A 53,445-nucleotide genomic window follows, 5' to 3' on the forward strand; every position below is an offset into this window, starting at 1 on the left:
ACCCCTCATCCCCTAGCCCAATAACACTGACTATTGTTGTTGACTAACATTTTTTGAAATGTACAAACAGTATCAGACTATTAGACCAGACTACAGACCTAACTTGATTTGTGAGTTTTCACAGACCTTTTTCACAGAGGACATTTTAAAATACAATAGGTACAACACAACAGGTCACTGCTGTCCTTTTTATCTAATTTGTTACAGCTTATTTATAATTTATGAAGTGTTTACAAACTAATAACCTATTTATGAAGCATTTATAAAGGCAGGCTTGTAAAGTGGATTTGAATCACTTGAAATGTTTTTTTGTTGTTTTTTTATTCAAGAACTCGGGAGATAAATTGAAACTCCTTAGAAATCACACTGTTTTTCTGTTTACACTGTTGGATGTTGGTGTTTCTCCTCTGACTAAACCGAGTTCATAGTTCACCCAGCATTTTATTTAGCAGTCTAACACTGAGGAGGAGGATGGAAGAGGAGGAGGGTGGTGATGGTGGTGCTGTGCTGGAGGAGGCGTGACGGACGGGGATTTTAAGGTTACTGTGAAATGTGTGCAGCAGGAAAACCGTCTGAGGTTAGCTGCTCACACCCACACGCACAGAATAAACCAACAAACCTTGATATCCACCTACACGACGGCTGCACATTCAATCTGGACTCGTTACTTCGCTGCTTCCCTATCATCATCATCTACATTTCCTCCCGCAATTAGCACATTCCCAACCCTCCTGTAATTCATGTGTGACTGTTCGGGGCCACTGAGACTCATTATCTGTGTGGAAGTTAATTTACACCAGCTGACCTCTTGCAGATGTTGCACCACTCGCCACTTAACTAAGCTGTCGCTGCTGCACAATGAGCGCACACCATCCCTGTCCTCAAAACAACATCCTTTGAATTATCTCCCTCTTTCCATCTCGCCGCTCCAACCCACTGTGTCCTCTTTATCTGCCTCTTCATCGCTCTCTAGCTCCCTTTCAGCTGATGGAGCTTATTGTGGACAAATAGGCTTAGGAGCATCACTATGGCAACGGCGAATCGTAAAAAGCTACATAAGCACTTCATCAGGGGCCATGATCCAATGGCTCCCGTTGGAGATGGTGCCCCCAACCTCCTGCAACAAGTGAGGGCAGGCCAGCGAGGCTCCTGGGAGGGAGGAGGAGACGAGAAAGAGAGGTGGAGATAATACTGTGGGACTGTGTGAGAGGACGAGAGAGCAGAGGAAGAGAATCCATTTCTCTTCTCTTCCCTCTGCTTTTCATTCAGCCACTCTTCTCTCCTCAGCATCCATCTACATATCTGATTTCTGAGGACTTTTCTAATTCTGCTTCTCAGTGACTTTATTTCTTGTGGAGTCCAGGAAAAACTTCAAAATAACAAAAAGAGGTAAGAAAAGGCTTCTTTTTTCATTTTCAGTGTGGAGTAATCGGCAACAACTGGACCAAATCATTGTGACAGCATGTTCAGAGGTGGCGTTTGTATCTGTCAAAAGTATCCAGCCAGTCCAAGCCTGTAAAATGTTGATCGTATGCAGAGATGGGCATAAATACATCAAAAAGTGTAAAAATACAGTATAAAATACAAGAACACTTATATAAAAAATTGTACTTAGTTAAAATAAAAGTAATTTGTCATTTGAAAATACAAAAATGTGTTGCACTTTATTTTGCAGTATACTGATAAAATCTAATAATCTGTGCTTTGTATTAAATTAGAGAAAAATTAGAAATATGTTCTTATTTGACCCGTAATCAGACCCATGTCAGACTTTTCTAGAGGGTCAATAGGGACACAAAAGAACTGTAAAGTGTATTATTTCCCACTGTTATACCTGTAATGATACTGTAACCTCAAGTGTATCAGTCCCTACTGTTAGACCCTTATTAGATTTTATTCGAAGGTACTTGCTCTGCTACTTTCCCATTTAAAAGCAACATGTGAACCAGATCTACCAAGAAAAGGCTAAAATTGTGGAGGTAGAGGAATAATTTGTCTGTGGGTGACTTCACAGGCTTTTGTAACACTGCGGACAGATAATGTGATTTGATCAAAGAAGTAGGCAGCTGTGTTGGCCACTCTGCTAAGAGTATGGGACAAGCCAACAAGGGTGTGTCTCAAGTAGTAGACATGTAATTTCACTTTAGTTTACAGTACAGTTCTGTTGTAATGTGTCCCTAATTACCGTCTAATGAACACTAATAACTGTCTGAGAAAAGGTGTAATAAAGACCATATTATTAATAGTTTTTGTGTAACCTGATACAAAGTACGACTTTTTAAATCTTATTAGTTTACCGTTAGGTGGACGGTGTCTAATTAGAGTAGAGTTGTTTTTGTTTACTGTCTAATAAAGAACGTATCATTTCTAGCTTTGGTGTAATTTGATATCCAGCACAGCTTTTTATGTCTTATATTCTGTAGACATTGATATGATCACATTTTAGGCATTTAGTAGCCTCAATATGGGTCTGATATTAAAAAACCAATATGAAAAAAAATTTATTCAATAATGATGTTGGGAAGAGAAAGAGAGAAAGTAGAAAGAAAGAAATGTAAAATAAATTAGTTTTGGATGTTAAAAACTAGTGGACATGAGGGAGAAAATAACGTTTCACCAATCACGGATTTAGAGCATCAACAAGTCAATCAATATATGTATATATATATATATATATATATATATATATATATTTAATTTAGGGCTGGGTAATATTGATTATATATTATTATGTATTGTATTGATATTGCGGTTAGATATTGTCTTTTAATTTTGAAAATTGTTATATCATGATATGGCAGGAGTGTTGTCTTTAACTGGTTTTAAATGTATTGTTTTAAAGTGATATAATTTTCTGAAATTACCAGACTTCTAGCTGTTCAATTTCTTGCCTTTACCCATGTAGTCATTATATTTGCGTCACTGACTATTTCGCAAAAATCTCATTGTGTTAAAGGTAGACTCAGCAGGATTTGTCCAGGCCGATCATAAACGCAACAGAAAAATAGATGATTGTTGAGTCTCATATCCCAGGACATCAAAGTATGATGTTTTTGGTTGGTAAAATGTCCCAAGCACAGCGAAATGACGAGAAAATAAGGAATATTGCCTATTATGCCTTTAATTTTTTTGAAAGTCATCGATCCATAGTCATCTTTACAATACTGTCGTAACATCAATAAATATCAATATGAAGATATTTTTTTCAGTGCCCAGCCCTAGCTTAAATCATTTTTCACAGAAAAATGCCCTAACCTGATAGTTTCAGGTTCTTCAGGTTTCTTGGTCTTGCTTTATAAAAAATTCTTGAAGATCTACAGAAACAGCAACAGAAATCCCAGAAATAGAATATTTTTGGGGTTTTGGACAGTTGGTCAGACAAAACAAGATACCTGAGGACATCATCCTCTTTTTTTTAAATTCTTTTGATGTTTTATACATGAGATTATTAATAGATAATCTGATGATCAATCAGTAATGACAATAATCATTAGTTTATTTAATCTTTTAAAAGAATATTCATTAAACCAATAGAGTACATGGAATAACAGAACAGTCACTGGTCTGAGAGGTAGTGTAACTAAAGACAGTCTTGGCTGGATGTGTTTGACTCCATTTTGAAAGGTTAGTCCATGCAGAGGTAAGTGGAGGGCTGCTGCGACTAATCTCTGTCATTTTGTTTTCTCTGCATGTGTTGATGATTTGACCTCCAGCACTAAAAACAACCTCACTACAGTGCAGTAAAGTCGTATAAAGCACGCACAGCAGCAGTGGAGGACAACCTCAGCACCAGATTTGATTCAAACAAGATGAAAAGAGGACATTTATAAAACTAAAAAAGTGTCTAATAAAGGAAGGCAGGAATACAGAATGTGAGGAGGATGAGATGAAGTGAATGTGTACAGGTACAACATAAAGAAAATTTGTTCCACTGCTGAGAAATTCATCCTGTAAGCTTTATAAAACTATGTTTCTGAAGCACCTTTTGAGAAGATCAAGTCTAGGGCTGCAACTATCGATTATTTTCAGTGTCAATTACTTTGCGATTTCTTTCTCGATTAATTCAGTCATTTGTCAGATCTGTCAAATCTGGGGATTTTTTTTTTATTAACTTATTAATCAGTAGTAAAAATTATTGCAACTTCCCAGACTGCTTGGCAGTGTTTTAAAATGTTGTTTTTTCGACCAGTAGTCAAAACACAAACATATTCAGTAGCAAGAGTTTTGCTAACATTAGCTAATTTAAGGTGTAGATATATATCACTTTTACAAGTCCCCCAGCAATGTCTTTTAATCATCTTAAAAACTGGGTTTTCTTTATAACGTAGACGAGCCTGGCACATAGCATATTTTAATACAAAAAAACAGGAAAAGGAGAAAGTTAACCGATGTACAAAGCTTGGTCATCTGTCATTGCAGCACAGAGCAAAAAGGGGCAGGACTTTTTTAATATTTCTCCAAACCCCTGTAATTATTGGGTAATTGCAAAAGATATGTGTGTGGTTCCCTATTTTTTCACTATTTCTTCAACATAACGCGACAGAAAGGCTCTTTCACATATGACAAAATAACAAGAGGTATATTAAGATATTTGACTTTTAATTTTCAATGAAACTCCATAAATGTATAGATTATTATAGTGTTTTTTTTTTACAAGACTGACAAAATGAGAGATTTTTTCTTCAATACTGATAATGTATTCTTCTATTTTATTTGTGTTTTTTTGCCAAACATCTCTGGTTACGAGTTGTGATATAGTTCCATATTTGGAGGGATCTATAAAAACAATCATTTAAATATCAAAATTGTTGCCGATTCATTTTATATCGATTGACTAATATATTAATCATTGTCATGCCTTCGTGTATTTCTGCCAAAACAGGAGCTTGTGGTGAGTGTGAAATGAAAACCTTCTACTTTGAATTAATTTCTCACAATACCTTCATAGGCCTCTTCTGTTGAGCTTTCATCACAAAAAGCAACGCGGACAAAAGACTGACTATTGAATTGAATTGAATGCAGCATCTGTGGGAGCGGATATGACACCTGTGGAACAAAGGAGCCACAGAGTGAAGAGATGGGGAGGGGAGACGTTCTCTTTTGAGAATAGGCCCAGACTGAGAAAGACTTTTCAGTTACCTTGGTCCAGATATGGAGACAGCATACAGTGGAACAGATTCTACAAAAATGCAGATGAGAGGTTCGGCTATCATCCCAAGAACAGCAAAATAATGAGAAATACAGGCAGAGGGAAGAGTCTCTGCAGATACAGCCACCATACACTTCTAATGGGTCATTAGCAAGTTAGCTAGCATTTTGCTAACATTAACTATTTGATGATGTCAATATATATGTTGCTTTTACAGGTCTACCAGCAATGCTTTCAATCATCCTCAAAATTTGGTTGTTTTCAATATTGACAAGCCGAACCCTGCATTTTCAGCCTTGAAAACACTTAGTGAACAAAGCAATCAATTAAATGTTCAATAGAAAACAGCTTGTTGCAACTCTGCAGAATAGAGACTTCAGTTACTGAACGATCTTTCCAAAATGTCTCATTATGAAGTCATTAAAGCAGCAAATCTAATCCATTCTCCTTTTATTCTCCAGTCACGTGCTGGCTTGCAAAAATCCACATGAAATCAATTTATTTGTTAAAATATATGAAATTATTCAATCATGTATTTTTCATTTCAGTGTGATGACTACCTGTGATTGTGTTGTCCTCCTCAGGGGGCTGTGAAGACGGGAACACAAAGGCCATGGCCTCCTGGTTCAACTGGAATGAGCCGTATTACCGGAGCCCCCGGCGGGACCCGGCTGACGTGGTTACAGACACACTGATGCTGGAGTTCAGCTGGCAGCTGAAGGAGGCCGAGAGGCTGCAGAGGGAGAGGGAGAACGAGTACCGGCGTCTAAAGACCGGGGTGGACTACAGCTGGCTGGCCAGCACGCCTAGAAACTCCTATAGCATCAGCACCGGGGAGAAAATCGGCCTGGAGGATCTCTGCTCCAAAGTGCCACCGCCCTGCTGCGGCCTGGTCATACTCAAGTAAGGAGACACTAAAACTAATCATGTAGCAAGATGATGAATTTTACAGGCAATGGAGGATGAAGTCAGAAAATAACTACACAGGTACTATCACCAGAGTATTTAAATATAATGCTACTTTGTACTTCTAATCCGCTGCAAGGGAAATATCTACTTTACTTCACTACTTCACATTTATTTACAGGCTCTCTTTTGATGTAAATCTCTCATTGTAAGGGGACAAAAATAATTTGATTCAAGCAGTTTAATTTTAAGTCCATCTTGCTCATAATACTTTTGTACTCTTGCTTAAGTGGAAGTGAGAATTTTTTATGTTTAATTAAAGAATTAATATGAATTTAAATATTAGTATTAGTATTTTCACATTGTTGATTTGGTTCCTTTACTTCTAGAAATGGTCTGATTTGTCTTTCATGACTGCGTAATTACACCTTAAAAACTTCTAGATATTAGTAGTAAGCCACAGCAGCTCAAAGTGCAGCAAGAATCCACTCATAAATATATTATTTCCAGTTTAGCTGGAGATTTCAACAAGTTTCTAAGCTGTGTGGACAGCAGAGAGACAGACAGTAGCGATGATGTGATGTAATCATTTCTGGCTCTGACTGACAATGAGTCATGACCGCAGCCATGGATACTGATCACTGAGAGACAGTTTGTGAAAATGTGAAAATTAATGTGTTGTGAAAATTGATATTCAAACTCGGACACTAATTCAGCAGCAGTGGACAAACTCCAGAAAATCTCATCTGAAATCTGAATGCTCTGAGTTCCAGTTTAATGACACAGCTGTGAATGCTCGTGCTGAGTTCACTGTCAAAAAAATTGTTGGACAAAAACTTTTCAGTTAGGTTGCACCAACAAGGATTAATTTTTTTTAACCTGATATTTTAATCTTCTATCAGTGTTTTGTTAACTTTTATCAATATAATGGAGAAATTCCAGATTCAGATCACTGGCGAAATTGAATTAATCGTTCATCAAGTTCAATGTGTCCTTTAAATTCCATGTAAATCTCATTAATTCATGACACGTTGCTGACAAACAGACAAACGCTAAGCATCGTCTTTGGCAGAAACAGAGAGAGGTTTCGTCAGGGACACTGATCAGCTGTTGCCCTGCACATGACATTTAAGTCTCGGGTGTCTTTGTCCTTTAATCTGCAGCAGAGACGTCTTGAGCTTGTTTGAGCATCTGTTCCTCAGGCCTCAGGTGTCTTGTTAGAGTCTGTCAATTTTTCGGAAGGAGTGTGACTGGTGTTAATGTGAGTGAGCGCTGAGGTGCTAAACATTAAATGGGAGTCACACACACACACACACACCAGGGACCAAGTGGAGCATGTTTGTGATTTTAATTAACTGTAGAGGAGGAATCCTCAGTTGTCAGATTGGCTGTGAAGTGTGATTAAGGCTTTGCCTGAAACAGAACTGTGTTTTCTCAAATGCCACTCTGTCCTTCTTCTGATATAAAAACATAAATTGGATGATGAAAAATAGATGACATAATAGTAAATACATAAAAAGAAATGTTAAATGATAATGATAATGATAATAAAGGAATGGTACTGTATGAAAATTATTGAGGGAGAAGGACAAGTTTGTAAAGTGTGAGAGTTACTGTACAAACTGAAGCTAGCCATTGTGTGCTGGTGATATAATCAGTATATATAATCAGGAGCGGGGGCTCAGGTGTCAATAATGATGTGAAACCATCTTTTTATAGCATCAAATAACTAATTAAAACCAAACTTATCAGAAAAAGGAACACTTGAACAAACATCAGAATGAGTAGAACTACCTAAAATGACAGAAACCTTCTTTGGGAAAAAACATATTTGTACTTTGATGTTGTAGTTTGGCCCATGTCCTACCTGCTAACATGGAGGCGAAGGGGTTTATCACCTATACTGCCACCAGCTTCATTATTAGCCTAACTGAAAATTGCAATACTTTAGAGTTCTCCCTAAATTTCTCAAATGAGGCTTTAAGGGGAGGTCATCTCTCATAGGAGAGCCGAGCTCCCCGCTGAAAGAAGAGGTTGTTTTTTTTTTCACTTTTTCCTGTTCCAATTATTCTTCCTTTTCATGATTATTTTAAGAAAGTAAAAAAGGATTTAAAAAATATAGCTTTTTAGTTACTTTTATAAAACATAGAATACTAAACTGTGTTTTTGATGCTGTAGAGTGCAGCTTTATTTATAAACTGGCTTATATTTTCACTTATGAAAACAAAAAGCTGATTTCATTTCTGTACAGTTTGGTATCAGTACAGTATCTAAATATGAATCACCTTTCGTGCTCAATCAGCTGCTCAAATGCTTTACTAAAGGTTAAATTATCTATCAGTTTGAGCGTGATGGCAGGTTTCAGTCCTATATTTTGAGTTTTGACAGTAGGACTGCATTTTTTTTTACATTATTTTTTGGGCTTTTGCCCTTATTTTGATAGGGACAGCTGAAGATATGACAGGAAAGGGGGGCAGAGAGAGGGGAATGACATGCAGCCAACAGGTCACAGGCGGGAATCAAACCAGCGATCGCTGCAGAGGACCAACAGCCTCAGTACAGGGGGCGAACACTCCACCAACTGAGCTATGGGAGCACCAGGACTGCGTTTCTACCCGCTCTTAATTCATGCACTGTGCCTTTAATAAAGCTTTTGTTCACTTTAATAGATAAAACAAAACAAAAAAATAATCACATCATAGTCATGTGCAAACAATCACAGTGATAGCTGCATTTAAAAGGTTTATGTAGCTTTACTATAATAACTATCATTCCTGGCAGTAAATGTGAGCCAGACAACATCAGTACAGAGTGAACATGTGTTTGTGTCTAAGCGGGGGGAAGTAGGCCAATCATCAGTTAACTGGAAGCTCTTAGTGGGAAGCATGCTCCCTAATAGATGTCTATTTAAAGGTTTGTTGAGGCCACAGCACCTCTTGTTAGTAGGAGGAGTAATTGTGGGGTTAGCAGGAGTGTGCTGGTTACACAGGTGGGGGGTTGATGACTGTGATCCATGTTGCTTTTTATAATGTTTGCAATTGTGTGTTTTTTTTCACTTAAAGGCTTAATAAAACCCTGGTTCAAATACAGCAAAAAAAAAATTGTTTTTAGCCGTTACTGTGTTGTGCACTTGTAAGTGACAGTGTCATGTGGGAGCAGTACAGTAGAAAAATCACACGGCACATAAGAACTACAGAAAACAAAACAAAACAGAAGTAAAACAGTCAGCCTGGTCATATTTTACATTTTACAGTTAGCCTGGTATTTTCATCCTTGAAGCTGGAGAGAAAAAAAAGAAATATGATTGAGTGGGATCTTATTCAGGGATAACTGGGAAGATAATTTTCTCTGCATAGGCACCCCCCCCCCCCACACACACACACACATCTTTTTAAATTTCTTGGAAAGGTGTGCAGTCTTAAATCAGAGCTCTTCACTGTTCTTCCAGTATGGCACTCTATGACAGTAAACTGACCACTCGATGGACGTTGCCTCACGTGTCATCAGCTCACTGCCTGTGTTTTGTGTTTGGTTCTGCTCAGGTTCAGGGAGGTCATGCAGGCCAATGAGCCCGAGGTGCAGGAGGTGCCTGGCCTCTTTCGCTCCGTCCTCCTGGAGTCTCTGGCTAACATGAAGGAGGAGCAGGAGGCTCAGCGGCTTGCCCGCCAGTGGAACAACAAACGTGCCATGAGCATGTCCCTCATGAACTTCAGGTCCCGCATCAAGATCAACCCGTTCGGAAGCACAGTGGGCCTGACCTCGGCTGGGCCCGACGGGGCAGGGCTGAGCGACCTCAAAACCGTGTCGGAGGACGTGGAGAGAGGGATGGAGGGGGAGAAGTTGCAGAGGGTGTGGAGCGTGCCTGACTTCAGATACAAAGGAACCAACAGCAGTAAGGTTGTCTGATGTGCTGTGTTCATGGGACAGTGATGTCGGGATGTTTCAGTAGGACAGATGCTGATATCCAGGAGCTTCTGCTGCAGTTCAGTATGTCTGAGGAAGGATGAATCCTCCTGCTCTTATCAGTATGAGACCAACCAGCATTTGAGCCGTTTACTGCTTTATCATCACACCTGCAAGGGCAATGTCAGGTGTTTCTCTCAGATCTTCTGCACCTTGACAGAACCTTGTCTTTGGACTTGAAACAGTTTACGTGAGATTATCACCTCTTGCAGTGATGCGTCTTATATTTTTGACATCTAAGCATTGAGGGCTGTTTACTGTAGCCTGGTAGGGATTTTTGTGTAATTTAAAGGCTTTCTTGACTCCTAAATGTTACAAGAACAAATGAAATATGTTGGTTAGGGCTGGGTATTGTTTAAAAGATACCAGTGCCAATATCAGTACCCTTAAAGTGATCCAATAGTGTATTTCATTGAATACCTTCTGTGTAGTAAAGTCATATTTCTGAACATTTTGGTTGCATCTCTGCACGCACAGCTGCCAGTTTCATCAAGCACATAATGCAAAATATACTTTTTCAAGGTATTGAATTGAATTCAATTTCATCAAACATGTGCCCCTGGTGTCTTTAAAGACCTCCCTAATATGACAAAAGACCACCCTGTCTCTTTTTGCTTGCTCCCCCTTTTAGAAAATGTGTGTTCCAAAAGGCCGGTCAGATTTTCCTCCCCCTATGATGTCACGACGGGCTTATGACCACCTCTAGATAGGTGACAGTCCCTCCCAGTGAGTACCTAGTGAATCAATCAAAGTAGGCAGTGCCTTCACCCCTGAGCTGGGAGCTGACCAATCAGAGCAGCCTGGGCTTTTCAGGAGGCAGGTACAGGAGCTAAAACAATGTTTCAGACGGAGGGGACTGAGGGTTCTATTAAAACCCCCAAATAAAAGTATGAACCTCAAAGTGAGCATAATATGTCTTCTTTAAATAGGTGAATACTTGCTGTGATTGGCTATGAGCAAAAGTATATAAATAAGCTACATTTCCACCCAAACAACCCCGATCTTTTAGTCCCAGGAACTACTTAAGGAACTTAAGTACTACTTCAGCCTTTATTTTATGTTTTCCATTCCAGTCTAAAGAGGTGCAAAATTAAGCAAATTAGTTTGCTGATGTATGAAGAAGCAGAAGCTGTTTTTTTTTTCTTTTGCCTGCAACTATACAACAGTAACATCTATCATTTGTTTTCTTCTGTAACTTCATTTTGATTAGCACAATTTAAAAAAAATGGTTTGTGGCTGCAGATTTTTGAAGATGATGGATGAGATGAAAGGCTCAGGTACCAGAATACTTGATCAGAAACATTCAGTGCTGCCAGCCCTAAACTCGATATCTCTGTACTTTTAGAAAGTACTACCTCCTGAGCAGGGGCTTTTTTCAGGGGTAAAATAATCCCTGGATCTTAATTTAGACCCACTGATACCCTGCCCTAATGTTGGTGTTGTGTCACACATCACAAAATAGCCTCACAGATGAATGATCTTTGATTACAGAATGTTTTGCATGAGATTTATGTATAAATGTTAAGACAAATGATCGGTATTAGTCACACAATGTCATTCACTGGGTGAGTCATGCTCTCCCTCCACAGACCACTCTTTTTCTCCCAGCAGCACACAGCGCAACAATTCATCATCCAAGGTCAACAAACTCAAAGTATTTCTCCTGTTCAGCATTTGCAAGAACGAATCAAAATAAAAAGACATAAAGAAATGTTACCAGACCTTGAATGAAACGTTTCAAAATAAAAACTTTCCAGCAGTTTATTGTCATTTTGTTGTTGTTTGCCACACTGCAACATTCAACGCTACACAACAGGTTTACTTCATCATCCATATAAAGCTTCTAACTGGATTGATACAAGGGGACTTTCAGTGATTGTAATTTATATTTCAATTTAATAAAATGACTGTTGCTGAAACAATATTCATGAAATAATTTGGGGGAATTCATGTTGTGAAACAATGAATAAGACATACAGTTGCCATCACACAATGCTGAGTTGATTCTCATTTCATTTTCAACAGAATGTACACATTAAAAACTGATATCAGTACACACTGATAACACTGTGGTTCCCATAGCCAACATAAGCTTTGGAAATATGGTCAGTTATCTACAAAAAGAAAAAAAGAATGTTTGGGCAGTCCTAAATGTAGAGAGGTTGACATGAATAATTGAAACAACTAGCAGGTAAACGGGAATAGCAGCAATTTTATACATAGAAATCTGTTTACAAGGAAGGGGGGGGGGGCACTACTGCATATGAGAAAGAAGTTGTACAAAGCTTTTTTTTGTGGCCCCAGAAGAACTCGCGTGAAAGTGATGTCACTTGAGTCAATGTATAGGGGTTGAAGACAAGTTAAAAATGTTAATAATGCAGCATTCCAGACAATATTGGAGGCCTCAATTTCCCCGTTGCAGTTTCTAACTTCTTAAGTGTTCCAGGGGCACAAGCCGAAAATAAACAAACAAAACAGAGCTATTTTGTTTTACAGCACTTCACATATTCTGACATCAATTTATATGCAGAACAGATTGCCATTTTCTGTGACGTCAGACAAATGCTTCTTCAAGAAGTCAGGGTAGATGGAAGCAGAAACTCCCAACTTTGAGCTGCATTCCATTGTACTTTTTCTAGTGGGGGGGTCAGAAATTTTTGAGTTATGAGTTGTCTGGAACGCAGCATAAATCTGGTGGTGCTGAGTTCGACTTGTTGCTATGGCGTTTATGTGCACAAAATAACGAGTAATGCGTTCTTATTGAGTACAACAAAGGTTTTAATGGATGCGTTCATCTTCATTTCCTGACTTCTGTACTGGAACGCAGTCAACTCAAGTGTGACGTCATTCCCAGCTCCGACTTCTAACGTCTGAGGTAAATGGAACGCAGCACCTGTAGCTACAGCTCGAGACCACATTAAATGCTACTCATAAAGCACACCAGAATTTCCAGCCAAACTGTTGGTAGGTGAGTTGCACTGTGGGTAATGTAGGTCCCTGGTTCTGACAAGGAAAAAGCGAGTGTGAATTAAAAAAAAGAAAAAAAAAAAAAGAATATCTCTGGCTTGGCTGCATCGATTTACTATTTTTAAAAGTGTGACCATATGTTGATGTCTAATTACAATTTTCATCTTCATCATATCTTGTTGGCCACAGATAAACTTATGTACGACACTGCTCAACATACACACTTCTCATATAACAAAAGCTATCAGACTAAGCTGAAGGACTGGTTGGCTGGGCAGTACTGTGGTAAAAATATAGCTACTGGTCTGAACACATCTCATTTACAGCATGAGATACAGCTCCTTCAGTGCTTCAGTGCTCGGTCCTTCCCCTGTGTGTCGATGCAAGTCACATTCATCATCACTTTCTCAGAAAACCCTTAATTTGTGTTCTCCTGGAAAGCTGGGTTGTTGTTGTTGTTTCCTGAGTTCTGCTGACATGTCCGAGCCTGGGCACCCCTAGTGGCATCACAGGGTTGAGTTCAAGAACTCAAGAAGTTCTGCTCGATTTTTATCCCGCTGTTAAAAGAAGAAAAAAAGGGGGGATGGGCATGTGAGCAAAGGCAAATAATCCATTCACAAACTAAAAAAGCCACACTTGGTTACTAAGAGCAGAAAGGTGAGATTACCTGTTTGTCTTTCTTTGACTTCTTTACTTTCATCTTTATCTTCTTCCCTGAAATCATGCTGTATTTGCCTTTTTTGCGGTCCTTCAGGTACTAAAAGACAGACAAGTGTATACTTAATTTTAAAGAGGTTAGAATACAAAAAACTTCAAAACAAACGACATGGACAAATTTGGATTAGGATTATTAGGATCTTAACGTTTCTGCTCTTGTGTGCCACACAAGGGATATCAATTTGTTAGCAAGTGTGATTGTTATGTGACTTTTGTGAATCTGAAATAACCATTTGAAAAAACAAGTTACAAAATAAAAGGAACTAATCAATCTATTGTACATAATACATTTACTATGCATAAGTATCTCATACAACCCTGCTTCAAATAATCCAAACTCTCTTTAACTGTATTGTATGCTACAAGCACATTTGGGCCAGAAAAAACTGCCAGAAGTGTGCTAAAAACATCAACATCAACTATCATTAACTATCTCAAAAATGCAAAATGCATTTTTTTTACCTAAGTATTTCTGTTCACACATGTAAGAAAATTCATTTTTGTCTTCTGGGACCTTAAAGAGTAGTTACCTTGGAGATCTGTACAGGTCCCGAGTTTTCTTCACCTCCTTTTGCTTTCTTGTCTTTTTTACGTTTATGTCGCTTGTCTTTCTTTCCTTTCTGCAAAAACAAGTTTTAACTGAGCAAATAACTTATAAAATACTTCACTTACTTCAAATTGTAAATAAGTGAGATAAATGGACAACTTTACTTTTTTGTGATATTTCTCCTTTTTCCTTTTTTTAGACTGCTTTCTGGATTTACTCCGGGAATCTAAAAGAACAACAAAACAACACAATAAATCAATTTATGGAAATCATAAAAAGCAAATCAGGACTGAAAAAAAAAAAAAAAGTTCAAAATACTGTTTAAATTTAAGTGATGTAAGCTGAAGATTCTCAGATGTATTGCAGACTTAAAAGATACACTTACCACTACTGCTAGAGCTACTCCGACTGCGGCTGGATGAATGTGATGAACCTGATGAAGAAGAGGATGATGAAGATGATGAAGATGAAGATGACGATGATGAGCTGGAAGAGGACGATGAGGAAGATCTACTACGGCTGCGTTTCCGCTTTTTTTTTTCTCTTCCTGTATCAACAGAAGACATGAACACAAAGATAAATAAACCTTACTTTGTAATTGGAAGGCCACCAATCAGTCAGTCTATCTGTCTGCATGCAGAATTTCAGTTTTCTGTTTATCGTGGCCAATACAAATACAAAACAATGACACTATTCAATGACACTATTCTTGCAAAATTATGAGAAGGTTACTTAAAGTTAGGGTAACATTCTTAACATGGCCAATTTATTTTTTCCATGGTGAGTGAAAGTTTTGTGAACAAATTGTAGTTAACACAACAGGCAATTTTACAGACAGTCCTGGTCAAATAATTATCTTTTAAAGTGCTAACAGTCCACATTGCAAGTAATAGAAATTCAACAGAAAATCTTGCATTGCTGAAGAAGCTTTGCATTAAACAAGATGCACTATACCAACCTGCTCTTTAGCATTACATTACACAATATTTGCAGTGTGCAGTCACAATCATTTGTTGTGCAGTTTGAACTATTCTAATGTTACATGCACAAAGCCTTTCATTTGGAACTTTATCGAAAAAACAACAGTGACTGTGTTTATGCATGAGTCCAGTACTCGATGTGATGGTGAGTTTCATGTCTGTTCTATAAGCAGTCTTGCCTCTGCTCCTTGATCTCCTCCTTTCATCTGTTCTGGAGGTGGAGCTGGACACTCTGGACTCCGCTTTCGTTGACTAGAAAGAAAGAGAATGGTTTGTGCTAAATGTATTTGAGTGTGACAACGTTCATTGAAATCTGATCTGCTCTCAGGAAAAAGGCGTTAGCCGATGAAGTTACACACAACAGACTTCTACCTAACCTTTTGAAACAGGTAACCCAGTGCCTACAACCTAGGCTCTTTAAGAAATACAGACACTCAACGTTACATTATTGTTCTTTCTCTTGTGCTTAACGTTACCAGGGCTACGTTTACTAAGCTAAAGCTAAGATGCGCTTTAAGCTATCACAATATCTAAATTTAGTGACATAAATGGCTTTGTACTCACCATTGAGACAGCAGATTACAATTAATATAATATACAGCTTTATACTGGCACAACAACCGACAAAAAGTGGGTAAAACGTGTAATTATTCGCAGTTATCTCTCCTGAACTAGCTATAGTCAACAAGCCTTAGGAGACATTTTGTTTCCCATGATGCACCGCTGCTACCTTTTTCCAGAGATCTCGCGAGAGCGATCATTTTAACCCAACCTTTACATAACTTCAGCCGGTGTTTTCTGTCCCAAAATCTAACCAGATTTTGACCATAGCGTTGTCATATTATAAAACATAATTGGTTTGTCAGAGATGCACAAGTTATAAACAACGCCCGCAAATCTCGCGACAGTTTCGCAAATGAAGGCTCCCCTTCTTGACACGACCACAAAGGCGCGAAAATGACCAACAGAAAACACAGCGCACCCAAATGCTGAACAAGAGAATAACATTTATCTGCGTACAAAGCTGTGTACCTCATCACAACAGTGTCGAACAGGTAAATTGAGGCTGTAAACTAAAAGATACGACATCGAAACACGCTTCATTTTTGCAGATGGCATCCATTTTTAGCTTTAATCTGTAAGTAACCACAAACCACGGCGCTTGGGAAGAAGCTGAATGGCGTTATGTTTCCTCACTTTGGTACAGTTTATTACCGTTACAGGTGATTTACAGCAAGCTAAAATTAAAGCAATACAGCTGTTCTGCAATAAATCTTAAGTTCATAAAAGTTATGATGTTGCTTTAGAGAGATATAGTTGGGCGGTGCACAGTTCCCCTTTAAGCTTATCATGTTGACAGGTTATTTTATTAATCAAAGTCTCGATCAAAGCCCGGATAGTGGGTATTAAGTCGTAGGTTTTGCAGTTATTCGATCAAAAACAAAAGTATGGGACAAATTTGAATTTTGTCCTGCTGGTGGTGCTGGAGGAAAAAGCTTTGTGGCACTTCATGGGTGGCATGACTATATGAACCAAATTTAATGGCAATCGATCCAATAGTTCTTGAGATATTTCAGTCAAGACTATAAATGTCAACCTGCCCTTTCAGACTAACCTGTTGTTTGTATAAATATCCACTGATGTGATAGAAGTATTCATCATTTACTTCTGACTCAGATGTGCCAAATTACAGTCAAATGTAGGGAAGCCATAAGACTGTAATCGCTACAGCATTGCTACCACAAAAACACACGTAAAAACTGGTATTGTACAAAAACATATTTATTATGACAGTATTAGTATATTATACAAATACAAGCACATGCCCACTGTATAAAAATACAAAATCTTGATGTGTTTCAGTGTTCTGGGCATCATAAATCATTTGACAAACCAAAATATCATTGATTAACATTACTGTGTGTGTAGTCAGTTTAATCTAGCCCTGCAGTCCTGTGTTTTAATGTTAAACACACTCCAACACCATGCAGCATAAAAAGAAACCGAGACACAAGAGATGGCTGCTCTCTAATCCCATGATACACACAGGAGGTTTGCTGCAGGTGTGACGTTTCACAACTCAGGATGAAAAAGAATCCAACAATAATTCGACTATAGAAATGATGACATAGAGATAAGACACTGATAATGGCACAATGACAATTGTCACATTTGTGCCTCAATCACTGTAGAAATGAAAATATTGAGAAAACTCTAAATTTCAGGGCAACTTTCTGTAAGTCAGTTTAGCGCAATGATTAAAAGTTAAATATATTCAATTAAAACCATTTATTTCAGGCACCCAAATATTGAAAAATAAGGTTCACAGCTCACTGTGAACAATTTTTGAAATATATGTTTTTAGTTTCTAAAACTCAATGATTCAGGTTTACCTAAAGAAGAAACGTACATTATGTCAACTAAAGGTTACAGGTCAGCAACACTTTTTAACGTTTATTCAAAACTAAAGAGGTTGAATTGGGCTGAAAACTCAAAAAACTATGTAAATGCAATAAGTTGCCTTGACATTTTGAGTTGTCTCTTTTTTTTCCACAATGTAAATGCCAAACCTTTCTTAGTTATTAGTGTCAAAGTTTCTGTTGAATTCTTTTAAACATATCAGAAAAATATTCGGTACCAGTTGCTCTTTTTTTTTTTTTACCCCGTAGGGCTTTGATAAAACTGACGATGTCGATCCATCTAAAGGCTAAACTGTATGTACATGTAAGAATACACTGTATGTAAATAGAAAACAGACAAAAACAATGAACTTCAGCTCGCCCAGTGACGGCCAGTCGAATGCTAGATACACGGCTCTGAATGTGATCCTCATTGCTTAAAAGACGTGGTACAGCTGCCCTTAGACAGATAGAAAATGAGCGTAAGCGGGGCAAGATCAGCAACGTGAAGGTTCATTAGTTACAACTTATCATATGCGACTATCCCTGCCCATGTCAGAGCCTCACTGCTGCTTTCAGACAGTCTGACTCGGACTCCTCGCAGAAGGACTGGGCTCCAGTGAGGTGACGTGAAGCAGCAGATCAAAGCAGGTTTAACTCTTTGACCAAAGCCTCAGCACATATGGGAATATATATAAAAGAATGTATGAAGAAAAATACACACTATAGTACTATCGTAAAACATGCTTTTATGCTTTTTTTAATAATATAAAAATGAAATAAAGAAAAAAGCTTATGGAAGTAGTTGTGTATCAGCAGTGAAGCTATGTGTTTCCTACAGAGGCTCATGACAATGAGAAACCATTGATCACAACTTTCAGTGTAAAAAAAGAAAAAAAAAATCCCTGAAGGTCGACTGTTCTCCTTTCAAAATCCTAAACTGATTTTTTTGTGTAAATGGGATAAACCAAATCTTTATGCTAGAAGAAAATCCTGTTTATTTTGGAGTCTGTCTTTCACTGCAGTTCCTAATTACAAACTAAGATGACAAATTCAATGTGTGTTGATATGTTTGCTCAAAATTGTGTTGATAGGTAGATTAATTCTTCTATTTAAAAAAAAAAATTAGGCCTACAATGATTTAACTGACAAATTGATATCCGCAGACATGGTGTAGCTGATTAATAATCTTCATTTCTTGCTCAGTGGATGGCTGGCAGATATTTAAGCCTCTGCTTTGTTCTTTGAGTGATCAGCGTGAGCCAAGCTCTCCTCATTCTCCTCCTCCTCCTCAGGAACCTGGAAAACATGCAATCCAAATTATTTGTCTGTAGCACAATGAAAGTGGCCTAAATACATGGTTGTGTGTGATGTGGACATCAAACAATTATTGGCTCATATATGAGGTTGGGAGCGTTACTTTAAAAATGTATTCTGATACAATTAAACCTGTTTGAAAATGTAGTAACCTAATCTAAGTATCACAATATTAAAGTAACGTAACTTGGTTACCTTCTGGTACTTTTGAATTACCTCAATACTAAATATAGTGAATGATTTAGACTAATAATGTTTTATGTTCATTGTAAGTTTATTATTTGTTGGTCCAGCTAGGGATGTTATTGATTAATCATTAATTACTGCTGAGAATTTAACCATAATGTGTGATAATGTATGTTTTGCGTACCAGAGCTTACAATCTCATGATTTGGTTTGGTCTGCCTTGTTTGTCTTGAAATGGCAGAGACTGTGCTGCATTTTACGTTTGTTGATTAGTCAGCACAGTTGTCGGGTGTGAGGCTTATTGTTTTATTATTCTGTTCATTGAAATTGTTTGTGCATCATGAATTTATGTTTTGCATGGCTAATGTGCCGCTAGAATTATTTTTAAAAAACCTGGAAATGAGAAAAGGATCTGCATATTTGTATCTTATTAATTATTAGTAATTAATCAATGGTTAATGTTTTCAGGTGTCAGTCAAGGAAAATGCACAATATTTTTGACCCCAGGTCCAACTGTTCCTTGTTTTGTTATACTAGTATGCTATTCACTTCACACTCAAACTTCAAGTAAACTGACATGAAGTTATTCTGGCCCTTGTTTTTTTGCCCACACCCATAATGTCAGCTGTTGGTCCTGCCTGTAAATGTTTATTTTAGGGCTGCAAATTTTGTGTATTTTCCTTAGCCAGTAGTTGAAAACAAAATAATGTCAAATGAGGCAAAATTACTGCCAGTTCTAGACCAACAATGCCAACCAAACCAAACTGTGAGAAAACTAGCAGTTAATACTTTTTTAATGAGTTAAATTCTTAGCAGTGCTTAATCACTTCAGGATTAATTATTAACACGCCTAGTTTATTTAAAATATGTGTAAAATATACAAATCCTTGGATGATGACAGTGTTTATTTTACAACTGGAAGGCAGAACTTGCACTGAACTGTGATGTTGGTCCACTTTTCTGATTTAAAGACAAAATAAAAGAGAAATTTCCACCCAGGTCACGAAGATGAATGAGCAACTCTAAGATTAACTATGGTTTCACTCAGAGGAGTGTTGTGAAACTTGTGATGTGTTGTAATTTGTGCTCAATGCGCATATTATTGTTCTTTATTTTAAAGTGTATTAGCCTATGAAATTGTAATCCTGCTAATAATCCCAATTTTTACCAAATGTATCAGTAACTGTGACCTTATTTGTATCCTAATTATGTCATTCTGTTAAAAAGTAACAAATGGAAGCCTGAACAGTCTTGATTATGATGATGTGGTGCCCCACACCCATCTGATATGATCCCAAAACTACTAATTTAATAACATAAAAAAAAAACATTGTACTGGTGCGTCTATCGCTTGATGCTCGACAGTCAGAAACTAGAGATAATATTTATTAGGAATGAGATCTCTTACCTCCCAGTAAATAGAGTCGTCGAAGCAGTTCTGGTCTGGAGGCTGACCCAAGAATGGCAACTTCATTACTAAACCTTAAGGAGAAAAATGAATTGTTGGATCACTCAGGTGTTGCCCTTTCGCTAAATCACAAGAACCCTGGCCTTTGTGTTGACTGACAAACCCTGTGCTCATGAGTAATACTCTCATGTGTCACATTTATGGTCTCATTTTTCACCTCCACCCACCTGTAAAAGCACCTCCAACCAAAGCGAATCCAAGTGATGAAGCCAAGGCAGCAGCTTGCATGGCAGGATCACCTCTGAAGAAGAGGAGGAGGGAAGATAGGAATATAAGAACTGACATGTACCTGAAGCATAAAACTAGTTCAAAGCTACAATACAGTTATATGTCTATATGTAGTATATATTGTGAGGCTATATGTATGTATTGCAGGTATATGTAGGACTTGTGGTGAGTAAAATGGCCCTTACCCATCTTTTTTTCCCAAAGCTACAGCCACAATACCAGCCAACCCTCCCAGGATGCCAGGCATGCCGTGCAGATTGTGGACTCCGCAGGTGTCCTGGATGCCCAGGTTGGATGCCAGGATGGGCTACAGAAGAAAAAAAAAAGGCCTCATGTTGCAACCAAAGGAGAGTCTTTTTAAAAGGTGAAATATGCATTTTGATTTTAAAAAATGGGCATGCGCCTTTATATCACAAAAATATGTAGGATTCCATCTATAAAGTGATACTTTTTTGCAGACAGAGAAATTGTTGGTGAAGTATCAAGTGTTTTGCAATAATAATGATTTTCATTATCAGTTAGTCTGCTGAGCATTCATTCATCATTCATTCTTTAAAAAAAAGTGTAGAAAATGGCATGAGTTCAGATGACTTCCTAGAGCTCAAAGTGACACTTTCAGATGTCTTGTTTTGTCTGACCAAAACCTGACCTGTTCTCAGTTTTTTAAGTAACCTTACCAAAGACCTCAGGATTACAAACATTTTAACAAAACATGCTTTATTTGTAAATGAAGAGTGCAACTAGTTGCAAGTATAAAACTGTGGAGAGCACTGATAAATGACAATAACAATGAAAAACCTTTTGCTCTTTTCAGTACCCGTGAAAAAATAAATAAATAAAAAGCTTTAAAAAAAAGTAAATAATAAATAGTATTGAGTCGGTTCAGTCAGACATACATGCATGATGTTTGTGCGGGGGACTGCTGCGATTGGTGGAACGTGCAGGAAGCTATGATTGGTCAACTTTGTGGAAAAGTTGTGCTGGGCCAAAACTGCAGGGTCGTGCAGAATTCACAGGGTTTGGTTGAATTTGTGTTAATGTTGAAATCACAATATTTCAATTTCCTGGAGGGACTGAGAAGCTGAAATGTTTCCATCATTATTTTAGTTTTTGTTTAAAAATTACTTAAATTATTAATCTGATTTAAAAAATGTTGCAGGTTTTCTGGCAACTGACTAATCGATCATTTGATTAATTGTTCACACCATAAATTTTGAAAAGTTTAAAAGAAACTATAGGTTAAAATCAGAGTTAATTCCTTTTTAAAATTTTTGCTCCTTTGCTTTGACTTTGAACTCACAGTTAGGTACTTGAAGCCCAGGGTAGAGATGATGCCAGCCACCAGTCCAATCAGCATTGCCCCAAATGGTCCGATGTTCATGTCAGCACATGTTCCCACGGCAACACCACCAGCCAAGGTAGCGTTCTGAATGTGCACCTGGAAGTATAAACATGTATATAACTGTATTAGTTCTTTAAATTCTTAATAGTGTTATTGTGGATAGGGGGTGTTGAGATATAATGGTAAAAAAATAAAATATTATGTTAATCCAGTGCTTCTTAAACATGCTGTATGCTGCGTTTCTTTTTGGTCACAATTAGTGTGTAGTGAAAACATGATATTGTGACAGCCCTAATTGTGTATATTAAGGGAAAGTTATCTGACCATGTCCAGTTTTCCTTTGTGCTCCACGAGGCTGGAGATGGCGTAGGCTGAGAGCACACAAGCAGCCAGGGAGAGGTAGGTGTTGATCACTGCCGTGAGCTGAGTGAAGCCAGGGTCAGCGATGGCCGAGTTAAAACTGGGCCAGAACATCCACAGGAAGACCGTTCCTGTACAAGACAGTAATGAAGACATTTGTATCAGTTCATCTTGAAAATATCTTTCATATGAAATCACACTGCCAGTTAGATACAAAGATTTAAGTGTTCACAGTCATTTTTGAACAGGATTGATACAAAGATGAGGTCACTGTCGCTCAGTCACTGTACATGCTGCAAGGTTATTTTTGTCCACTAGGTGGCACAAGTCATATGTGCAGGAGGCCAGTGATGAAACAGTGAAGGACAATTACAGCCAAATAATATATTACTGCTGTAAACACTGAGCACTAATATACAGGGTTCATACTGGTGCTGGAAATTATTGAAAACACTTGAATTTTAATGTAGTGTTTTCAAGGTTTAGAAAGCTTGGATTTTGGATAAAGTGCATTAATTTGTTACCCTTCTGTAGAAGAACCATAACAAGATATATGGTTGGTTGTAGCACAGAAGCATTTGATTTAATACGATAAAGAAATTAAATAATCTTTTTGAGTATATATGTCATGTCCTCCTGGCAAAGATGGAAAAGGACCATCCAGATGGTTACCAGTGCTAACTTCTTAAGCCAGCATCTGTGATGATATGCGGGTATGATGGTGCCCATGGCATCATGGTAACTGTCACATCTGTGAAGGCACATTGATGCTGAAAGATACATACAGGTTTGGAAGCAACAATGCTGCCATCCAGACGATTTGCTTATTTCAGCAAGATAATGGCAACACACATTCTGCATGTGTTACAGCAGTGTGGCGTCTTAGTAAAATAGTTCAGGTACTAGACTGACCTGCCTGCAGTCCAGACCTGTCTCCCATTCAATATGTATGGTTCATTTTGAAACACAAAATTTGATAAGAAACCCCTGACTGTTGCACCCCTGAAGTTGTATATCAGTCAGGAATGGGAAAGAATTTTACTTTCAAAACTCGGACAGTTCCTGAAGTCTTTATGAGTGTTGGCAAAAGAAAAGGTGACGCAACTTGCAACTTGTTGCCGGCATCAAAATCAGAATGAGTGTATATTTAAAAACAATAGTAAAGTAAATCAGTTTGAACATGGGGCACGCCTGTAACTCAGCTGGTAGAGCATGCACCCCATGTCCTGATGCTATCAGTTTCAACTCCGGCCTGCAGCCCTTTGCTGCGTGTCATCGGCTATCTCTCTACCCCCTTTTCTGTCTAGTTTTCATTTGTTCCTGTCAAATAAAGGCAAAAAATAATCTTTAAAAAAAACATAAAATCATCTTAAATATCTTTGTACTGAAATTGAATATAGGTTGCAAAAGTTTTGCAGTTCATTACATCCTTTTTTTTAAATTTTGTTTTACACAATTGGGGTTGCACAGTCACAGCTGTCAGGTGCTGGGAAAATGCGATAAGGTATCTTGAAAATGCTTGAAAAGTGTTTGAATTTGAAAAGGTGTAGGAATCCTGATTATTATTACATTAGTTTCAGATGTAACTGTCTCTTACCAATCATAGCAAACAGATCGGAGTGATACACAGATCCATCATTCTCATGTCCGTTTCTTAAAGCTGGTCGGTAAAGTACTCGAGCCACTGCCAGGCCAAAGTAGGCTCCATAAGCGTGGATGATCATGGATGCTCCAACATCATTAGCCTGTGAAAGAAAAGATGAGACGGTCCTATAACAGTACAGTCATGCCAGTCCAAGTTTGAAAGATTATGTTAATGCTCATGTGGTTTATCAACACACGCCTGTGTCATTGTGTACTTACGCCGAGGACGACGGCCACCAGGTGTTCATTGATGGAGAAGATGGTGATCTCCAGTATGGTCATGATCAGGAGTTGCACAGGGCTGGTTTTACCCAGAACTGCTCCGAAGGAGATCAGGACTGTAGCTGTGCTGAAGTCTGCGTTGATTATCCTGCAGGATAGGCAAGAAAACAAGTATTTACAGTCGGCCACAAAAGCAGTCCAGCTTAAGTGTGTCTTGTGCTGCTGGACTCTTGCCCCTTTACGCTGTTTAGTTTGGTATTTTAAGTGAGTGTTGAGTGAGTGTTGCTGTGATGTCAACTAGCAGATTGGTGATGCGTCTGTAACATCCACACCAGAGGGCAACTATTTCAGTCAGTTTGTTGCTATATCAGCACCAGGTTTTGGTGCCCAACCCTGGTCAGATTGTCTGTGATCTTGGAGCCCTATCACGTAACATTAAGCCAGCTGCAACCAATTTGGGTGTTTTATTTAATTCTTGGTTTTGTTTTAATGGCCAAGTAAAGAAGGTTGTTCAGTCACATTTCTTTCAACTTAAGTTAATAAAAAAAAAAAAATTAGATAATTCTTATCCTTTAAAGATTTCCTCCATCCCTCTGTCGTCCCTTCAGTTAGTTCAAAATCCTGCTGCACTGATTTCACTGGGTCAAGAAAACGAGATGCTGTAACTCCAGTTCTGGTTTCCCTACATTGGCTTCCAGGGCTTGAAATTAACTTTCTTCCTCAGTGTCACCCACCAGTCCTGAATTGTACTTTCAGCTGTCCTTTTTCAGTCTACATATTGAAAATAATTTTGCTATACCTGTGTCCCACGTGCTATTTTTATTGTCCTGAGACATCGGGATAACCTTAACTGTGAGTATTACAGGCTTCCCATTCACTTTTGTATTGATTTTAGAATTTTATTTTTGACCTATAAGACTTACATGACCAGGCCCCTAATTATATCAAAGCTCTTCTAACCCCTTATGAGCTTGGGCTTCCTCTTAGATCAGCTGTTGGTGGCTTTCTGGTCATTTCTCGAGCTCGACAGGTTATTTTGGGTGATCAGGTTTTTGCTGTCTGTGCCCCCAGTCTCTGGAATGGCTGACCTATTGAGACCAGGTCCCCTACATCTATCACTACTTTTAAATTTCTTCTGTAATTATTCTTAAAAACACTTTTATCTCTGTGTGAATTTTACTTCTTTTCATTTTAGTTATACATATTTTGTTTTAAGTTTTTTTCTACTTGTGAATCGCTTTGTAACTGTGTTAAGAAAAGTGCTGCACTCTTAGAAACAAACTTTCCAACAGGGTTCTTCCTTAAAGATTGAGGTTTTATCCAGAACCATTTGCTTCTGAAGAAGGTGGAACGGCTCTGGATAGAGCCCCAAGAGAGGGTTCTGAGTGGAACCATTACATCTTAGAAGGGTTATCTGTAAAACCTCTCATAGGGGGATCTGGGTGAAACCTTTCACAGATGGTTCTAGGTTGAACGCTTTATGTTAGGTTCCAGGTAGAAATCTCTGAAAGGATTCCAAGTGGAACTTCTTAACTGGTACCAAAAAGTGCTCTACTATGGGGACAAGCCGAAGAACCCTTTATGGTTCGTTAGCACTTTTATTTCTAAGTGCTATATGAATAATGTTTACAGAAAACCAACATGTGCAGAACAGTCATACTTGAAGATGTTGATTTTGATCTTGCCATCGTCCAGGTGCCAGATGCCCTGCATGAGGAGGCCCCACTGCAGGCCGAAGGCGGCCAGGAGCAAGTTGACGCCCACGCTGCTGAATCCGTATCTCTTCAGGAAGGTCATCAGGAACCCGAAGCCAATGAAGATCATGACGTGGACATCCTGGAACACTGGAGAAAGGAGAAGGGAGGTCAGTTCTGCTGCTGATACCATGGCAGGGCCCCGCCTTGTTGTGAGAGGCCTCCTTTAGCTTCAGCTATATGTGGACGTGAAATTAAATTAGATGAAACACTTGATGATGCGCTGCCTTCAATTAGAGACGAGCCACTTGCTGTGACTTTGCTGTTCACGGTGTTATTCTTCTGACTTTGTAGTTTAAATGATTTATTGAGCGGTTACTAGACTTCACAGGGGTCATTTCCTTCCACAGTGGCTCTATTGTCAGCCATGACCTATTAGCTGGAAGAGCAATTGAATCACACTGTGAATGGGATTCTGGGAAAATGCTTCTGCTGTTCTTGTCGAGTTTGTGGGCTTGTGCTTTTTCTATTAAGTGCATATGATCTTAATAGTTTAAACTTAGGAAGTCTTGGGGGAGGGGATTTCTAGCTCACCCTTATCTATTAGTCACAGTTGATAGTCGGACAAAGACAGCATGGTTTGGAATTTGATTGGCTCATATCCCATGTTTCCCATGTTATCACGGTGTTCTCACTATGTTATCAGCAGTAAGAACACACAAAGGTTCGTTTAAAGCAGCTGCAAGGAACTCTCACAGTTGTGTTGATTTTGGAGGCCCCTCTGCACAAAAGTAGTAGGGTTTCTACCACGACCACAAAATAAAATGTCAAAAATAACATTATCCAAAGAAAAATCACCTTCTGCTTCTTTTTAACTGGCTTCTCACTGTAAAATGCAAACACTGGCTCTTCCGATCTGCATGCCATCAATCATTTCATCTGATTTCACGGAGAATCTGATCCAGTGGCAGGCATTAAGAGTAACTACATAGAAATAGCTTGATCTTTTCGCTCTTGGCCTTGTTTGCTTATAAAGGTCATATAGAGGCATTGGTATTACATTGACACTGCTTCATAACCAGTTAAAAACTCTTTGTAGTACGTCTAAGTGGATTTTCTCTCTAAATCTGGGTTAAGGCCAGGTAAGTTTGCAGGAATTTGAACAGGGTGCTTCCCCATCACCAGGACAGGAAATGGGACTGTTTCCCAAAGGCTTTTAAGCTTGATAAGATGAGCCCCTCATGTGGAAAACACATCAAGACAAAGGTGTACACGGGCCAAGGAACAATGTGCTTCATTTCCTCAGTCTGTTCAGTCAGCTCCTCGAGCATGAACGTAGCCACTATTGTCTAGACGGGACACATGTCGTTAAAAATGCTGGCATTTACCGCTGCACTGCAGTCTTAAAGAAATAGGTCGCCATTTTAGGAGATGCACTTGTTCTCTTTGTCGACAAGAGTTTGATGAGAGCCATACCACTCTCATATCTGTTCATTAATGTGGAGCTACAGCTAACAGATGGTTAGCTTAGCTTAGCACAAAGACTGGAAACGGGGGGAACAACTAGCCTGGCTCTTTCTGAAGTTATAAAAAAATATGTCTAACAGCACCCCTAAAACTTTCTAATAAACATGTTATATGTCATTTTTTAAATTCCTGGAGTCTTGTAGTCACCATGAGGTTGCCAGGCAACCACACTCCATGAAATCACTACACCCAGCCAAGAAATAGTCTGGCACATAATCTCCATAAAACCACAACATGTTGTTTCCTGTCTTCAATTTTTGTACGGATTAAACAAACAGGATTTAACGTGTTAATTTGTGAGCTCAAGAGTTTATGGTAAAATTCCTGATGATTTGTGTTATTGTTTCAAATTTTAATTACTGTAATAACTATGTTTGATTTTAACTAAAATCCACAGTAAACACTGTCCAGCATCTACCAAAGTTAGCAACCGTCTCCCAGACTCAGGTGTAGCAGCAGTGTGGGTTTGTTTTGTTTCAGTGAAAACTCTGACATCACAAAGTACGTGATATCATTTCAAGTCATTGAGAGGTTTTCAATATAAAAGTTGGTGAAATGATTTTGTGTATCAGTAACTTGGACATCTTCAGAACATTTTAACCATACCATGATAATACTGGTAATTTTGGTCACTGTAGTCATAATAAGAAATTTTCATACCATATTTCTGTTTGTCTACTTCAGCCTCCATTACCATGTAACACAGACAATAAGGCAAGCACACATTTTCTTTCCTACGAACACTCAAAAATTTATCTTGTTCAAGGGCCACGGACCAAAAATATATGTTGATCTTATGTAAAATTGCATTACATTAAAATATATTATATTTTATAGAAAATGTACATTCTAAATCTAAAAGGAAATTTCAAAATAATTAAAACATTACCGTTAAATCTGTTTAACAGTAATTTTATTCATTTGCAGAGATGATTGAGAATAAAGGCATGAGTTTGTCAAATGCCACAGTGGGCCTAGACAAAGGGAGCATGGGCCAGATGTAGCCCGCAGGCCCCAAATTGGACGGCTTTGGTAGAAACAGATTAAAATCTAACTGCGCAATCAGGGTCTGACTCCACCTATTGCATAATTTTGAAAAATACAAAAAAAAAAAAAAAAAAAAAAAACATTGACAAGGTGATGAGGAGGAGGTGGGGCCAGGGGTGAACAAGACAACCACTATAGGGGGCGTGGCCTCATGGCTTCGTAGTGTGAGATGCAGGAGGTAACACCGCTCCGTGTAGCAGTACTAGCTGGTAGTCAGAGCGAACCAACCACGGGAAACTGCTGTCAGACTCTCTGTGTCCGTGGAGAAACTCTGGAAACTCTGCTTCAGATTTGACAGTCACTAGAAACACATTTGTGGCCTTTCTTGAAAAAGTTTCTGTGTTGTAGCTAGCCAAGCTAAGTTAACGTTAGCATATCAGAGAGGCTGAGAGACTCTCTGATGTGTGTGTGTGTGTGTGTGTGTGTGTGTGTGTGTGTGTGTGTGTGTGTGTGTGTGTGTGTGTGTGTGTTTTCAGGGAGTGTCAGTATGTAGCTGTGTTGTTTTTTATGGGATCATCGTCAAGGGAAAGAATGCAGTCCGGTGGAGCTTCTGCAGCCATTAAAACCACCAAAATTAACAAAAATAGTTTCTTCCTGTCAATGAGTGTTGATCAGCATATATTTAAAAATGACCACAATTTCACAGACTCCCACTCAGGGTCTTGGGTAGGTTGTACGCCTAACTTCAATTAGAGGGCTTTAATATTATTTTTTCAAAGAAATTTAATTCCATTTGAGATAAATCCCAAACTGTCAACTTTATGTCAGCATTGGCATTGCAAGGTCAGGATGATTAAAAACAGTTAATGATGTTTTGAGTCGTTCTCAACCCTTGAAATCCAGATTTTTATAAACTGATTGAGAAATGTTGACATGTTAACAGCAGCACTTATGTGTTTTTCACATTACAATAATACAATTTAGTTTACAGTTCAAAAACCATGTTTGCAGTATCACTTTAATGTTTAACATTCATCAGAAATGAAAAAGAATAATGATAGTTCACTTTACTCATTTATGTTCAACATTTTTGGGGGGCAAATGTTCTGGCTTTTAGTGTCAAAGCACCTGAGGAATTGAGACAAGTAAACAACTGTGAAAATTGTGTTGATGCTCAACTTCAAAAATTCTGATGTGTCCTTGTTTGACGCTGCATAACATGCATTCAGCATATTCAACACTACGAACTGATATCAGCAACAGCAGTGAAAAGTAAACATGTGCTTTGGCTCACATCCATAGTTTGCCCTTCAACTTGCACTTTGACACCCCTCCCAATCCCAGCTGGGTGATTCAGACTTGCTTTCCTTGTAGTAGGGTCTTCTAGTGAACAGTAGTTTGAGGATAGGGAGGAGGTAAAGTTGGAAAACAGCCACTGTGACTGGCACCACGCCCAGATGTTAGGTAATCCTCTAAAGAATTGGGTGAGCCAAGAGGAGAGAGGGAATCCCCCCAGGACCTACAGTAGTGCAGGAGTGATGCAACCAGTGAAAAAAAGACAAATTATTTAATTTTGGAGCAGGAAATGTCCTCGCCTTTGATGTATTCATTCTGCAAATCAACTCATAATTAAGATAAAATTATTTTCTAAGAGTATTCACAAGAAACATATGCAGTGTTTCATCATGCCATGCAACCTGAATTAGTTTCTGACATTTACATTAATTTAAAATTTTACTGATTTGCGCCATGATGGTAAAGCTGTGATAGCCTTTACTCATTCCAGACTACATTTCTCTGCTCATTTGTCTTCCTTTGAACCTATAATTACAGATGTCTGGTATGCATTGGTTAGTGGATCTAACTGCACGCAACCACAAGCCTTCACATTATGCAGTTATTTATCCATCTAGACTGTTTGGGTGTGAGTGGACGTATCAGTCATGAAGATATTTTTCCTCTGGTTTGTAGTGCTCTTTATCCGTTTTGATTGTTTTGGTGAGAGTTGCAGAGTTTTGGAGATATCTGTAGAAAGAACGTAGTTCCAGTAGATTCTATTGCAGAAAGAATATAGTTCCTACATGAAACTTCTTACAACAAGGTCTGTGGATTAGCTTGAATTAACAGGTCATGATTTTTGGAAAGAGACATTGTTGTTGAATTTTTCAAATGTATTTTTGGTGCTTTTGAGCACCACAAGCCGAGTATCATCTCAGCCCATTGGAGAGAAGGCAGACATCTCTATGTCCCATATCTCCAAAACTCTGCAACTCTCACCAAAAGTATCTAGATTGATAAATAGCACTACCAGTCAGAGGAAAAATCTGTATGTTTGAGTTTGGTGTGAACTGACCCTTTATAATATTTTACTGAGCCTGTTGTGTGTTGGACAGTTTTTGTTTTTGGGTCTTTAAACATGTCTAGAGAAAATCTTAAAATTTTAATGCTTTCCTGGTGTGATAAAAAGTATAGAAGAATCCAAAATAATGCTGGAAACTCTCCGGACGACTATGTGTTTTGGAGATGTTTATTGCAAAAAATCCTATCTGAAGAAGATTCTGTTCAGAGTTAATGCTGGCCTTTAAGCTAATCTCTAATGGACACACCTGCCCCACCCAGTCATGGGCAGACATTCATACAGTAAAACAGCCGTTTATAGTTTTGGTAATCTTCAGGCAGATAAAGTCCAGACGTAAAGAAACCCCTCAACTGTAGAAACTGCTATATGCTCAATAAGTACCATATATTAAAAAAGCACTTGAAAATGGTGCCAAGCTAATTAAAACAACATTTTTCTGCTCCATCTATCATCACTCTTTGTTCTTGGATATATATGTGTTTAAGACATTAGTCTTAATCACATGTGACCTCCACTGTGTGAGACTTGACACTTTTCCCTGCAGGATCTTCTGGACTCCTCAGCTGCATGTGTATGAATAGACTTTGTGACGGGCGAGAATGCGACCCCATGACTCCTCTTATTGCATTTAGCAGACTTGCTCTGGAAGTGCATCCAAATTTTTCTATTTCTGTTTGCAAGTAATTGGAAAATTACATGCTTAAAACAGGTTTCACATTATTTCAATGAAGGAAGGCGGCCTTTTTCAGTTCACTCAACTCTTCCAAGTTCAAGACTAGAGAATCAAAGCTTAGAATTAGTTTAACACAGGAATAAGCTTCATTTTGTCTTCTCCCCTGACCCCAAACATCTCTAAATTTGTCTTCTCCCCACCCAACAACTCTAAATCAGACTATTATGCTATAACTGTGATCTTGCCTCTTGTCACGCTGTAGCAAATACTGTGTTAAAACCATGAGATAAAAACTTTATAAGCCATCATTTTTAACCTTTTCAAAAGTGACCAAGCAATGAGGTATCCATTAGCAGAGCATCCCTCAGCAAGCTGCCCCAGTTAGACTTACTAGGGTAGAGTTCCATGGGGTTCTGTTCATGGTGAGTCTCATTGGAGTGAGCGTCATGCCCGTGACCTTTCCCATCATCATAGACGACAAACACAGCAAACAGGATGATGGTGATAATCTCCAAAACCAAAGCCACGATGGGGAACTTCAGCCTCATGTTGGTGGCGTATGCAGGCATCCTGAGACCAACTCTGGTTAACTCTCACAGTCTGACACACACACACACACAGATAAACACTCTGTCTATCCCTCCCTATCTGTCTTTTTAGGGGTTGTGCTGTGTGAAGGGAGGGAAGTAAGTGGTGTCTGGTTTTAAACTGATGCAGGTTTTGTGTTGACCAATGACAGAGCAGAAGACTGGGGCCTTGGTGGTGAACACCCCCTTCGTGCACTTTGCTCACTGGGATGGGTTTCCCTGCTGGACATTGGAGGGGACAAAGCATAACACAAGCATAATGACACTTGGCCAGTGAGCGGACATGGGAGAAAAAGTTAATGACTGCTCCTTCCTACTCATTTTTCACTGTCAGTGTTGTGTTTGTTGACTTGTTGACTTAACTGAAAAGTTCAGACTGAAATTAGAAGATGGAAAAAAATAAATAATAATAATAAATGTCTATAAAAAGATAGGTGCTATTTAGAACTGCAGTTTGCTCAAGAGGTCATGAATAGCTTTCATACAATTACAGATTCTTCTTTTATCCGCTCTAATGAACAGTCTCTGTTCCTCTTTCGTTTCCTTGATATTAAATGATTTTGCAGTTGTTTGACTGATGCACCTGCCAGCAGCTAGACCACCCTAAACAACAAGTGATCACATGGCAAGAAATAATGTGCAGACCCACTAAAAGAACATTTTCAAAATAATAACATTAGATTAAATTTGATTAGATTCATGTTTAATAAAAGACCAGAAGACATGATGTCCATGATTTCCGAAAACTAAATGTGGAATCTAAAATGTGGACTTGTAAGACCACAGCCCACTTTTCCTCTTTGCAGCAGTCCATTTCAGATGAGCTCCCTCTATATTTTTCCCATGGCTAGTTTGTAAAATTATGTGGTTATGTGTTCTATGCAGCACAAATGTAGGTATGTAATATATACACATATATACACATATATGTACAGTTGAGTATGTTCAAAGTTAAATAAAAACAATTAGTATAGACAGTAGGGTTGCAAATTTTGTGCATTTTCCAGTCATATGATACCGTTTCCATTTGGTGATCATCTCATGGTGTCACAGCTCCATTCTCCTAGTTTCCCTCCCGTCCCTCAGTAATTTTCCTCTCCTCTCGCCTCTGCTCCACTCTACTTGCCAGACACTCCCACCTCATCAGCCCAACTCCACTCACCTGCAAGCACAGCTGCAGCTTATTCCCAGTCAGTCCAATATATACGCCTCTCCAGCACACTCACTCCTTGCTGGATTGTCCTTCAGCATACATGTAAGACTTTCCAGCACTCCTTACCTGCCTGATCTCCCATTGCTGACCCTGCCTACCTCTGACCTGCCTGTCTCCCGTTAAACTCACCAGCCTTCTGTCCCTGACCACAAGTTCTGCCTCAGCGTCTGTGGTTTCCATCTGCTCACCTGGTCCCAACTTTCTCGCTGCTCATCCCCTGTTGGCTCGTCTGCCTGTCTGGTCTGCTCACCTGGTCCCAATTTCCCTGTTGCTTCTCGTCTCTGTCACTTCGGCCAGAAAGTGAGTGGAACTGTTCAGGTCCGAAGGCTCACATCCTCACCCTTGGTCCCGCTTCCGGGTTCGACTTAACCAATTCTCCAAGCCTTAAATCTAGAGACTGTGTGTAGGCTCTGATCTCGAAGAACAAGCTGTGCTTCTTTATCTGTCCAAAGTTCCTGCTTTTTCCAGAGTGCTGCATTTGGGTCCTAAAGACCCTCATCACACATGGTCTGCTGCTCTTTAATCCAAACCCCATATTTAATTTTCCAGGGCCTACTAGATTATTTCTGTTGTAGGTCATACATGTGAAGTTGGAGGAAACTACAGGCCACTTAGCAAACAGTAGTGCTAGCTAACAGTAGTTTTTGCTGACAGCAGGTAAATGGTAGTGTTCGCTAGCAGCCACTTATGGTAGTGTAAACTAACAGAGGCTAACACTTTTGTTAGCCAATAGTAGATAACGGTGTTGTGTACTAAGAGTAAGTAATGGTAGCTAATGGTAATGCTGGATACAGTGGAGACTGTGTCTTCTGTCTTAGCCCACTTTTTCTCTCCAGAGTTAGAATTGTTGTAAATTTCTGAAAAGGAACATCTTTGGAGATGTTACCAACACCTGTAACTCATCTGTCTTCAAGTTAAGTGCCCATTGTTATTTTCCCCATTGTTTCAGAATGTTTTTAAAAAACGATGGTAACAAAGTTGTTTAGCTTGGTAACATGAGAAAAATAGTGTTGGTTACTAAGTAACATATAATTTTTAAAGTTTGTTTGGATTTGCCTCTGTAATACCAAATTGGGAAAAAAATCTATCTCAGTTTCTTCCTATCTAAAGGTTACTTCATAGTTCAAGTCCTTTACCATCAACTGTTACTTACAGATACTTTACATGCCTATGCTTCCTTTCCCACTGGAAACTATCCAAGCTGACTCCTCTGATTGGCCTGCAGGTTCTGATCCAGTAAGTGGCTCCCACAGTGAGTGTGGTGATAATCTGAGGCCTCTCACCAAATTACCTCAGGCCAGAGGTCCTTCATTATGGGCCAAGAGCTTCATGAATGAGTAGAGTAGTTAATCACTGCCAGCAACACATTTCTGTTTGTCTTGGAGCTGAGCACAGTGAGGGTTTTCCCAGACCCTTTGGGAAATTACTTCCAAATGTTGACAGATATCAAAAAGTTTGCAGCGCTGCAAGAACTAATCCACTCCCGCTGACTCATTATTTAATTATGGTGCACTACAGAGTTTTACTCTAGTATTTGGCAGACAGTGGAGGCTTTTTCAATGGGCGGAGCCATGTTTTTTTTGTTTTTTTTGACAGACAAGTGAGCTAACTGTCAAACTTGAATAGCATGGGAGGACTTGTGGTTCATTTGCCACAGTCATTCATTCATGACGGTCACAGATACTCCCTCACACCAGCCTTCTCTTCCTTTAGCTCTTGTCTTTGTTATTCTTTTACAGTCTATTAATTACAAAACAAACTGTCGCTGTTTGACTCATCCAGTAAGGCAACTTATTTTTGCCTCCAGAGAAGCTCTAACCCTGAGAAATGTTTGTATAATGGTGAAACTCCAGTCTGCACTTATTAAACCCATTATTATGTCCATAGTTTTACAGAGGATCAACTTTTCTCTACTCAGCTGTAATTTGTCAGAGTTTTGACAGGGAGCAGGAGAACTGTTTATATAGTCATGACTGTTCAATAACAGTAAACGCTCACATTTCACAACGGGGTATCCCAGAGGTACCAGTGCTGTTAGATTGTTGTTTTTGTCAACATTTATTCTCTAGCCTTGAATACACATGATGTAGTGTCTTGAAGGCTAGAGATTGATAGTGGTAACATGCTGTAATCTCATGACTGTCATTAGTAAGCAGGATTTTCTGCAGAAATGGAAAATATGTTTGGGAAAAAACAGTTATTTACTTTCTTTCCCAGAATAAGATGAAACGATTGATAAAACTCATGCATGTGCCGTAAGTATAGCTATAGGGAGAAGACAATTATTCTAGCTTAGCATAAAGACCGAAAGCAGGCAAAACTGCTCACTAGAATCACTCCAATGGTAAAAAAAATACAGCCATCAGCACCTCTGAAGCTCACTATATAACCCTACCCTATGTGCATCTTCTCCACTGTCACCTCATTGCGACAACAGGGCTCTAAGAGGTCACCTGGTTGTTGCTCACCAAGAAATAGGCAAAAGTAAAGCCCAACTTTGTGATCACGTATCATAAAAGGTAAAATTATACAGTCATAGGAGCAGTGGGCAGCCACTGTACAGCACACAGCAACCGACTCCATTTCTAAGACAGCATCTTGGCCAAGAATACTGAATGGAGAATTGACCTACCTGCATACTTACCTTGATGGTGGGAGAGACCAGAGCGCCCAGGGGAAACCTGTGCAGGCATAGAAAGAATGTGCAAACACAGCAGAGAAAGGCTGTGTCTGCACCGGGATGCCCACGACTTTCTTGCCATGAGGCGAAAGTGCTCACTGCTCTGCCACTGTGCTGCCCTTAATAGTTACAGCATGTCTGCACTCACTGTTAGACCACAAATTGTTATTTTTATGTGCTGTTTGTGTTCAGATTATACTAACAAGATACTATGTCTTTTGAGGTTTACAGATGCTGGTAGCCAGTAGAGTCCATGCAAAAATGAGAGTGGTATTGATCTTCTAATCTAACTCTTGGAAAGAAACAATACCTAAATTGGACTTTTTTCTCTCGATTGTCATAAAAAACACAAAGCTGGCTGCTAGAAACCACTACTGTCGGTTGTGTGACGTCAGGCCAAAGAAGGGCAAAACAATCTGATACTTAATACTAGTGAAAGCTTAAGTTTAATACTAGTTAACTGAAAACTAGCTGGCTTGGAAAGCATTTTTCCAGTTCTTCCAGTATTTCTTACTAAGAGAAATGATGCACACTCTTGAAAACAAAATGTTGAGAGAGCTGAATGGTATGGTTCAGGGAAAATGGTTTCAAAAAAGAATGACAGTATTGTGACTGGCTAGCCCTAGCATATTCCTGGTTTGCTAGCATGTGAGTGGTTAGCTTCACCCAGCTATAGTTACTCGATAATTAGTCTATGCGTATAGTTTGAATTAATGCTTGCTTTGTTTGACTTTTTGTTTGACTGTCTCTGTTGGTGCTTTACACACAGGAAAGTAGTTGTACTTTAGGCGACTTATCACTGAGCCTGTGATGTTGTAAGCTATTACGTCAAATTCTGGCTCCATTTCCATTTATAATAAGCCCTGTCAGTCTCATAGGGAATCATTTGGCAATTCTGTCAAACAAACCCTATTACGCTGCTGGAAATAAACGTGTTGGCTTGTTTAGGCTCACAGCATCCGAAAAAGTTTCAACATTAAAGCAACAAAGCAGAGAAAAAAAAGTTAAACAGCTAATTCCTTTATCAGTTCAAATCACTTTTAATCTAGCCTGCCTGTGAACTCCACATTCCAGGAAAACCATTAAGCGATTTATCTCCGCTCACTCACAACCCCACCGTAAAGCGCAGATTTGTGGAAAATAAACAAGCCATCAAGCCTAAATGTGCTCCATCCTTTGTCTCAGATCCCCACGTGCCGTTATGCAACATAGATGACTACATAGACCCCTCTGATGTTCTGCACTGCTTTGAAACCAGACTGACTGCACAGTTGATCCTCCATTCACTTGGTCCATCTATCAAAGACATGAGTCTCACTGTAATGGCAAGTCGACTTGGTGAGTGTAAGGGATCAAAGAGCGAAGGAGTTGGATGATTGACGACTACTTTAGTTCGCTTTAGTTTTCTGTGTCAGGACATTCCTGGATAGGCCTTAGTCTATCAAATGTCAAGGTCAAACAGAGGTTTCTAGATTCATTGCCTCATATAGACTCTAGTAATTGCTTTTTGATGAAACTCCCCATGTCCAAGAAAACCTTTACTTTTATCTGAGCAGTGAAAGCAGATTTGCTGAAAAGTCTGTTTATTTGACGAAAAATGTTTAATTTATTTATTGAAAGTCTTACAATGGACAGACATTTTGTGTTCACTGAAACCTGAAAGATGCCTTTTGTTTAGTCTCGCATTTTTCTCAGTACTGTTTATAATTGACTGTTGTCTTGTGTGGGGGACACCACCTTGCAGCTGATCTGTTTGTATGGACATTCCTCTGTGTGGTTTGTTCAGCCCTTTCTCAACTCCACATGCATCATGCAGGATTCCTCCGTCCACACTGCATGATACAGACCTCTGCACTCGTGTGAAGCTACGTACATACCTCTTGTTGGATACTCTGGGGATCAACACCACATTCCTCAGTTTGGAGGATTCCTCCATAAGGAGATATGTATGTGGCTGATTGGAAACAGAGGCCAGTTGGTGTGACAGACAAAATCCAGGTCCTTTCTCCTCATTAATCAGAACTGTAAAGCAGTTTTGTTGTGTGGTGTAGCTCTATGTAAAAGCATGTGAGCTCTGAAGAGTTTTGCAATACCAATATCTTCAATAATCCAGCCTGATTTATGCAGCCTGATAAATACATGGAAGAGAGTTCCTCCACTGAAAGTTGACCTCGCCTCAAAATACGGCTGTGGAGATACTTTGAAGTCTTCCGTGAAGGCAATGCGTCCAGTGGGAAATTTTTGTTGTTCTGTTTCTGTTTTCAATCTGTGGCAGGTTCAGAGCAACACTGCAAGTTTGTCCAGCCTGTAGAGCTCAGAATGCCAGAGGCATATTGCATGTTTGAATAAGATGTGTCATGTATCTGTAAAAGTAGCCAGTAGAGGTGTAGCTGTGAGAATGCAGAACAAGTTGATTAGAAAAAGTAACTAAATGTCCACTGAAGGTTGAGAGTTTTAGGTCTAAAGGCTTGAATAAAAGAGAACTGAACTAATATATCATCCTGGATCATATATCCCCACACAAACATCAGCTCAACCTCAGTGGTAAATGCAAATCCCTGTTCATAATTTGTGAAAATGCACAAATATGTGCATGAACGCCCTGATGCGCTTTGTTATGCTGTGTTATGCTATGTTACGCTGTTTTACGCCATGCTATGCCGTGTTATGCCGTGTTACATTTGGTTACATCTAATTACCTCATTTTATGCGATTACCTGTATAACTTCATATACAGATGTTAGTATTAAAATGTCTAAAACGCTAGACCTACATATTTTGTTGATTGCATCCTTATCCCAAATGTTTTCAACAGTGGTTGCATGTGTATATTTATTCAACTGAATAAAGTGCAAAGACTAAATATTTAATCAACTTTTTTGGAATTGGGGTTGAAATTTCTTTAACGCTGTGGAAACACCGGCCATCGTCTCTAGGATTACACCACCTCTGACAGAGAGAGAGATGAACAGCTGCTTCGACATGAGCTGGACACAGACAGACAAAACACAGGCAGCATGAGCAGTACAGAGGCAGCCAGAGAGTCCCTTGAACATTATAATAATATTTAGGAAACATGGACTGAGTTGTCATTTCTTTACATCCCTGTGTGACATAGTTGAAAATACTATCTCATGTCACCACAGAGGTCAGGGCCAGCTTGTGTCATGGAGATAAATGTTCAGTATTTTAGTCAAGGCCACCAGCCTGAACCTGTCAGCTCTCCCTGGGATCAAACAGACATTCTAGATATGGTAGTTATGAAACAGATCCTGTTCCCACAGTTAGCCATAGTCTGTCCAGTATCTGATAAATACTGCAGTAGATATTGTTTTACTCTCAAGCATTTCACCTATTTCACATTTCTAGCTACAGAAATCTTGTCTTCTCTGAATCGGCAGGTGTTTACTGAAGGGTGTTGAAACTCATGTGGAGACAAATGTAAAGAGTTCATATTCCCAAGAAAAGTGTGCTGCTTTTTTTCTACGAAAAGAGTTCAGCTGTTTGCTCTGAGTCGGCTACTCTTGTCATTATTGCTATGTGCAACTGCAGCCTTTAGAGCCTGGTGAGATGTGACAGCAGGAGCAGGGGTCAGTATGCTTAGGTCAAAGAAGTAGTCCACTTCAGACGCTCAGTGGGTGACTGTTGTTGAAGCTAAAGATCAGAAGCATGGTGGTGAAGAGAAAGGAGCTTCTTATTTCAGAATAGACCAGATCAGAAGACTAAATTGAATGAATGAGTTTTGTGCAGTAGAGATGACATTTTTCATCCTTGGATTTTGTGTTTGTGAGTTTCATGCCAGTCAGCTGATGTACTTTTTCGTGTATATGCTAATGACGCTACAAGAAAGGTGATAGCCATGGACCAAAGTGTTGGTCAGAAACTTTGACTTGACGATGGTGGTTGACAAATGTTCAAGGGGTCACCAAAGTGATAAAGAATCATCTAGCCCAATAATCATCCTGAATTGCCATTTGTTTCCCTTCATTCATTCACTATAACATTGTGTTTATGTTTATTATTTTGTTTTGCCCTTCTTAGCCCTGCTGACATCACAGAACCTATGGTAGTGGTTTCTAGCAGCTAGCTGAATGTTTTTTACAACAACCAAGGGAAAAACTCCAATGTAGGTGTTGTTCTGATTCAGCTGAATCAGTCTTACATACACTTGTCACAATCTTAGCTGGCTAGCAATGTCGGAAGATGTTAAAGCGCTGATTGGCAGAAATAGCTATCAATCAGTGAACATAACATCAGCATTCAATCACTGAACAAGTCAGAAATGTGGGCAGCGATTCAGAGGTATCAGGCAAGGAATTTTCCTCTTAAGATCATGAACATTCATAACAAATTTAATAGCAATCTGGTGTGTCGTTGTCAAGAAATCTCGCTAAGTGACAAAGTCTGCCACCCTCACTACCAGCACCGCAAGATTTCTTTTACGGCTGTAGATTTTTGCAGTGAGGTTCTTGGTCTCTACATTTAATTCCCAACACTCCTGATGCACCATGGTGGTGAACTGGAAAGCAGAGGATGATAACGCATAAACACTTCTCCTTTCCATCCCCGGGCTGCACTCTCACCACACCCCCCGTGAACGTACCCCACCCCTCGTTTCCTGTGGCTGGGGCTGAGGGGAACAGTTGCACACCCTGATAAGCCCGGTCGGAGGGAAGCCTATGCAGGCGGGTAATCAGCATGTTAGATGCTAGTAATCAAGAACAATCACAAGCATCATTGTTTATGTTGCGGTGGCCCTTTATGCTATTTAAGTGAGGAGCAATTATATAGCATCCCATAGTGTTTCACATCACAGGGTTAAGAGGGCGCACATCTGATAGGTTTCAGGTGAGATGGAAAGAAACTATGGCAACAAATACAAGCCAAATAGAGACCGTTCAGCCTTTAATGACTTGTCAGATAATATTTAGATAAGAGAAATACTTAACTGTCAGTCAAACATTGCATCTTCATAACATGAACATTCCATCTTACACCAGCACCTATGTACTTAAAAGGCTTTGCAACCAACTGCAGATGCTGATAGGCAGTGCTGCTTGAAGACGCCTGAGAGCGCCCGAATGTTTAACATGTGTTAGCAGCATACCTATCGTCTTACCATGGGCTGCATAGCACTCATCAGTCAAAACAGAGTGCAGACAGAGGGCCGTGAGTACAGTATGAAAGCTGTGGGACCAAAGCCACATGTGCAAAACGTGATACAGAGAAATTGCAGTTATTTGTTTTTCCATGACAGCAGGAACATATATAGTAACTGACCCTCTGAAGCCCCTTCATGCTTTTCGAAGAGGTTAGTAGTTTAAATCCTTGAAATAAGATCAACTTTCACCAGCATGGTTTGCTTGCAGCTGTGAAATTATATTTAATTCGTTTAAAATCGCGCCAATTTTTCAGCCTTTATTCAAGATTTAAAGGAGAAATATGTAACAGTTGCATGTCCAAAAATCAGCGGTCTAAATAGCGAGCTGGAGCCATAGACAGTATATTAAATAGGTTGAAATTCTATTCTATATATTGTCGACAGTTGAAGCCAGTTGTTTCCCCCAGCCCCCTCCTCCTCAGGCATGAGGAAGCTCAGGCAGGCTGCTGGAACACTCTGGGAGCGCAAAAGAGTACAGCATTGTAAACTGACAATAACAAGCAGTGACGAGTCCTTCACTGTACGTTGATCAGTTGTTTATAACTGTCCATTGACTGCAAACGTAAAGCTAAGCCTGTTATCCTTAAAGCAAAAGCCACAGCTACAAAATTACACTCTGGAGTTGGAGTTAAATGACTGCCTGCCAGACTGTTATAAACATCTACTGCTTCTAAAAGATTATTAATGATTTCTTATGACTTATAAACAGACTTGTACTCATTCGGCGAATATTCTGCATTAGTGTGAACTCAAATTAAAGAGAAAAGATTCACTAAATGGTAATTAGAATTACATAACACCTTGATTTCATTAGCTGGTTTCCTGTTTAGGTTTGCCTCCATAAAGACCTTTTATGTCTACAAATGCATTTTGTTCCATGTTTACCATTTACAGCTACAGTATGCGTTTTGTTTGGGGTGGGGGTGGGGGTTAGTTTGGTTGCTTTGCAGTGTCGTGGGACTTCTATTTGCTCACAGAGATAAATCTGTGCTTTACTTTCTAGTTTCCTCAATTACAAAGATAACACAGGCAAGTTGTGGTCCCAGGCCACTGCAAGTATGAAATGTATGATAACACTCTGTTAAATTCTAATTCTGACATTTCTTCTGGTCAAGAAAGTGACATGAAATGTATTCAAACTTGCATGACAGGTCAAGAGCTACACTTGAACGCATAATGTCACTGTTAAGCCACATTGTCCTTTTCAGTTTTAAATGTCAAGATAATTGTATATATACACAGTACAATAACAGCATATGTGGAGATGTGTTAAAGGACACATAATCGCGTCTCGGTTGTTATTTTTTGCTTTGGATTTCCCACATTCTTTATCCTTACATTTTTAAATCCACCCAGTCTGAAAGGAATTGCTGTCACGTTATTGTTGGATGCAAGCCTTTGATAGCCAGCGCTGCCGCTTCCTCTGTAGTACATCCTGATGTCATGCTGCCTGTTAACACAGAGCCTCCCTGCAGCGATGTTGTAATTGCTTTATCTAGCGCAGGCTTCTTTAAATGACGTCTAATTGAGGGCCTTCGCCGCACCCTTTCCTCATGTGGCTCCATGTGGCAATCAACCTGCCACGTTATCATCCCATCTTAATAAAAACTAAAATGATTGGGCCACAACCCAGGACTTCCCATAGAAGTAGGAAGACGAAGGAGGTAAAAGAAAACATCCTGACCCAAACGACATGGGGAATGGAGTCTCACTGCACAGGATGTAGAGAGATTGGTGGTTTGAGGCATGTCAGTGAAGTAGAAAAGGGAGGAAAAAAAAAGAAAATGACTTGTCACGCAAACGGCAGAACAGACCACACAACTGGGAGGAGCCTACTGCATATGATATAATTAATGAGTCTTGTTGAACCTGCAGTATTTAAAACATTTACACACGGAAAAAATGGTCGGCATCCAGTAGAAACAAACAACAGTCATGCGAGTTTCAGCTGTGTAATAAAATCCCTCTTGAAAATATTGATTTAAAGCATTTTACTGATTGTATCAAAGAATTTCCAGCAGCCACATGAAGCAGGACATATGTTGAATGTGTCTTTTGTATGATGTTCCAGCTGTTTAAACATTTCCCCACATGTTAGTTATTATTAGAGGCATGTTAATTACATAAGGACTACACAGATGTACAGTATAGAGTTAATTTATTGTATATGGGAGGTCATCTGTTTGTTCTCTCTTTAAAGCTTTTCTCATGACAGTTAAACACCTCAGGCCAAATAAGTGGTAGAAACACCATCAGTTTGGAAAGGCATGGTTAACTTCAAATGCAACAGGCAGCGTTTGGGTTGTGCAAACAGCTTGATGTATTAATATTTATAGAAGGTCTCCATTTGTATATGTTTGTGCATGTAATGTTAAGTTCACTTTTAAGGTCACAGGGAGGCATATTGAAACTATCACCTCAAAATTTTCTACTACATATGAAAGCATGTGGGTATCACAGCCTTGAGAATTATTTAGAACGATATTTAAAGCTCCAAAATGGAAAGATTGGGTACATGCGATATCAGTGATAGCATCTTATCAGTCTGTGCACAGTAGATTAAACAGTAGCTTTTATGGTAGTTTTTCCTTATCGTTGACTGGATTTCCCACTTTTGTATGTGCAAACTATTTCTACATTATTTGCTAATTTTCTATTTTTCCCACTATGTTTTATAGAAATGCTTATTCTTGAGATGCTAAAATTATGTAATGATCTACTTGCTGTCAGAGTTCTCTTTAAAATCAAACAAAACTTGTCTGCTTATTGAGTTCAGAGAGAATGCAATGAATACATTCTTATTAGCCAAATGAAAGATGCAACTAGGTGCAAATTCATCTGGGATGGTGCAAATTGATGTGAAGAGGTGACAAAAGGAGATGAAAATGTTTGAGGGGAATATTTACACTTATCCCGTGGGCTTTATGAATCTGCATCATAGACATTCAGGGACGAGAGGAAAAAGGAGAGAGACTGGAGGTAAATGACAGAAAGATCTGAGGTCAGAGGCTGAGCTGCCACACAAATATATAGACACACTGCCAGTTTTTGAAACACGTTCAATTTTCCCTGTTACATAAAGCCTTGTTTGACCCCTCAGACCCACCGTACATGCAGATGTCATCATCCAAAATGTCATCCGAGATGCTGATTCACTTCATCTCCCTGCACAAAGCACTTAAGGACAAACAGAGGAAAGAATACAATGTTACATAACATTTAAAGAAAAAAGCACATGAAAAATACAGTGTGCAAAGGCCTTTACAGTCAGTGTGTGTTGAATTTTTTTGTCTGCTGGTTGGGTGGACCCATTTTGCATACTAATTACATTATTAATATAATAATATCTAGACTGATATCTATAATGAACTCAGATTTAGCCATAATTATTTGGTCAATATTTTTCATTTACATTGTTGTTTTCAATTTACTCACAAGGTAAAAGGACATCAACAAGTTTTTCCGTTTTGTTTCATCGAAATCGTTTCCATTCTGTGAAAGATAAATCAAAACTGGATAGCAGTTGCAAGAGGCAAGAGAGAAATACTTTAGTAATTTAAGTTAACCAACCCTTTGAGGTAACATACATTTACTGCGTATAGAGAACAATGAGAATACTTCACATGCCTACAGTAAAATAAGCAGTAACAGCTGTAGTTGGTTATGATGGAACCATAATATAGAAGATGATCATAACACTTCATAACGACTTGTTTATCAAGATCCCTGTTGTTTATGACAGTAAAGCCTTCAGTGGTTTGCAGAGACCTTAGATTATGCAACGAAGGACATAATTACCGACTATCAATCTCACCGGTCGTTTACACTCCCTGTGAAAGTTTGGCCTGTCAAAAATATATATTGTCTCCGTCAGCCACATGCAGATGTAAAAAAAAATAATAGAAAACATATGAGGAATTTCTCAGAAAAAAATGCATTTCCTCCCTTGGATCTGATAGCAATTGTGATATGATGCTTATGTGTATAAGCGTGATATAAATTTATGAATACACAAAATGTCACTCTTCACTTTCCCTGCCATTGTAGGTCTAGGAAGGTCACACAACACCTTCTGTAGTATCATAAAATGTAAGCTGGGATTTAGCATTAAGACGTCTGAATTACAATTTGGCAAAAATACTGAAAAACAAACTGTGATGTTGTGTAACAATTACGCAGCTCAGCTGCTCTAAAATCACATAAACCACTGCCTCTTGGGGCTTATTGCTTTAATATACATCAAATTACAAAACATCCAATGTTGGAACATACACACATACATACAGACGGAAAGAGTTTCCTCTGCAGCCCTTGAATCTACTGTAACTTCCTGTTTACATAGTTGATAGCTTTTGGTTGGACAGCGATATAGATGTTAAAACTGATTTACAGATTACTAAAGTCTTTACTGTCAAGGGCATTCCTTAAGTTTTACTGGTGCTACCTGATTTAGTAAATCACAAGCTTGAAACAAGTTACCAAGAACTTATTAAGGACTTTACATACAAACTCAGTGAAGGATTTACAAACAGCTGATGCAACCCAGTCCTGGGCTTCTTTTGGGTTGAACTTCACCTTTTAGTATCTCTTCTCATGTCACGTAACTGCTGTAGCAGGAATGCATCAGCTGCCGCTGAAATAATGAACCGTGTGTGATTGACCCTTGCATGACCAAGCCATTCCTGAGTGAAGCTTATGGATTTGGTCTCTGTATAAGTCTGACACCGGTTAATGGCAAACAGATTTACCAGGATGAGAAAAAGGAATGTTCTCCCCGTCTTCTGTGTAAATGTCAGGCCCGGCAAACGTCTGTGTCAGATTACTGTGGCAGCAGCGATAAGCAGATGTAAAGACCCGTGGGGCTTATTTATTATTGTGAGGCCAAGAGTGGGAAAAATAGCCAGAAAACTGCAGATAGAACAGTGCTCTGGAGAAAATAACGCGCTCTCATGCAATATATATCAAGACGTTAGGCCTCCCGTGTGTGATATTACACCAGGACTTACACATTTTTCCCAGACTTCAATTTTCAAGAATTTCATGCACAAATATATTTCAGGAAACATGCAATATGAATGTTGACAGGGAAGTTTACATAAGGCACTCAAGCCAACCTTTGAAAAACAGAAATTTTATTTGATTCTGAGCAGAGTAAAAAATGTGGTTGCCTTGGATGTTGCACCCTGTCGTACTGGGGTGTGACAGTGAATGTTGCTACAATATGCTGTGTCACAGAAATGTGAGTTATAGCATTCTGTATCCTCTGGCATAGTAATTCTAACATTTACTATAAAAATGCTTAATATGCTGTATTAGTGTAATCACATTATTGTAGATATTTTATTACATGGCTTTCTTAAAAACTCGATTCTGATTGGGCTATTTATTTATTCTGTCCTTTGCAAGTTTCATTCATCCACATTCTGAGGTCTGTTATTTCTGTATAACAAACCGTTGCTATGAAGAACAGACCGTTGCTATGGACACAATTCAAACCATAGTCTCTGGAGGAGAAATAAAATACTTTTCAAATACGTAAAACCATTTAAAAACTAATATTTTGTGTCAAATTATTGATTTTTCTGCAAGTAACCATATAATAAGCAGGTGAGCAGACCATCATTGTGAAATACACGCCTTCAGGATGATTTAACACCCTGTGTCTTACATCACCCTGCAGTGATTTATTTTGCAAAAAGGACCTTTCACTGTACATCATCCCTTACCTATTACACAGCTTTGTTAAATACTCAACTCTGATTGGTCAACTGCAGCATTCTAAGGTATTTTATTTCTGAATATCAGACAATTGCTATGAAGAAGAGACCGTTGCTATGGTAATGGTAATATTTTCCATAAAAATGCTTCATATGCTGTATTTGTGTAATCACATTACTGTATATAATGCCTCTTTACTACGTGCAGGTTTCTTGGGGGGGCAGTCTGTGGAAGCTGAGATATCACACTGTCAAATAGTGATTTGCTATAAACTTAAATTTAATTTCTAACAATTTACAGTCTCTTTTCATCTGTTCTGATAGGATAAGTACTTGTAGAAATTTTATTACAACAACACTTTTAACAATAGTTTATATATTGTTTATATATACTGTATATTTTTATATTTCCTCTTGTTTACAATGGAGCTATTTTTATATATCCTCCTATTTATACCGCTTGGTTACTTATTCCTAGTGTTTTCTTATTGATGCTTATTCTATTTTGCTATCCACTTGCTCCTGTTACAGCAGCAATAAAGGAATATCTAATAAAGGAATATCTTATCTAAGATCACTGCACCGACTCAAGCTGTGTTTTTATAATAAACCTGGTAGCAGAGTCTGAAGGCTGTCTGCCTGCAGCAGACATTGGAGAAGGAACCTTACAACATGTTACATTCAGTACACTATAAACAGTATAATGGACCAAGTGTGTAGAAAAAAAAAGTTTTTCTGTGATATTTGAATATGGCTTTAGTAACATATATACTCTCTGCTCTACCACTCTTAAAAACTAGCAAGTAACTACCATACTATAACACACTCTTCCTTCGGGGCGTCTTTGGGGCCCCAGCTTCAAAAGTAACTGAGCCAGAGACTCTTTCATCCCATCTGCTATTGCTCTTAATAACACACATACATCAATTGGAGGCTGGAGAGCAGGTGCCCACAGTCATGTCTGCCAACTTCAGCTTGCGTGTGTTATATGTAGTACTCTTTACTACTTCTGGTACTGTGCTACTGTAGTTACTTCTTATCTTTTTCTTATTTAGGCACTGCAGGTGAGTGCTGGTTTGTAGCCGTGTTGTTGTATGGTTTGGTATCATGCGAGCGTTCACCACCACTGGGTGTCTGTCATGTCATGTCTGTGCTATTTCTGTAATTTATTTCCAGCTGCGGCAGCGGGGCTGATCTTGTGTCCTCCCTGTAAGTCTGTGTGTGTGTCAGTCTGTGTGGTATGCTGCAATATACAATATATATCATGATCATGATAAACACATTTTGGTTTGATAAATAATCATCAGCAATGTGGATATAATGACTAAGTGGGTAGAGGAAAATAATAGAACAGCTAGAACAGTCACTTTACTGTAATGAAGCTTTTAAAACCAGGAAAAGACAACACTTATGCCATATCAGGATGTAACTATAAATATATTCAGAATCTGAGACAATATCTAGTCTCATGTCACATTCTCTATTGATATATCGATAGCACAGCCCTAATGTGTTTGCGTGTGTCATCATGGCAAAACGTGATTGTGGAGACGCCTACTGCAGTTTTGAGGTTTTTTCCATGTGTGTTTATGGACAGATGTTGTCACCCCATGATAGTGTCACAAAGGTACAAGATGTCTCTACTTTTTATTGTGTATGTTCCTTTCATGTTCTGTTTTTATTTTCAACACGCTGCAAAATAAATACACGCATTCGTAATATATCAAATTTTATTTGTGTAGTCCAATATCCCCAATTGCCAATATACCAATTTGCCTGTAGACGCTCAAAGAATAAGAAGAATAAGGAAAAACTCCCCTTTAATACAAACCTTTTAACAGCGGAAAAAAAGGTGATTGTTATGTGTGTTTGGCTTATGAGTCAGAAGTGAAATGTCCCCTGTTAACACTGTGAACTCTCAGTGGTTTCAAGGTTGGAAAGTGTTTGGATATTGTAACTCCAGTCAAGTTTGTATTTACTCTTTATCATAATGAATACATTCTTGTATTGTGTTATATTATGTCTGTTGTATATTAAGTTTTATGTAGATACAGACACAGATCTGATTGTGAAAAAAAGCTGCTTTACTTTTTCATTTAAGAATCTGTCCTTTGTGTAACACTTACCTTTATAAAGGCTTGTAACTAATGGCTTTTAATAATGGTTAATAAATAAAGACTTATAAATGTTTTTAATAAAAAAATGTAGAATAACTGGTATGGCCACTGTCATTAGCTGTCAAAGCTGCCAAGGATCTGGAACAAAAACTATTAACTATTCATAAGCATTTATTGATGGACCACTAAGATCTATAATATTCTATTTGTTTGACGCACACTGTTCAGAATACAAGTTACTCAGAGACAACAAAATGCACATAAACAAACAAAACTAGTGGAAAAAGAGAGTGAAATAAAACAACTGAAAAATCAACAAAAGACAGAAATAAAAAATCAGTTAATGAAAAGGGAGCAACTGAACAAACAGAAAATATTGCTCAACATGGGAATGATATGCTTGAAGATAGATTCAAAATTGTTCTTATTAATGGCTTTAAATCATTAGTAAATTATTTTAAAATCAATTAGTGGTACTTTGTAAAAACATTAAAATACAACATTTTATTTAGCGACAGTTTGTTTTGCTTCCAGCATGGTTAAAAATAAAGGGTAACACAGCATATTGTGTATTTTGCTTGCACCTCTGTAAAAACAAACAAAACAGAGATTGAACTATTTCTTGATTTCTTAAGTCCATTCTCACTCTCACTGACTTTATTGTTTTGTCATAAATTGTGTTTGGGATACGCCCATACCCACTTTAACCATTTCCTCCACTGCTGGCTTGGGACCCCTATCCTCTCCCAGTGTTTGTTTAATGTACATTTGCTGGAGGACCATTGAGTGAGAGCAGCTATCAAACACGCAGCGGCTTGGAGAAAGAACAACACCCTTCTGCTAATGGCTGACATGAACCAGGCCTGTTTTATTTAGCTGGGTGTGCTGGGAGAGATCACTCTTTGGCCACTGGTTGAACTCGTAGCCATCACGCTCGCTCGTAAAACAAATGGTCACGCTAACAGGCACCAGAGGAAGCACAGGGCACACAAACGCCCCGTACCGAGTACCCAGTCCATTGGTTATGAACTCCTTGGGACAATATAGGGAAGTATGTGGTTACTGTAGAAACTGGCACCACATAAAGATTAGAAATAAAGTGTTTGCCATGGCTACAAGCCTCCTTCCTTCAGGCGTTTATCAATGAAAGTGATCTGTCAGTGCTTTGGCATGTGCTGGACATCTGTTGTCAGTGGGCTTTGGTTTGAAGGGTGCTCTTGCAATGTTTCTGCATTTGTGTTGAAAGCTTAAGAGGCGAGCTGAGGGACCTGTTAGCAGGTTTTGTTGTGCTGCATCTTAAAGCACTCACTGAAAGGAAGGAAGCTGCACAACTACAGCGTTCTGCTTTCATTAGAGGAAGGTCTGAATGTTTCTGTAGCTCTCAGGAGGCAGGAGCTCACTTCCTACAGGTGACACTTCACTGCAGTGTTGAGTGGCTGCATGAGGTCAGTTATACTGCATGAGGGTCCTGAAGGGAAAACAGATTCCTTTTTTCTGCAATTTCTGCATATGGCAACTATTGGTGTACCAATACATTAATCTGGATCTGGTTTTGTTGTGCTGCAAGCCAAATATCAGGCAGGAATCACTGAACTTAACTGAGGTCTTGAATCTTGAATTGGCTCTCAGATCATTTCTTTTCTTTTCTTTTTTTTTTAACAGCTTTAATACACTACTACAATACTCACTAACCAAATACACAGTTTTCAGCTACAAGGCCTCCTGATGCTTTGTGTAAAGCTTTCTTTTAGTCACGTGTTTAGTGACAATCAAGTGATACCAAAACACTATGATTGGTCCTTGTGCGTAGTTAAAACCCTCCCATCTAAGTCTCAGGACAATCAAACTCAACAGTTGTTTTTAAAGGCTAGTTGATGCAATGTCATGGAGTATTTAATCTTGGTTTTAAAGTTAGTTGAACACCGTAATTTAAATAGAGTTTGCTGCAGTGAGCCCTGAGATCTTTGTTCTGATTCAAATGGAGGGAGCTGTTTTGTTTTTCAGCATCCTGTTTCTAATCCAAAGGGACTGTGATGTGGTGTGATAACAGCTCAGACTAAATGAACTGTCTTCAGTCTGGACAGACAGATGTAACTGATCTCGCAGTCTTCCTTCCTATGAAAATGTCTGTCTGTGTTTCTGCAGTCTTCTTCTTCTTTCTTTCCTCTTTTCACATTATCCCATTCTTTTCTAGGACTATTTGATTTAAAGAAATAGCAAAAAAAAAATGTATCTCCTTCATTTGATTACCTTCTGTGTCACTAGACACACAGAGAGCTGTAGTGTTAAGATGTCTGATTTTAATCCAGCCTGAGTTAGTTCAGTTGAGGTCAATCTTTGCTGCAGAAACTTCCAGGATTTGTCAGGTCACAACAACAATAATGCAGAACATGTGTGCAGTCATTATTTTTCCCATATTACACAATCTACTGTTCAGGAAGACAAACTGACGCCAAAGTCATAAACATTTTCTGGTCTTGGGACTAACTGTTGAGAGGCGCGCTGGTGGAGTTGATAAGCCCCACAGGATGGCACGACCGGGCTTATCGAGCTCTGCCAAGCCAGAGGACCTCTGCTATCGCTGGACCAACTGGTAGAGGAAAAACTCATCCCCTTATCTCCCCTCTGCTGGGGGAATAACACTCCTTCCAGCTCCCCTGTCCACTCACTTCAGGTGGCGCTCTCATCTGTCTCCTAAGTTAACCTCATGGGGATTGCAATGACGGAGCAGAAACAAGAGGCCCAGACTTTTTTTTGACTCCTACATGCGGTGGTATGAGGAGCGAGGCTCTTTTGGCACGCAGACAAGATTACAGAAATTCAGCCAGAGTGTTTATTTTCAATGAAAGAAGTTTATTATCACATGAATGGGAGCTAATTCCAACACAATAGCAGTGCGTGTGACAATGTGCCGATAGGAAATCTAATGTTGAAGTTAGAGCGGATTATTTTATGGGCCAAAGTGAAAACAACTCCTTCTGTAAGTGCAGAGTGGAAACTCAGAACAAGCTTGAAACAGGAAAAGAATAACCTAAACAGATCCAGTCTGGATGAATTCCAACCAGCCGAGGCTGTAGATCCATCTGTGCTTCTCAAGTGTAGACTGCATGAGCCTAATTTATACAAACACGGCCTTATTTGAACCAGGAGCCCACTGTGCAGCCAGAACATGTGCGGTTGACCCCTGAGGAGAGGCACACTATCTCAGCCTCAGATGTGGTTTAATAGGAGCATCTTCTTTTTTAAATGCAACGTAAAAGCATGCAGTGGGAAAGGAAAGTTGCCACCAAATCTCAGCCAACCATGACGTCACCCACTGGTTTGTGTACTGCTGTTTCGAAGCCTCGAGTCTGGCGTTCTAGGAGTTGCCATCTTTTGCAACCAGAGCAAGTGCAGTACAGACAAGAGTAGTGATAAGCAGGAAATAACATTAATATATTTTTCTAAAAACATTTTAGGTGAGAAATAGGCAGTTACAGAATTTTTATTATTTTATTATATTTGATCAACACTGCCTAGTGTTGCACAGGATGGACTCACTGAGAATGACTTATCAATCAAACAGTAGCCTCACCCTAAATAATTCCCTGTTTAATCATCTATTTTACTCCAAATGGGACAATAATTTACAAAATGAGCATCATGTTGCATAGAGGAAGATTTAAACCTAGCAATATAGCCATAAACACATTAGGAAAATGTTAACTGATGTCATAAATCAAATGAGAAGTAAGATCCTTTTTTCATAAGGTTACATACAATTGGACTTTGGACTATTTTATATTTAAGGGGACAGTTCATCTAATAATAATAATAATAATAATAATTATAAAAATTCCCTCTGGCCTGTAGTGCTATTTATCCATCTATATTGTTTGGATTTGCATTGCCAAGTTTTGGAGATATCAGCTGTAAAGATGTCTACCTTCTCTCTTATATAACGGAACTAGATGGCACTCAGCTGGTTTTCTCATTGGTTTTAGAACATTAATCCAGGAGGTCTGAATTCAAACTGCTTAAAAATTGGCAAAGAGATTACATGTTATCAGTAGTCCCTATTATTAACCACACCACAGCAGACAGGTGTGGTCTCAAACTGTAGCTGTTTCTTGGCTCTGCTTTGGGAAATCTCTGTCAAAGTAACTTTTCCTCTCCACTCCTGCCAGATCCACCCCACCAAGTGTGTTCTCCTTCCTCTTTGTGAGTTGACACCTTATAATGCACCTGGCTGTGCAGGCAGTGTTTGTCCAGAGAGGTACCATGCCAAAGTAAATTTCCTTTTTAATCTCTGCTGATACTGAGCGGGCCAAATAACCTGAAGTATTAAACCAGAGG

General features: G+C 38.9%; 3 protein-coding genes and 1 long non-coding RNA gene across 4 annotated transcripts; 1 reads left to right on the forward strand and 3 right to left on the reverse strand.

The window, feature by feature from the left end:
* Positions 1-1,026: 1,026 nt before the first annotated feature.
* Positions 1,027-10,511, forward strand: rd3 (retinal degeneration 3, GUCY2D regulator). Its single transcript, XM_084737994.1, has 3 exons — positions 1,027-1,389; positions 5,734-6,052; positions 9,598-10,511. The coding sequence occupies exons 2-3, from the start codon at positions 5,763-5,765 to the stop codon at positions 9,959-9,961; spliced, it is 654 nt and encodes a 217-aa protein (XP_084594120.1). The 5' UTR covers positions 1,027-1,389; positions 5,734-5,762; the 3' UTR covers positions 9,962-10,511.
* Positions 10,512-13,083: 2,572 nt separating this feature from the next.
* On the reverse strand, positions 13,084-14,830 carry LOC146314435 (uncharacterized). The gene is made up of 5 exons (XM_084737535.1): positions 14,635-14,830; positions 14,414-14,475; positions 14,233-14,322; positions 13,653-13,742; positions 13,084-13,542 (listed from the first exon to the last, which is right to left on the reverse strand). The coding sequence occupies exons 1-5, from the start codon at positions 14,813-14,815 to the stop codon at positions 13,492-13,494; spliced, it is 474 nt and encodes a 157-aa protein (XP_084593661.1). The 5' UTR covers positions 14,816-14,830; the 3' UTR covers positions 13,084-13,491.
* Positions 14,831-15,407: 577 nt separating this feature from the next.
* On the reverse strand, positions 15,408-16,321 carry LOC146314436 (uncharacterized). The gene is made up of 2 exons (XR_014771945.1): positions 15,794-16,321; positions 15,408-15,481 (listed from the first exon to the last, which is right to left on the reverse strand). It is a non-coding gene; the product is annotated as an uncharacterized LOC146314436 (long non-coding RNA).
* A 1,580-nt stretch (positions 16,322-17,901) lies between these two features.
* On the reverse strand, positions 17,902-32,324 carry rhag (Rh associated glycoprotein). The gene is made up of 10 exons (XM_084737448.1): positions 32,027-32,324; positions 26,056-26,239; positions 24,393-24,543; positions 24,127-24,274; positions 22,494-22,660; positions 22,128-22,265; positions 21,013-21,134; positions 20,767-20,840; positions 20,540-20,613; positions 17,902-18,927 (listed from the first exon to the last, which is right to left on the reverse strand). The coding sequence occupies exons 1-10, from the start codon at positions 32,202-32,204 to the stop codon at positions 18,853-18,855; spliced, it is 1,311 nt and encodes a 436-aa protein (XP_084593574.1). The 5' UTR covers positions 32,205-32,324; the 3' UTR covers positions 17,902-18,852.
* Positions 32,325-53,445: the final 21,121 nt, after the last annotated feature.

This window comes from Lutjanus erythropterus, chromosome 15 (assembly GCF_056507025.1).
Source record: "Lutjanus erythropterus isolate fLutEry1 chromosome 15, fLutEry1.hap2, whole genome shotgun sequence".
In the NCBI taxonomy this organism is placed as follows: Eukaryota; Metazoa; Chordata; class Actinopteri; order Lutjaniformes; family Lutjanidae; genus Lutjanus; species Lutjanus erythropterus.

Bases quoted from the DNA above. Each gene is read 5' to 3' on its own strand.
- rd3 (XM_084737994.1), top strand. From the start codon at position 5,763: ATGGCCTCCTGGTTCAACTGGAATGAGCCGTATTACCGGAGCCCCCGG. The intron at 6,053-9,597 runs GTAAGGAGACAC...GGTTCTGCTCAG, and splicing joins TGCGGCCTGGTCATACTCAA to GTTCAGGGAGGTCATGCAGG.
- rhag (XM_084737448.1), bottom strand. From the start codon at position 32,204: ATGCCTGCATACGCCACCAACATGAGGCTGAAGTTCCCCATCGTGGCT. The intron at 24,275-24,392 runs GTAAGTACACAA...TTTCTTTCACAG, and splicing joins TGGTGGCCGTCGTCCTCGGC to GCTAATGATGTTGGAGCATC. The intron at 22,661-24,126 runs GTAAGAGACAGT...TGTCTTGTACAG, and splicing joins CGATCTGTTTGCTATGATTG to GAACGGTCTTCCTGTGGATG.
- LOC146314435 (XM_084737535.1), bottom strand. From the start codon at position 14,815: ATGTCTTCTGTTGATACAGGAAGAGAAAAAAAAAAGCGGAAACGCAGC. The intron at 14,476-14,634 runs GTAAGTGTATCT...TTGTTCTTTTAG, and splicing joins GAGTAGCTCTAGCAGTAGTG to ATTCCCGGAGTAAATCCAGA. The intron at 13,543-13,652 runs GTAATCTCACCT...TTCTTTTAACAG, and splicing joins AGTCAAAGAAAGACAAACAG to CGGGATAAAAATCGAGCAGA.